Source organism: Meleagris gallopavo, chromosome 1 (assembly GCF_000146605.3).
Source record: "Meleagris gallopavo isolate NT-WF06-2002-E0010 breed Aviagen turkey brand Nicholas breeding stock chromosome 1, Turkey_5.1, whole genome shotgun sequence".
NCBI lineage: Eukaryota > Metazoa > Chordata > Aves > Galliformes > Phasianidae > Meleagris > Meleagris gallopavo.
Genome location: NC_015011.2, coordinates 68160002 through 68216985, shown reverse-complemented (window position 1 = coordinate 68216985; position 56984 = coordinate 68160002). Strand labels below are relative to the sequence as shown.

The 56984-nt window shown below is 40.9% G+C and overlaps 2 protein-coding genes across 3 annotated transcripts; one reads left to right on the top strand and one right to left on the bottom strand.

Moving 5' to 3' along the window:
• Positions 1 to 5472: 5472 nt before the first annotated feature.
• Positions 5473 to 30407, top strand: LOC100543750 (zinc finger CCCH-type antiviral protein 1-like). 2 transcript variants are annotated; one of them, XM_010716069.3, is made up of 14 exons: positions 5473 to 5843; positions 8364 to 8496; positions 12770 to 13013; positions 13096 to 13227; positions 13579 to 13647; positions 14228 to 14329; positions 16778 to 16901; positions 18057 to 18222; positions 20166 to 20286; positions 20827 to 20923; positions 21305 to 21386; positions 25562 to 25692; positions 27713 to 27864; positions 28496 to 30407. In XM_010716069.3, the coding sequence occupies exons 1-14, from the start codon at positions 5554 to 5556 to the stop codon at positions 28777 to 28779; spliced, it is 2127 nt and encodes a 708-aa protein (XP_010714371.1). In that variant the 5' UTR covers positions 5473 to 5553; the 3' UTR covers positions 28780 to 30407. The 2 variants fall into 2 exon arrangements, with proteins under 2 accessions (XP_010714371.1, XP_019472605.1); XM_019617060.2 differs by lacking the exon at positions 25562 to 25692 and having other exon boundaries at positions 5474 to 5843; positions 28496 to 28549.
• An 11283-nt stretch (positions 30408 to 41690) lies between these two features.
• TTC38 (tetratricopeptide repeat domain 38) lies at positions 41691 to 56699 on the bottom strand (the record flags this gene model as incomplete). Its single annotated transcript, XM_010716058.1, has 12 exons — positions 41691 to 43586; positions 44400 to 44473; positions 44759 to 44918; positions 46373 to 46538; positions 47480 to 47561; positions 48364 to 48402; positions 49329 to 49388; positions 50584 to 50703; positions 51727 to 51802; positions 53316 to 53489; positions 55086 to 55257; positions 56576 to 56699. Coding segments are annotated over 12 exons (1341 nt in total), but the record flags the coding sequence as incomplete, so codon positions are not given.
• Positions 56700 to 56984: the final 285 nt, after the last annotated feature.

Here is a 56984-nt window from a genome sequence, read left to right as displayed (position 1 = left end):
GGGCCCAGGCCTGGACGCAGTACTCCAGATGGGGCCTCACAAGGGCAGAGTACAGGGGACGATCGATTCCCTCTCCCTGCTGGCTGCCACTCTTTTGATGCAGCCCAGGATACTGCTGGCCTTCTAGGCTGCAGGAGCACACAGCTGGCTCATGTCCCACTTTTCATCCATCGGAACCCCCAAGTCCTCCTCTGCAGGGCTGCTCTCAATGAGTTTTGCTCCCAGTTTGTACATGTATCTGGGAATACCTTGACCCTAGTGCAAGACTTTGCACTTGGTCTTGTTAAGCCTCATTAGATTCTCATGTGCCTGGACACTCAGGTTTTGAGTCTGTCCAGGTACCTCTGGATAGCATCTCTCCCTTCTACTGTATTAACTACACCTCTCAGCTCGGTGTCATCAGCTTGGTGGTACACTCAATCACAAAAATTAGATATAACCAGTAACTAATGAGAGATTAGATTCTCATGTGCCCAGGTTTTGAGTCTGTCCAGGTTCCTCTGAATGGCAACCCTCCCTTCTTTAACAACACTGTTCATGTAGTGATATAATACTAAGGTGCATTGCTCCTAGGCTACTATCTTCCCACAGAAAAATATCTACAAGTATATTGAGCACGAACTACCAACTGGGTTTGATATACAAGTACATGTGTATAAAATACACTTAGAGAATCTCCTTTCCTCTGGGGAAAGCCCCAACATACATTCTATTGCTTGAATTCACCAGGTCTGATAGAGTGCTCAGACCCTGCTATGGGTTTGGGTTTGCATGAGACCTTTCACAATGACCAGAAATTGTGCTAAGTTTATTACCCTTCCTTTTTGCACTGTTGTCATTACAGAAATCCTATGTGCTGCTCTACACCTCCTTTACTAGTTCCATCTCCATGTGAGCCTTGCCATCCATGACTGCATTTCTACATGCTTATATTACTCCCATTCATTCATGTATCCTGTTCATCAATCACCTTCAGCACAAAATTATCAGCAGTACATTCCAAAAATCGCTGGGACTAGTTGCACCCACACATATTGCCCTTGCAGCTGATGTTGTAGTGGTTAAATTTCTCCTTTAGCACCTAGGTCTTCAGTTGTGAGGTTTTATCCAGCTGCTTAAAGAATTTTTCATCTGTCTCCTTTTCTTTCTTAGGTGTTCTGTAGCAGAAACCTATTACAAAATCACCTGTGCGAGATGTCTTCTGAGTTTTACCTATGGCCTTTGCTAGTCTGGCACCTGTTCCTGGATGAATTTCCATATGCTCAAATTCCAACTTCACATAGAATACAACCACTCCTCCTCAGCTTCCTACTCAGTCTGTTCCACAGGGCTTATATTGACCCACTGCAGTGCTCTAAATCAGGAGAACTATCCCACCACATCTCTGTAGTCTCAGTGGGGTCAGAGCTCTGCAACTGTGCATAGATTTCGAATCCCTCCTGTTTGCTCCTCGTGCTGTGTACATTTGCATACAGGCACTAGAACTGAGCCTCACATTGTGCTGCTTCTACAGGGAAAGTGTGTGCCTCACCCGTCATGCTGTCCCCCAAACATGCCCATCCTGACCCCTGTGCCCTTATTTCTCTTAGGGTTATGGTCACCTTAAGTCTAGCCAATGCTATATACTGATGCTTCTGGAGAAAATGGAAAATGTCACATAGCAGAATACATTAATCTGTGTAGCAGGCAATTGATTTCCCTGACGGCTACAAGTGAGTTCATAAAGTTATAAAGTGATACATTTATTTACAGAGAGTTATTAAGGATTTGCATTAATTTATTGTTATCCAAGCTTTCATAGTAAGAAAACTAGCAATTACCTAGAAAGTCACAACTATCAACTTTACTGTTTTAAGTGTATTTGGAAGAGAACTTCCATGTAAATCCCATAGGTACTAGTGGGATTAGGATTTCCCTCCCATTTTCTTTCCAGCTACTGCCCAAGATAATTTTTGAAGCCATTGATCCCTTTGCATATATAAGAGAAGACAGCAGAGAAGCTACGATTAGAGGAGAAAAGAGAGTAGGGGTTTCAGGGAAGATGCTTTTTCTAATGAATTAAATGAAGTGCAGAGGCTTGCTAGAGGAGTTCACACTGTAGAGTTTAACTGCACAGGATTGTCTGTCTCAGAGCAGTCATGGCAGCAGTGTCCTGGCAACACTGGTCTTCATTATCAATACAGACCATTCTTTTAACTCTTATTCTGCTGTTTTTTCCATTCCTGCTGCATTCTTTTCTATCTGCATATTTCTGAATAAAAGCTCCATGCATGTACATCTTTAACAGATTCACAGCCAGCCTTATGCACAGAGCTGCTTCTTCAGCAGTGAAGGAACTTCTCAGAAAAATAAAAACCTGCTAGGAATACATTCATGTTATTAAGTGGAAAATCAGAGTGCCATTCTGGTTTTAAGGAACATCATTTCCTTAGTAAAGATTTAAAAACCAAGCTATCCCTTTTGCCTTCTCAGTTGTGTTGCTTCCTATAAATAGATTCTGTTTGAAGAAGTTGGTGAGGAAATTAAGCACCCTGAGCATTTGCAAAGCATTATACCAAGAATCAGAATAAGTACAATGAAGTTTCTTCCCTTGCTTTTACTTAGGAATGATCTCAAACCCCTCCTTGAGTGTATTTTAGTGACAAGAATGTGCCTGACAAAGTTTGCAGCTTCTTTCAGCTTTCACTTTCCTTTCTCACTCCACACTGTAAAACTGTTCCAGAATAGTAACCAGAAAATATCTCTGCCCACATACTTCATATTTATGAGTGGATTAATGTGCAAATGCACACTGGAATTGGCTGAAAATAAATACATGTAAATGACTGAAAGATTTGCTTTATTCATGATTATTTTTTACTGTTTGATGCTGGCAATAGATTTCTGTCTCACTGCCTAATTACCAGTTAGTATTAAACTAAATCAAGTATGGATCTATGTTATGTCTGACAACCTTCTGACTACTTAAGAATGCACACGTACACATCTGGAACATAACCCAGCCCAGAACTACCCATTCACATTTCTAAAAATAGTATTGATACTGTTATCTGAAACGCTGATTCATTACGTGGTGTACAATGAGCCAGTTTCCACACACTCATGAGAGATACTAGCCTTTATTCAGGTCTGGGTGCTGATGGAAGTTTCTGCACATCAAGCACAATAATGCAAGGTTCTTTACTGTATTTGTACATTAAATTCCCAAGTATTCCACCTATCTAATACAGAAGAAACATCAACTACAACATATTCGTACAGTAAAGCAAGGATACACCATCCTCTTTGGGCTTCTTTCCCAGCTGCCTGCCCTTGTGCAATACTGTTTGAGCATCTTACGAGTCTCTCACTGGTCATTTCATGAATGTTCCCTTTACTCTTTTTATCTTTATGTGGTCACCTAATAACAAGCTCAACAATTCTCCTCTTGCCAGTTTTCCAAGGAGAGCAATCATCCTTGATTAGTCAGATTACATCAATGGCTAAGACATTCTGTATTAATATAAGCAGTAGTTGATCAAAGTATTCTACATTCAAGTTCATTAAGCACAGACAATACTCCCTTCTTTCCAAGGGAAAATTATTGTTTCCATTACTTGTATCCTCCCTCAGAATGTTTCAATATATCTACCTGGAATCAGTATCATACACTCCCCTCCTTCTACCCCTCCTTCTCTACTGTTTTATTTAAATTACTCAATTTGTTCAAATATCAGAACAAGAGGGCAAGCACGGGAAAACATCCCCAATGAAAGATCCTTCCACAGTTTCCCATTCAGAAAGCACAAGACCACAGGTTGTTGAACTGAAGAAATCGATCTATAGAAACTTAACGGCAAAGTTTTGGTAATGTTAAGTCAGGTATTCCTTATTAGTAGCACCAGGAAGCACTGGGGATATCTCCACTATAGGCACTTCAAGGATTACATGATTCAGAGTTCATTATATTTCCACTGATAGTACATATTCATCAATTACGTGTGAGACAATTAACATACACACTCCTATCTCAGGCAGTGATTTATGAGGTTTTTTTTTTTTCAGTCTTCTATTTCATGGTCTGTTCTACCATCTAGTGTCCTTTTAGCACCATGACAGTCCAATCGATAGTATTTTTACTTCATCCAGTGGTCTTCCTTGCTTGTCCTCTAGATGAACTTGCTTCATTGAAACATGCTCAGTAGGAGAATGCCTACTGTAAGTAATTGATAGGTACCAAAATTGTAACATTTGCTCACTCAGCACTCAGCCATTATTTCTGGACATCCGCTCGTCTTCGGATAGAGATAAGTTTGGCAACGCGTCTTGCAGTGATATATACTGGTGTGTTAGAAGATAAGGAGGATAGAGAGGAGTATCTTGATGTCTGCATGTTGCATCTCAATCCCAGAGTGAGATAATTTGGCCTTGTGTGGAGGCCCTGGCTTTCATTATTGTTTCTTTTGCTGAGGGTCTCCTGTCAAAATAGAATAGCTTTACAACATGCTTTCTACTCTATAATGCTACATCCATAACTATTCTAAAAGCTACTCCCATTTTGCAAGCAAGAACTAATCACATAATACAACAATTCAACAACTACATTTCTAAAAATACGCTACTAAAATATAGGTACATCTACTTTTTCAAATCAGCTACTTCTAAAAACACAAAATATACTGCAGCCTCCTTCTTCAAATCATTGTACCACCTCACTCCTGTTCTTTGAGGTGATTCTCTTTCTGCAACCTGAATAGGAAATGCTCACACAGTGACAGTGTGACAGGCAATGCAGGCTAGCACTCATTTTTTTTTCAGGGTAACTTCCTGATCTAGGGTGAGTAGTTGGTATTTACTCTTCTTTTGGCTTGCATTGCCAAAGTGTCTGAAGATTGAAATCAATCTTATATGGCTTTAGCACTGAGCCCTTTCTGATCCACTGCTTGCAGCACTTTGCCTGGGCCACAGTTGTAGAACGACAGCACCACAGAACGGCTTGGGTTGGAAGGGACCTCAAAGATCATCCAGTTCTATCCCCCTGCCACAGGCAGAGCTTCCAAACACTAGCTCAAACACTAAGTCAGGCTGCCCAGGGCCCCACTTTGCCTGCCCTTGCACGCTTCCAGGGATGGGGCATCCCACAACCTCTCTGGCAGCCCATGCTAGCGCCTCACTACCTTCCCTGTGAAAACTCCTCCCTGACTTTTAATCTAAATCTCCCCTCCTTTAGTTTAAAACCTTTTCTCCTTCCCCAGCCCCATGTCAGCATTAGCAAGAATTGTTTCTCAACTTCACACTCTCTGCAGGGACACAACCATGGCCGCTGGTATTAACGAGCAAGTAGCTAACTGCCAGCCTGGGGGAAGGGAAGTAGCCGCACTGCTACGTGAACGCTGAAATTATGTGAGCACGCGAACATTTTTTTTGCCCTTAACAAACAGAAACACGAAAGCGCTCAGGAGGCGGATCCGTGCCCCTCGACCGCTCCGCCCCGCGCCTTCAGTTTCGATTCCTGCTGCGTCCGGTCCTGTTCCGTCCTGCCACGCCGAGGCAGGCTGAGGCGGAGGAGCGGCTATGTGCGACCCGGTGGTGTGCAGCTACCTCACCGAGACCCTATGCGCCAAGGGCGGGCGGCTGGGGCTCGCGGAACTCCAGCAGTACGTCGGCCTCTCGGCGCAGCAGCTACAGGAGACGCTGCAAGCGGCGGGTCCCGAGCGTTTCCTGCTGCTGACGGGCTCCGGGGAAGCGCCGGAGGTGCTGGCCCTGACGGCCGTGCGGGTCTGTCCGCGCAAGCAGTGCGAGGGCTGCGACCGCTTGCATCTCTGCAAGCTGCACCTCATGGGCAGGTGCGGCCGGCGCGAAAGGTGAGGCGGCAGGACGGCGGCAAGGGTGGCAGGGGCGGCGGCGATTCCTCCCGCGGGCGTCTCCCCTCTATCGCTGAAATAACTCAGAAATGTTTCTTTCCGAAGGAAAAAGCCAAGTGTTTGCGTGCCATCTGTTGGTTAGGAGCCATCGATAGTTAGGAGCGCTTGATGTTGACGGAAAGTCACTGCTTCGCTCACAGCCGTATCCGTAGCAGCCAGTACCTACTTCCCGTTAGCATCGCTCTCCGTGTTGTGCCTCGCTGAAGGAAGGATGGGCTGCACGGCCTTTCTGGGAACAGTCTCCTTATTTTCCAGGCTAACTGAAGGCTCCTATTGCAAAAAGAAATTAAAGTAAGGGAAAACAAACAAACAAACAAACAAAAAAACAAATGCAGAAATGAAAATCAGATGCATTTGACAAGAATCTACAGCAATAGCAATCTCCTACAGACTTTTCTGCCACACCCCTGTGACCTGCATCTCACTCTGCTGCCTGGTGCTGCGCCTCTTCCTATTCTGTCCCACCAAATAGTTCCTCACACACTCAGATCTGAAGAAGCTGGGGAGGAAAAGATCTTTTGTGTCTGCAAATGGCACAAGCAAAATAACAGATTCCAGACTGGATGTGGCTCTGGGCAGCCTGGTCTAATGGTTGCTGACCCTGCCGATGGCAGGGAGGCTGAAATTAGATAATCATTGTGATCTTTTTCAACTCAGGCTGTTCTATGATTCTATGATAAAATTCTGTTTTTAAATTCTTAAATTTAAAATTTAAAATTCTTTAATTTAAAATTCTGTCTGCTTTGCTGACTCAATAAGATACGGTTATGTAGGATATGTTTGAATATATGTTGGCTTACCACTGGGTGACTAGAACGTGCAACAGTTTCCTTTGTAATGCTGGAAAAATGAGCTGTTCTGCCCTCTCAGTAGTGCTGTGCATGTAACATTGCTTTTGTGTATTAATAACAGATAAACAGAAGAAAATGTCTTTCAGGGTGTATTTACGGAAACAAGGGAGATCGGTTAAAATGTGGGGACAGAAAGAGTGGACCACATGGATTGAAACAGGATAGTTTTTAATTGATAGGAAAGAGTCAAGGCTTGCTTCTAGATCGTGCATCCTCTTTTTGGAGAGAAATTTGTCTATACTGGAGTCTTCCTGTTCAGAGATATCAGGAGTTTTATTCAAATTAACCTATTTTTAACTTGCATCTGTTCTACAGTAGCTTTCTACTCTTTTTTTTTTTTTTTAAATGTATTACTTAACACAGTTGATTATTCATCACTGTATTCGTAGACTATTTCAACCTTTGACTTAGAAATATGTATTCAGGTGACATAGATCACCATGTGACTATTGGTGGAATCTGATGCTAACTGTGAGGGAAAACTGGGTGTCTCTCACCCTGGGGTAATCTGCAGTTCCACTACCTTCATAGCCATTAATCAAGTGGCTATCCAGTATCCTTAGAAAACCACTTCTCCAGACCAAAAATAGTATATTTCTGCCCCTCAAATCTTGTATTTTTATTTATTTTCTTACAAAGAAATGCATGACACATGGGAGTGATAGTGAAATGTCTGCATAAAAGTCTGTTGCAGATGGATGGCATCAAACACAGCATGAAGTAAAATGCTATCAGAAGTTTCAGTAGTTAACTAGGGGCTAACAGGATAAACAAAGCAGAAATGCAAGTCTGATAGAGTAGCAGGTACTTTTATTGAGTATACCTAGTGGTAATGCTATATCGAATCATGCTTTTCAAGAGCGAGAAGTCAGGAAACTATTTTACCACATTTTTGTAAGTATAGACCGTGTTTCTTCTCCTATCAGTGACATTGAAATATAATTGCAAAGAGATGCAAAGAAATTATAATCTCCCTCTCTTTGTAATTCATACTCAACAGGTTTGTTATAGGTTAGTGAGTGACGCCAACATTTTTACTAGTGTTATTTAATTGTCTTTGTCCAAAACTTGGAGTTCATTAACTTCTTTGGATCCTTCTTAAAATTTTTTTTAACTTTCCAGTCAGCAAAGATATCATTGTGTTGTGTTCAGCTTCATTATCTCTTTATTTGGGGCTCTCAAACTGTTATAACATTCTTTACATACTACCCCTAGGACAACAATCTTTTGTATGCGTAAAATCAAGGCCACTGCTACTTCAACCATTGCTGATGCATATCCTCTAAAATCAGCATTCTCTCCAGCTATTCAGATTGTGTGACTTGGTCTGCTACATACAGAAGTGGTTTTCAGTCTGTGCTGTCTGTTAAATGGTCTAGCTACATTTATGTTTAAAATTAGTGTAATAACACAACTGTATTTCACAGTGCTTATACTGCTTGTTTCATAATCTAGTTTATTATGAAGTGAGAGAGACTATCTACTTGTTCACAGAGACTTTTGCCAAAGTGCCTTTCTCTCCATGTTTTTTCTGAGGTAGCCCATTACCTAAGGCTCTTTAAATCAACTTGACTTAAAACAGCTGTTGTTTCTATCCATTTTCTTGCAGAGATTGCAAGTACTCTCATGACATCACCAGTGCTGAGAACAAAAAAGTTCTGAAGACTCATGAGTTATCTGGCCTAAGAGAGAGTGAGCTGCGAATCCTGCTTCTCCAAAATGACCCTTTCCTCCTTCCTGATGTGAGTTGTACTGATTTCTTAAGCTTTTTTTGGAATGGGAAAGGGCAAGAAAGAAGACAGAGAACTGATATTAATTTCAAGCTCTTAAGTTAATCAGAAATATTAAGATTGGCTTGAATTAACTATGAATGGGAATGGCTGTGATGGCTGTGTGTGAAACCATCAGAAGAAATAATATAGTGTAAGACTTGTAAAAGTGCCATATACTGATAACTATAAATATTAAAAAAAAACCAACAACAAAAACACACAAAAAAACCACAACCTAAAAAAACATGATAGAAATAATAATATTAAATATCAAGGAGCATGTTGTCTGCTTAAATACCGGAAGGCCTACACTTAGGTGACGACATGTCATGTGTTACTTGTCAGCAGAAAAGAGCAGGAAGTTGACGACAAAGTTCCAGCCTGTTCTGTATGTTATTCTTATTCCTGTTAGTGCAGCAGCACAGCCAGAGAGTTGCTCAAAGTAAGCAAACAAAAAATGTAAGCAACTTCACCAGAGATTTACAGATGGTCACGTAAAGAAGATGGAGATCAAAGTTGACAATCATCATACGTGCTTAGAAGGTATAAAAGGCCTTACAAAAAATAGCTAACAAAACAAATTTTTGGCTCTTAGCCAAGAGATAGTAGAGTCTGGGAAGTGAGTGCCCCTTCTTGTGTCCAACCTACGTATTTTGATGCTCACAGGCATGAGAAAAAAATCATGAGAAAATGACCAACCGACAGTAGTCAGTTCTGTGTAAAATCCGCCCCTTCCAAAGTGCACTGAGGCTTTTGTACATAAATTTCCTACAGAGCTTTATTTGTTTTTTATGCAATTAATTGATTTTGTTAAGTTTGGCTGAACAATCCAGTCTCCTTGTTGGCAGTGCCATCAAGGTACTATTTCAAAGCCAAGTGTATCTTATTCTGCCTACAGCTGTTCCTGGTTAACAAATGAGCAGAGCACTGCCTGTTGCTCTAGTCTTTTGGAAGTTATGGTCTCCACAGATCTGTTAGCCTAACAGTTCTATTATTTTCTTTCTTTCTGCTTTGACAGTGATGGACTTCAAGTAAATAGAGCATTTTTTGTAGTGTTTTAAACTATGTTTTGCTGGCACATTTTAGGAGTGGTGACGAGCAAGGAGGCAGAATAATCTTTATCTCAGCTGCTTCTAAAACTTATGTGTCTCTTGTTTAGTTACTCCCAGGTAGTAATAAATTAGCAAATAGTCAATGATAGCTATTATTACTCAAAAACTGTCTGTTGTTCTCACTGCTTGTGAACATCATTAATTGGCCCCTCCAACAGAGCACTGTAACTTCTGTTATGGATTGAAACAGTGCAGACTGTTGCAGGCCATTGCAGGCCATTTATAAACCCAAGAGTTGGGGTGAGGGTATAAAAGCCTGCTTTGCTGTTCTTGTTTAGAAATGCTAACTGGGACTGTGCATGCTGATAAAAATCCTCAAGTAAAAGGAGTATTTTTTTTTCTTCTGTGGTCTGAACTAGAATGTAATCCAGAATCAGGATTTTCTTGTATTTTCCATCACCTTCTCTCAGCCTCTTCTTTTTCTGGCAAATGCAGGGGGTAGTTTGCTTTCCCGCTGAAGCTAAATAATGCATTCCCAATGTAGTTAGGGCAATACTTTTTTCTGTTTTTTTTGGAGTTTGTTGTGATGGTTATAAGAAAAACAAATCTTATGTCTCCCTTCTGGTGCTGTGGGAACCCACTAAAGTATAGCATGAGACAAACCTCTTTAGAGGTGCTGTGGTATGCTGTGCAGAATCCCCATACACGGTGAGGGTCAACACTTGCTGTTCTTTACATCTTCATAGTATTTTTCCAAAATACTAGGCCACTATGCTGGTCAGGCAGGACTTTCTCTTGGTGAAATCATTCTGCTTGTCTTGTGTCACCTCCCTGTCTTCCATGTGCCTTAGCACAGCTTTAAGGAGGATCTGTGGAGGGGAAGATCACAGAACAGAGGTGAGGCTGACAGGTCAGTAATTCCCTGGGTTGCCCATTCTACCCTTCTTAAAATGTTTGTGACACTGCCTTTTTTTCCAGCCATGATTGCCATGATACACCAAGGTTCACTGAACAAGCATTATGCTGTTTTCTGTCACCATGGAGTATGCTCTTAGAAACTGTATATACAAGTTGTATTGTTAAAGGCAGTCCACTGTCATGGCTTGTACTCCTGCTGAATTGCTGTTGCTTAACAATGTCAGATGAGCCTCTACAGCCAATCCCCGCAGGTAAATGTTGCATAGGTTTGTGCAAAGTCACTGTCTCCTCTTTACAGTGTCTTCCACTGTGGTCCACTGCAGTGATGGATACATAAGCTAAAAACAGGTTCAGAATTTGTTTTGCCCATATAAGACAGAGATGGAGGTACTGGAAGAAGTTCAGCAAAGAATCATGAAACTGGTGAAGGGACTTGAGCATCTCTCCTGTGAGCAGAGGCTGAGAGAGCTGGACCTGGTAGCCTGGAGGAGACCCGGGGAGGTCTCATTGCTTACAAATACCTGAAAGGAAGGTGCACGTAGAATGGAAACGAGCTCTTTTCAGGGGTGTCCTTTGCCAGGACCAGAGGCAGTGGACACAAACTGGAGCACAAGAGGCTTTCTCTGAACACTGGAAAGCATTTCTGTGCTGTGGAGTCTCCTCCTTGGGGATCTTCAAAAGTTGTCTTCACATGAGTGTGAGGGCCCTCCTCTGGGTAGCTCTGCTTGAGTAGAGATTGGGTCAGGTTGACCCAGAGGTCCTTTCAACCTCAGCCATGCTGTGATTCTGTAAACATCCTATGCAATTTTATCTTTATTAGACTTTACAACAATTAAATGAAACTTTAAAACATTTAACGGGTATACATCAGTATAGGATTTCATTACCAGAATGAAACAATATGGGAATTGAAGAGTCTCTTTCCCCACTTTTGTGTCATTTCTGCACTGCTAGTTGTGTGCTTTTACTGCGGAAGACAGCTGCAGCCAGGGCAGAGGCCTTTTGCACTTGTAAATTAAATATGTTAAGCAAGATCAATTAGTATTTGTCTGTCGCAAACCTGGACATAAGAACAGCATAGCCAGCAACAGCATACAAACCTTTTTAGTATTGTGTAGTGTATTGGCCTTGGCCAGGTGCCCTGCCAGCCACTCTCTTGTTCCGCTCAAGAAGATGAGAAAAATAACGTGAAGAAGCTTAAAAGCTCATAGATGAAGATAAATACGGAGAGATCTCTTACCAGTTACTGTCATGGGCATGTCAAACTTACCACAGGGAGTATTAATCTAATGTGTTGCTACTTGATGCTGATGAAGACAAAGCTAAAACAACAACGTGCTCCCTACCCTTTTGCCCAGACCCAACTCCTTCATTTCCCGTCTCCCTATCTCTTTGAACCTCTGTCCCAAGCAGCGCATGGGGATGAGAGCTGTGGGATCAGACCTTAACATTCCTTCTCTGCCATTCCTACCTCTTCACGCTTTCCCCTGATCCAGGGTGATCTCTTCAAAATACAGGGGAATCTCTGCTCTGGCCTGCTGTGGCTCCTCCTTCTCTTGACACAAGTGTCTCAGGGATTGTTTCCCACAGTGTTGCAGTGTTGCATTCTGCCACTTGTTAACTACATTTTCCCAGCATTGTCAGTAGCTTGGCTTCAGCTGTGTCCTATGGTGGGTCCATTGAAGCCATCTGTATCTGGCAGTGAGCAGTGCCTGGCTTCTTCCCAGAGAGGTCTCTCTTGTGGCCCCCCTTGTTGCCAGCACCTCCACACCTACACCCAATATGCACGGTAGCACCCCAGTGATGTTTTGTGACACAGCTAAGCTTAAATATATAAATCTCCAATCTCAGAATATACTTCATATCCTTTTTTAGAAGTGCAATCTTTTCAAAAAGACAGTTTTAGCTCAGTGAAATACCACCACATTTGACCCTGTATACATGTTTGTATGGCAAAGCTTGTTCTTTGTTCTTTATTTATTTGTTTTTAAATGGAGTAACTAAACTGGGAAGCTATTATGTAACTGTCTTGCTCAGGAGTACCAAAAATTAGTGCTTGCTGGATTGGCTCTTCTCTTTTTTTCTTGGGTGAAACTGCATGAGTTCACTCTCATGCCTGTTCTTCTCTGCAAGAAATGTGGTCAGATTACAGTAGTCACAGAGAATGCATATGTTTTCGTCACAGTTTTTCTGCTGTGGAGGCAGAAAATTTAAAAAATGGATTCTAATACATTTTTCTGTTTTATATTGTTTATTGTTTATATTGCTTCTAGGTCTGCCAACTTTACAACAACAAGGCTAGTAGATGCAGCCAGCCATACAACTGCAGCAAGCTTCATATTTGTCGACACTTTCTCCATGGTGGATGTAAATTTTTTCCGTGCAAGAGGTCCCATAACTTTTTGGATTCCTGTGCACTGAGATTGTTGAAAAATGGAGGCATTGATGAGAAGATGGCTTCAAACATCCAGAGTATATGTGATCATAAACATGTGGAGCTCCACAAAAAGGAAAAACGTAAGTTGTAAGAAAAAGTAGGTTTAAGTTGAATTTTGAGTTTGACAGAAGTAGAAGCCTTTTTTTTTTCCTTAACTCACAGCTTATCACCATCATCCTGTCTACAAACCAAGGAAAACTTCAGAGGAAAAGCTAACAAATAAAAGTAGAGAAGAACAGAAGCCATCTTTTGAAACAGCTGAGGTCTCCACAATGCATGTGCCAACTTCAGAAGGTGACTAAACAAGTACCAACTTCTTCCACATGGAATCAGCTTTCCTATTTTTACCTCTTGCAACAGATGCATATTTTTTTTCCTTTTGCTGTTGATCTGCCTTCAGGAATGGGGTCTTGGCTAAGTCATGTGGGAGGGAGAGCTGCATTCCTATTGCATGCAACATTGCTACTGGTGGCTGTTTATAATTATGTCTAGCTGGGATTTGTAACTGTTACTGCTGATCTGCCAGCAGTGGAATGCCCTGTAAAATGATGTGTGATGGACATAATTGTCAATGCACAAATTGAGTGTTGCAGGCTAGTTGATGTTCTGGTCCAACAGTGCTATTCATTCAGCCTTCTCATGCAGATCCCAGCAGCAACAAAACTCATCAGAGCGAACTTCACTTGCTAACGGGCACCAGAAGTAAAGTCGAAGGTATGGTTTCTGACCCTCCATCTTTAAATCAGTGGTTCTAATTGGGATTTGATTTCATCTACAGTCCTACTGTTCCTCTGATGATGGGAAAGGAGCTTATGTCTTTACCCTACCATATGTTGAAAATCAGAGTATCAGCCTTCAAGGGAATACTGATATTTCTGCCCAAGCACTCAGCAGCATAGTATGTGTGTGTTCAGTCTGGGGAGCAGTCTGAGACTGATCTCTGATACTGTTCTGGACTCATTGCTTCCTTCCTAGAAACAACATATTATTGTAGGTGTGTGAAAACTTTTCCTTACCTTCTGTTCCCAGAGAATCGATACAACTTTGTCAGTTGTGTTGATATACATTCTACCATGTGAATAGGAACGCTTAAATCTCCTGTCCTTCTGGACAGAAGAGTGTTGGCTTCAAAGTCTTAACTCTTAATACTGAGATAGCCAAGTTAAACACTTTCAGGATATGACTACTATAGTGAACTTCTTGTTAATCATGGGATGAAATGGTAAATGCAATACCTTTCTTTTGGAGTTGTAGTTTCAGAAGGGTGAAAGGACTGATGTGTTTCTTGTTGTAGGTAAAAAAGATGATTGCTTTGTGAACTCTTTGAAGGACAATAAAGAAGATAAGTGTGACGAGATATGCTTGTTCTATGTCTGGAAGTATTGCAAACATAATGGTAAGCCTTATATGAAATATCTTTGGAGTGCATTATTTGCAGAGATGCTGCCCACTCGATGGCTCAGAGTAGTGGTGGCATGTGGAGTGTCAGCATCTCAGGATTGGCAGTGGTGATTGTGTCTTCTCATTTGTTTCCTTTGTAAGTCACTAACAAATCCTGTGAAAACTGCAAACATTATCAGAGTGAAGTCAGGTGGATACATGTAAACCCTCTCTCCTCTCCTTTGTTCCTGTTGTATTCTGTGTACATCTGATAATGGGCACATTTCTTCTCCATTAAGAACTTTAAAAAGTGATGTTACAGAGTGTTAAGAAAACACATTAGTTATATCAGCTAAGCTAAAAATGGTTTTCATCCATCCTCTGTCTGTGGCCACTAAAAAGGGTCTATGGAAAATATAAGCATTTGTACTCAGAGACTGTCCCAGAACAGTTTCTTAACCCTCAAGTGACTTAAGTTTCCTTGGTTTTGAAGAGGTATCATTAGATTTTTCTTGTGGTCAACTTGTCCAGTCAATTTCTGAAATTCTACTCCCTTTCTGACCACCTGGTCACTTTGTCAAATATTTCCACTTTTCACTTAGGAAGTAGATAGTAGTAGATAGTAGATAGTAGTAGATAGTAGATAGTAAGTTGCTTGTTTGGTCTCAGATATTTGCATGTGTATTTGCATTTCTGTAGTGCATTTGATATAAATATGCAGTTCTCCCTTCAGAAGATCCTTTTCTGAATCAAGTGAGTAAAATACTCTTTCCCACTCTAGGGCTTTTATAATACCTTTTTTTCACTATTGCTTGGAAGAGAGGCAGTACTTTAAAAATAAATGGTATATTTTATGAGTATTTTATGAACCATAAAAATGAAATCTGGCCAAGAGAGACCAAGCATAGTTTTGTCTACAAGTTTTTAAGTTAATTTAAGCATAATGCTCTCAAGAAAGGATATGTTCCATCCCTATCCGAAAAACCGAAAAAAGGAAGAAAGGAATGAATTACAATGTCTTCTTCATAACTGTGATTAGTTGTCGTATGTTCTGTGATCAGAAACATTAAGGGAAAAGAATGATGAAATTTTTTGGTTCTGTGCAGCAGCTACCCTAGTCTTGTATCACATATCTCAGGCTCTCTCTGCTTATTTAGGATGAAACTTGGCTTTCAAGGTTATGAACTTTTGGACTTGCATGCTATGAATTGTGCACCCAGGCTCAAAGCAACCCTACTGTGACCACCGAATAGCTAAACTCAAATAGCTTGGAGTGTTAATGTGTTTGGCCATACCATGTTTGGCTCAAAAGTTATGAAAAAGAGGCTTGATCCATCCTCAGATGTGAAGTATACAGGGGCTGCCTTGACAGGGAAGCCTGGAGGGATGGGAGGCATGTGCTCATGCAGGGATGTTAAGCACTAAAATGTGCAAACCTAAATGCATTGAAAGCATAGATGACTTAAGGAAAAATAGAAGTCTTCCTTGTTCTGTGTAAAGGTATGTGTAACACTGCTGCAGATCTTGCATGCAAGGCAACTGAAGTTGTTGCATTCCCATTTTCTGAGGAGCAGAGCAGCAATTTACCTGGGTTGATAGTGATAGGACAAGGGGGAATTGTGTTAAACTAAGATGGGAGACTTAGTTTAGATATTAGGAGGAAGTTTTTCACTCAGAGGGTGCTGACACACTGGAACAGGTTGCCCAAGGAGGCTGTGGGTGCCCCATCCCTGGAGGCATTCAAGGCCAGGCTGGATGTGGCTCTGGGCAGCCTGGTCTGGTGGTTGGCATCCCTGCACATAGCAGGGGGGTTGAAATTACGTGATCATTACAGTCTTTTTCAACCCAGGCCGTTCTATGATTCTATGATTTCATGAATTTCAACAGTGCCTAGCAGTCTGGTAGGTAGGGCAGAGTGCTGCCTGTAAAGGGATGAACGTAGAGTCTCTTTTGCAGGATGTTCTTTAGAGTATTGCAGTCCTTTATGCTGCCTTATTAATTGAGGTGGACCTGAAGAAAAGGCTCAGGCCTTCAACAATCCATTTTGTTAACTAATCCATCATCTCTAAGGAGCTAGTGGAATGAGAAACAACTGTGTTGGATTGCTAATGTTTATGTGACCTGTAGACTTATTTTTTTACAGCTGAGAAATATGATAATATGACGCACAAACACAAACTTGCTGTCTGTGGCACTGCTTTCCCAGCTGCCAAGGCAGTGTCTTAGCAAAGAGAAGGTTGTGAACTGTTTTTTTAAAATATGCTTGACAGTATGAGTGTTTACTTTACTTTCCAGATAAGACCAGAGAAACACACAAAACCTCTATTGTTCCAATACGTTTCTAGTTACAGTGATCTGTCTTTATTGTTCATACCAAAGAGTGTAAAAAAACATTCCTTTTTTCTCGTCTTGTCTTGCTCTTCTGTGATTGCAGAGCTCTTAACTATGTCTGATCTTGTTACAGAGCAATGCAAATCAGTTCATTACCATTTGCCATACAGATGGCAAGTATATAATGGGATCACCTGGAATGACCTTTCCATGATGGAGGAAATTGAAAAGGCCTATTGTGACCCAAAAAACAGCAGGTATACTGGTGGCAGATTGCTTCCTTAAAATGCTGTGTTTGAGCCTCTGATAGAAAATTCTTGATTTCTTCTTAGAGATCTCTGAATTCTGTAATTTCTTATTTGTGAGCTTCTCATAATGTGTGAGGATGTACAAAATGAGTTGCTTTTTCTTTCTAAAACGTAAAGGTAGCTGCATGGAAATATCACCCCAGTTTTATCTTCTAAAGAATAACGTGCCATATCTTGCACGTTCCACGGAGGGTGGAATTCATGGCTTAGACTATTTTAACTTATTTTAAATAATGGTTAGGTCTCTTAACAGCAGTTTGGAGCTAATCTTTCTGTATGACTTTTCCTTTCATATGACAGCTAGTATCTAGAATGTGCCTAGAAAACATTTATGAAAGGCCCCTCGAACAAGCAGCCTTTTTTTCTTTCTTTTTTTTTTTTTTAAAGGGAATGTATGCTAGAGTCATTCATTTTCCTATTAACTCCTTTCTGAAAGCCACGTTGTAAGTCCACTGGATTGGTAGGGGACCGCAAGCTTGACCTTGACATTGTTATTTTGGTACTTGCCTCTTAAGGCAGCAGATATTTTGATTTGCTGCTGTACAGTGCAAATCACAAGTAACATTTCCCAGATGAGGTTGCTATCAAAGCCTTCCTGCCTGAGGAGGAAGAGTTAATTTTTCAGGCCTGTGAGAACTAAAAATCCATGTAGCTCCAGGAATGAAGATGATATCCAGAGCTCACAGCTGTGATTGTGTCCTCTGTTACCACAGACAAAAGAACAGAGCGATAAGCTGCAGATGTTTTTGTCAAACTGCCAAGTACTTACAATTTTTATTTTTCTACTGAGATACATTGCTGTGTGTATTTATTTACTGTACAAATATCTTTTGCTGTGTTATGCCTGTAGCATGCCTGTAAAGTCAGTCATCTGGCTTGTGCTAGAGAAGATAGTCAGTCCCTCATGGGCCATAGTTTGCTTCTGAACATTGGAAACAATTTTCCAAGCTGTCACGTGACAGCTTGGAAAATATTCCTATTTCAGGCCTCATTAAGTTTATACAGTCAGATTATACTAAAGAAAATTGCACCTATTTAAACTGAGGATTAGAGGATAGAATCTATGCTGGTAACAATAATAAACTCCTGAATTTGTTCTTACAGTATAGCAGATAAGAGTATTAATTTCCAGACGATGACCTGCTCCTCATCTTTGCTTCGGCGCCTCTCTACACCATCATCTGTTGTAAACCCCACATTTGTACTGACTACAAAGTGGATTTGGTATTGGAAGAATGACCAAGGCCAGTGGACTGAATATGGAACACAGGTGAGTCCACATCCTGTACATGTGTTCTTCATCATGTGTTTTGAATCACTCCTGAAGAAATGTGTGGAGCCTCTTCTCTTCCCTTGATTCAAACTAGGTTGATTAAGTAAATACTTGTGCTTTAATTATAGTGTCAAATAAGGCATTGAAGCTAGAGCTATTCATAACAGATGTGATAAAATTAAGTCTGGGGCACAGGGGAAGGAACATGCTGTTTGTCATTGCAGTGAGGTTCAATGCAAGAAATTCTATCTCCTTGTACCTGGATGTTAGAACTGCTTTCCTGAGAAAGACCTTGGTGAATGCAAGAAAACGAAATTTCTTCATTTCAGCTTGTGTCGATTAGGTTGCTTTTGATGATGCATGCTGGCTGATGTCATCAGATAGATTCACTTTTGGAGTTGTCCATGGCTTCTAGACATTATGCTTGAGACACATTGCTTTTTAAATTATTCAGGATGTAACCTTGCCTATCTTTTCAGCATTGCCCTGATTCCTTGGAAAGGCAAGGATTGCTGTCTCAGATCAAATATCACCTTTTTCCTTGGGTAGACAAATCTTCTTTATGGGAGAGCGTTCTATGTGAAAAATAGCCACCCAATGCTATGGGGACAGACAGGTTCTTTGGGGGTCCTGGGCAGAGTGAGGGTGCTAAGTTGTAGTTATAATTAAAGCTTTATCATTTCACATAATTTTGTAATTAATGTATTACCAGATCTTCTGATCAGTATACTACAGTATTTTAGAATCAGCATATCTGATAATTATTTACTGTTTATTCTAATCACCTTGACCTTCTGCAGATCAAGTCAAATCTTAACATTTGGGATGCAGTGAACTTGGATTACATGTAAAGGAATAGAAGTTGTTCCCTGAGTCCTTGGAGGAAGCATACGGTGGCAGAGGTGTCCCAGGCCACTGAAGAATCATGGGTTTTGCTGTCCAGCAGCAGCTCAAGAGCTGTAGCTGCTTGGTTTTATAAACAGAGTGCTGTTGTGCTTCCCTGTGCTGTTGTTTGAGACAGTGCATCCTGTTTGGCAGGGTGCCTGGAACATTCAAGGCTGGTAGGGAGGGAAATGTTTATCTGGTGCCCAGAACCTTCAAGTCCAGAATGGAGAAAAGAACTAAGCCTGGCACCCAAAACCTTCAAGGCCAGTGAGTAGGGGGAAGACAGCTGATATGTGAGGAGCTCTCTTATAGATAACGGCTGCTTACTTTACAAAAATGATCTTGATTATACTAACCATATTAACAGAGTAAGGAGGAGGGGGTACAAGTCATAGAAATGCAGGAAAATAAATAAGGCATTTCTTCTTCTTCCTTAGCAGCTGCACAGATGGTTTTCTTGGTAGAACATAAAAGTGATCCAGGGAATGAGAAAGTGGAAATGGCAGAGGAATCATAGAGCAGCCTGGGTTGAAAAGGACCTCAGAGATCATCTAGTTTCAACCCCCCTGCTATGTGCAGGGTCACCAACCACCAGACCAGGCTGCCCAGAGACACATCCAGCCTGGCCTTGAATGCCTCCAGGGATGGGGCACCCACAGCCTCCTTGGGCAACCTGTTCCAGTGTGTCAGCACCCTCTGAGTGAAAAACTTCCTCCTAATATCTAACCTAAAGATATGAAGATTATGTTTATAGTGGTTCTGGTGACGTTTATTTCAATGGCAGCTTAAATGGAACATTTTACATTGGCTTGTACATCAAGTACTATACTTATTATGGAAATTTAAATGGGACACATGCATGTCTAGTATTACGTATATTCATGTCTGGTAATGTGTTTTTGGTATTCACACTAGACCATAGTATTGACTGGACCCCTCTTCATCCTTCACTTTTCTTTCTCTTTCCCTTTACCCAAACTAGTTATCTAGGGTCTAGTTTTGTCTCTGTTTACTAATTACTCTTCTTTCTCTCTCTTTTTTTTTTTCCCCTGAAGGGAGAACAGGATATTGTGAATTCGCCATCTTCTGACATACTTGAGAATTTGTATCTGGCAGATCCAGATACCACTATACAATTCCAAGTTGGCTTGTATTATTACCAACTCAATTTTAAAGGTACACACATTAAAGGTTCTTATTTACAGATTAACTGCTTTACAAAGATTAACTTGCAAGCTATCCCAGATTTTCAAATCTATGACTTGCTTTACTAGTGTTACCAGATTTACTTAGTGGAAGTTAGATAATGATGGAAGTGAAGACATTCCTTGCAAAAGTACTCTTCCTGCTTACTCGTTGATGCTGTCCAGACTCACATACAAGCAGAAATTAAATGATGAAAGTCTTCAAAGAATTCATGGTAAATCTATAGTAAAGTAAGGTAATTCCCTTAAAAATAAGGTGTCTTTCTGTGCTGCTGGAGCAACTTTTGAAGAGCATGAATTACACAAGGGAGCAGCAAGCAAGGTAGGCACAGAGTAAATAACAGAGTTTCAGGGAAGAATAAGAAGCTTACAAAGGTTTTGTACAACTGTTCTTCAGGAGATATAATTGACAATAAATATGCCATTTTTGTTAATAATTGTCGTTAATTAATGACCCCATCTGTAGGACTTACTACATTTTTTTCCTTTCCCTTTCTCTTTTCCTGTCTAGAAATGACCCAGATAAACACTTCTTCCAAAACAAAAAGACAGGTCTGCAGGCGACCAAAGTTTGTGTCTTATGAAGAAGTGCAGAAGATAAAGGAAAGGTAAATTAAGCTCTTCAGTTTCATTTGTGTTTTAGAAGTAATTATAAGGCAAAATAGCAGTAAGTGTTATTAACAAATTTGCAAAAAATTCACCTTTACTAGGAGAAAACATGTCCACTTGGTTATATTATGAACAGTCTTCTTTGCGTATCACCTAATTTCTGTGATACGTCCATATCTTGAAAATGAAAGAGGACTGTGACAATTGAATGTCAGCATACATAGCCCAGCATATAGAATGAAGCAGTTTCCCAATGACTTGATGGTTTATTTTGTTTATTTTAAAATGTATTAGTAGGCTAAAGGGGATACTGACAATTTGAATATTCATAGCAGGACTAGAATAGTAACACCTACATTTTTTTTTTTTCTATTTGCAAGAGGTCAGAGGGATGATTCTATTCCAAATCAAGCCTGTCCACCTCACTGGGATCAATCTGCACTGCCTGACTTCGGATACAAGGTATCTTCCTTTTTTTTTCCCTTTTTTTTTAATTCTGATTGAAATCATAATTAAAAGGAGGAACAGAAGAGACTAAAATTGTAACTGGGTAAATTCTAAAAAAAGAATAATAATGGTATCTTGGGTGATTGTGCTAAGGATCTAACTGCTCTCCTAAGAGATCCAGAAGAAGGTGACAAATTCTCATGAAGTTCATCTGTTTTGTTTTATTGGGTTTGGTTGTTTTGTTTTGTTTTTTGTTTTTTGTTTTTTGTTGTTTTTTTTTTTTTCCAAAAACAAAACTCACCAAATTCAAGACAAAAGTGTACTAATAACTTTCCTTGGTAACTTGATGGACCAGTTAAGCAAGGGGCTTCTATGAAGTGTGTAGAACTTCTTCACCAGAAGCTGGGCTGGGATCAAACTCCTTCTGTGTATGCAGAAAAAAATCCAATATTAATACTGTCGTGATTGTTGCTGGGTAAAGTTTTGACTGGGAACTTAAGGAAATCTCTATATGCTGTTTCAAGTCACTCAGTATTATCACAGACAAGAAATTTGAGAAAAGAGTACAGTCTCAAGGAAAAACAAGAAGAAAAAATGGCCACCAGTGACATCTAGAAACATACACAGTGATCTCATTTAAAGAAAAAGAAAAGAACAAAAACAAAACAACAACAACAAATCTGCCAGCCCAAAGTCTATGTACCTATTTGGTGCAGCAAGACCAAAAATGTTTAGTTTTTCTGTATTACTCATTGTAATGATATTAAGAAGTTGTCCTTTAGGAAGAACAACGCAGAAAATCCTACAGTTAGAAAAATGCTTTTCACTGTTACATTTGTTCTTTTATATAGTGGTTTCGACCGTGATTAAGGAACAGTGCATGAGGTTTAGCATGAGGGCTTTTGCTTGTTGACTCTTTAAAAAAAAAAATCCTATGTGATGCTGATCAAGCTGCATTGGCACAGGCATACTGATGCCTAAAGGCAGGACAAAAGTAATATGTTTCCAGACTGGGGATTCTTTCCAGCTACTTTCAATTGACAGAGAGATTCATTATTATTCTTTTTTCTTGCACTTGATTTTCCTAATGTTGTTGCATTGCAGTGGCATGAGAACCAAAAATACAGTGTTTCTTTGCTTCGTTGGGCTGCTTTATGTTACCAAGTTTTGTTCTGGATGTTTCATTTTATGCTGACTACCTTCTTCTGTTGGATTATGCCTTACTCAATGTAATACTATTTTCTAGCAATGTAGATATAGCAAATTAGTGAAAATTTCGGGAGTCTAGCACCTGCTGATTTCAGTAGTAAGAGTTTGAGTGGGAACCAGGCAGACAGACCTTTTGAAGATTTGGATCTTGATACCTTGAGCTCTGTCACAATTAATGAAGGAGACAGCTAACTGCTTATTAGTAGCTTAACTGAGTAATGTAAACTTGAATGTTTCAAAAGAATGATCAGAAGATATGTAGCTCAGTTCCTTATATGTCTATGAGTTGTGTGTACTTACTGCTTCCTTTGTTTACTCTGAAATGTTTGGGGTGAATGTGAGAGGCTTTGGAAAGTGATGTGCATGCGGATCCATGGTACCTCTGGTGGTACTGGTGGGGATGTGTGGGGGAAAAAAAGCCATCTTGCTTTCTAGAGCTCATTTTACTTGCTGAGTTGGAACCTAAGAAAACTGTCTCTTACCTTGTAAACTGAGTGCCTTTCATATGAAAAGAAAAGTTAACTCTATCTAAAAAAAGCCCTCAGTACCCTTTGGTACTAAAAATAAAAACCTGATTAAGTTATTTCTCTGGGAACCTAAGCATGTTTTTTTGCAGTAGGTAATATTGGGACTGGCTGGGATTCTGCATGCATGTGGTGACCATCGTAACATCTGACAATTACGACTTGATGAATTCCCTTCTCTTCAGACAGTGACATTTAACCCCAGCTAACTTCCCTGCACTGAAAGTGATCAATTATAAAAAGGAAGACCTATGAGATAGGGAGGAACTCTTCCTTCTTTTAAAAAGAGCTGCTCTGTTTTGGTAACATTGCTTATTTTTTGAGTGTTGAAGTGTCTAAATCTGTAAATCATGTGGAATCATAGTTCTATGGAAAGTAGTGTAAAGGAAAAGCTTATTAGACATTAGTAACAAACACCAGTTGGAAAATTGGCACGAGTCTCCTGTCTTTGTTTTGCAGATAGAGTGGAGTTAGCTGTTGGCAAAAAAAAAAAACAAAACAAAACAAAAAAAAAAATTGGTATTATCTTGGAACTTCGTAGCTTAAATTGTGTCTTTAATGTAGAACTGAGAAATATGTGTGATGAAGGCAATATGCTTTTGTGTCAAGAGGATTAGTATTCATATAGCTGCTGAATCCTGACAAGACTGAAGATTGCTGTGCTGTAACAAGATTGGGAGATGATGTGTCATATAAAGTCTGTCCATATACTTTTTAAACATTAGTTCTACTTGGGTCAGTATAACTATTAGAAACTGTTTTGCTTCCAAAGCCTAAGTTAATGAGATATCAAAGTTTGATGTCCTTTTGTACTGAAGTTTTGCAGTCACATGCTAATAATAAATTACTGTCAGTGTCTTAAGCAGTGATTCTTTCTCTGCTTAAGAAATTCCACTCCATTGACTGTGGATTAGCAAATGCTTATCCTCTCTAAGTTTTCCTCCTTAAGTCTAGAGATGAAAGGAGCTTAAGAAGTTCTGCTATTGTGAAGCATTAACTTCCAGTAGCAAGGTGGTGTTACTCTTCATCAGCATCTTTGAGGAAATAAAAACAATCTCCGTGGAGATTCTGTGCAAAATAGAAATGGCTTTGTTGCTTATAGGCTGTGCTATCGTAAAATAATTGAAGTACCTGTCTTACAGCCGTAGGCCTTGTGTCATGTTGCTGACAATTTTACCCAGGACGTTTACAGTTTTTCAGCAAAAGATGTTATGTAGCAAAAGCACATTTCATGATCTACATAGACAATTCTTATGTATTCATAGCAGATGCAGTACTAAAATATATTGACGTTATTTTCATCTTGCAGGTGGTGGTGAACTGTTCTGTTAAAAAGCAGGCAGATAAGAAATTCTATCTTGTCCAAGTTATTTTGTGTTGCATTGTAAACAGGCTTTGCAAAATATTCTTGTGTGGACAGATATACAACATGTCACTCAACCTTGTAAAAACTTTTTAATAAATTCAGAAAAGTAATTCTTCCTTGTGCGGCTGACTTTATTCTTACTCCTTGCAGTCCTTTTCTGTGATAAGCCTCTTCTTCAGTAAGTACTTAATGCTCAAACTGGACACAATGTCTAGGAAAACATTCCTTTATATATATATGCAGCTGTGAAATTTAAGTCCTATTTTATCTTCTCCCAAACTCAGCCTTCTAAAATGCGCATCTTTTGACTGAAAGATAATCTTGATCTCATGATACCTCCTAGGATGACCTCAGCTTTCCATCTTAAAATACGTCGTCTCGTAGGTGACTTTCAGTTGGCTTAAGCAGCAATAAAAAGGAGTGTTACCACATGACATTAGTCTGCCAGCATTAGGCATTTTCAGTCTACACTATAGAAGTACCAATTCTAGAAGATGAAGGACAAAATTGGAAAATTAATTAAGATGAATTTAAGTGTGTTTTTACTGCAACATTCTTATTAGAATCTTAATTGCTCTCTTATGCTTAGAAATGTAGCTCTTTTTAAAATTATTTTTAAGCCTATATTTAAATGTTTTCAACTTTTATCTTTGAAAAGTTAAGGAGTTATGATGTTCAGAAATTATATGTGTGTAACAAGTAATAATGTTATCAAATATCTTTGTTCTTAATCAATTTTATTATCAGTCTAAGTTTTCTTTCTGAAATTACTCTTTTGTTGGGATTTATTGTTACAAGTGTCAACTCCTACTTGGAGGTGATAAATATTTAACTGACCTCCTCACTTTCAGTGTCTTTTCTGAAGAAAGGTGAGGGGTTCTAGCAGAGCATGAGTGACATACTGATTTGCACATTAGTTGTTTGTCCTCACCATTTGCAACAATTTAAAGCATTAAATCAGCCTCCAAAAGTATAGTTTGAAGGCCTATTTGGAGGGCCATTTTGAATGTATATCTGCTGCAGACAGGCTTCTGTGTGGAATATGAGCTAACTGAAGCCTCATGTCTTCTGCTTTGGTTTATATTTTATAGGAAGTGGAGATCAGTAATATATCCTCTGAATACCAAGAAATAAAGAAGCAGTTTGAGCAGACTATGAAAAACTACATCATCATTAAAGTACTCAGGATTCAGAATCCATCTCTCTGGAAAGTGTTTCAGTGGTTAGTATTTGTTTTGTCATCCTTAAAGGCAAGGAGTTTCCAAGAACCAATGTTCTAAATCTACGTCCTAGGAAGGGAAATTTTTAACTAGTATTTCCTTCTTAGAGACAGTTTCAAGAGTGAAATGAAATGTCTAAGTCCTATCAGTTTAAGATTATCCATGCTCCAGGGGGAGCTGTCTTCTGCATGACTCCTTAGAATGTGAAGGAGACAGAAAGATGTGAAGTGACACAGCAGGATGAGGATATCCAAAGTGGAGTCAAATAGTGTATTGTCAGAATAGTAATTGCCTGTTGTAGGTGCATTCTGTTGTAACTGTTTATCCATTACAGTATACAAAGTACTTGTTAAAAAAACCTGTTGGTCCCAGGAAGCAATGGGCACCAACTGGAACATGGGAGGTTCCCTCTGAACATCAGGAAGCACTTCTGTGCTGTGACAGAGCACTGGTTGCCCAGAGGTTGTGAAGTCTCCTCCTTGGGGATCTTCAGAAGCTGCGTGGATATGGGTCTGGGAACCTGCTCTGGGTGGCTTTGCTTGGGTAGGGGTGGGACCAGATGGCCTACACAGGGCCCTACCAACCCCAGTGATGCTGTATGATTCAGTGTGAGGAAAAAAAGTGGGCAAAGGTAAGGATGTGCTTGAGCCCCTTTGTTCCAGTCAGATTTTTTAAGGCTTATTCAAGAGCTTGGGTACATCTGCTCGAGCATTCACTGAGAATGAATCCTTATGCTTTCAGTTAATGATCTCTGTCTTGCGGAACTCCTTTATGTTTTTCAACATGTGCATCAGTGATATCAAATTCTTAGTACTTATGCCAAGATACATACCAGTAGATTAGAGCTGGCAGCAGGGACAATGACCATGTTCAAGTGAATGTTCAAGCAGATTGAGCTGTTGTGTAGAACAGTGGTCTAGTTTAAAACAGAAGCACAGATACTTAGTATTTAAGAATTTCATATTTAGACCTGTAAAGTGGCTCAATTCAGGAAGTTGTCAGTTCCTAATTCGATAAAACTTTTCATCTAGCAGAACTTAGGCACTTCACTGTGTACTTTTTGCCCTTCTCCAATGAGATGTTTCTGCTAACCGGACAGAGTTTAACATAGCTGCAAAGTTATCAGTAAACAAATTTCAGTCAGTTGCTCTATTTCCCCTCTACCTGGCTGTAAACCTTTTAGCTGATAACTTCCTGAAGAATATTACTATGTTATCTACTTCAGGAGGTTCTGAAAAGCTGTGGAGAGTCATGATGCTGTGCAACAGTGATGGGAGATAATAGTTAAGTCTCCCACTGTGATTTCTCTTTTGGTACTGATCATAGCTCACTCTCTGGTGCTGGCTCTAAATTACTAAGTTCTTCAGTGGTGAGAGAAAGGCCAGTTTATCTCTTTCTGTCTCCTCAGCTGAACTAATTTCTCTGAGGAGCTCAGGTAGGAGTTCCAGGTGGCAGAGAGTTACACCAGAAGAGATGATAACAGGGAATGTTAGGTGTGTGCAGAATGCCCATTTCAGCACAGCCCTGCCCTCTTGTAGAATGTCTGGCCTCACATATGGCAGTTTCTGTTTACCAGGGGAACACAGAACAAGCTACATCTAGGTTTACTGGAGCACGGAGTCTTAGGGGTTAGTATGACCTCCACTCTGTGCAGAATCTGGGGATGTGTGGGAACAGACAGGAGACACTGGAGCATAACCAGTGGGAGTCTTCAGAGGAGCAAAAGCTTTGAGGTGTGTAGTAGTGTCAGTGCTTACTTAATTCTTCTTTAGGCTTTCATCTATTTTTATCTAAATTTTATGGGCAGTGGTATCAGTAGATTGTTTGTCCTGTAATTTTTTATCATACTGGTAGTCTGTCTCCCATGCTGAGAGAGGAGAAAGTAGACTGAATATCTCATCCAGCTGGTATTTACATGTACATCCTGCACATTTATTTATTTATTTATTTATTTATTTATGTATTTGCACCTTTCTCCCTTTTCTTCTGTGATTCATTCTGCTACTGCCTTTTTTCTGTTAGGCAAAAGGAGCAGCTGAAGAGACAAAGTGGAGGGAAGGAAGTAAAGGAAAGCCTTCTGTTCCATGGAACCATGGGATGCCTCCTGGAAGACATCTGCCGTCACAACTTTGACTGGAGAACTTGTGGGAGCAATGGAACGCTCTATGGGAAGGGTATGTAGGAGATATGACTCTAAGTATCAAACCTTAGACTCCCCTGACACTAGGGCAATTAAAGTTTCAAAATTTAAAAAAAGAAAAAAGAAAAAAAGAATTGGCATTAGAATCTTTCTTCCCTCTGAAGAGGACAAGAATTTGCTTTGTTCAGGAGTATGCCTTTTCCAGGGTGCTGAGGGAATTAATTTAGGGATTTGAAAAAGTCCTTGTTGCCACAGGAGAGATATTCTAAAGGCTCACGGTCATGATTTGAACTTGACAGAGAAAGGGCACTTAGTCATGGCAGGGAACTAGAAGTTGTGCATTCCCTCAGTATGGTTGTGGGAAGTCTTCACGTTTTCTTGTCTCTCCCTCTCATAATAGCACACAAATACTTATATTGTTTTTATATTGTGTGGTTTGTTTTTTTTATAACCATTATTCCTACAATAACAAATTCCTAATAGAAATTCTATGGTGTAGCTGTTTCATTTTATGATATAATTCATATTATATGATGTTATGTAGGCTGAGTAAGAGGAGATCTGAAAGTCGGGTTAAATTCCTCCTGAAAAATGAGGAGATGCTCAGTTTTCACTGTCATTTTCTAGACATCCCTTTTAACCATGCTTTCTTTGTCATTTTCTAGGAAGTTACTTTGCTAGAGATGCTTCCTATTCTCATGGATACTGTCAGTCTGCAGGAAAATCAACCGTCATGTTCATGGCTCGTGTTTTGGTTGGAGATTATGCTCAAGGGAAGGCAGACTATGTTCGCCCCCCAGCAAAGTTGGGTGATAGGTTTCGGTTTTATGATAGTTGTGTGGACAACGTGGCAAGTCCTTCAATTTTTGTTGTCTTTGAAAAAAATCAAATTTACCCAGAGTATCTAATAGAGTATAAGAAAGCGCAACAAAAATGCATTATATCTTAGAGTGATCAAAGTTGTTTGTATCCCTCATGTTATTTTCTGCATTGCAGATGTCTCCATACTTCTTTTTAATACGATACTTTGACATGTTAATCCAGAGAATTTCTGTATTGAAGAGTGTTGGCAAAACAAATGCTGTATTTGTTGAAACTAACTGACTGACTTTTTCCTTTTTCTCTTCCAAATGAAGCTTAGATTTTTGGATAGCTATAGGAGAAAAATCAGAACCGTAGGACAGGAAATTGAATATTAGAACTTCTGCAGGTAAATAAGTGTAAACACATTTTCTTGGAAATAAGATTTCTCTTTACAAACAGATTTGGTTAATTAACAGTACGGTAGTTTTTAAGCAAACTTATATTATTAATGGTTCTCAAGTTTCTTATGGTGTCCTGCAATGCTGAAGGCTTTGTGGAGAACTGAAGATCCTTTTTAGCACAGAGTACAACTGTACTTGATCCTCTTGTCTATTGCAAATCTAACTGTGTCAGTGTACGTAAGAATGACTTGGCTTACTTTTCAATGTGCTGTTTGTTAATGTCAGTACTAGTTTCAAGACTGAAATGATCGGTTGAATTTCATGTCGTAAGTTCTCATGTGAAGAAGTTTCATCTGTACAATGGCAGCTGCAGTTTGGATCCAGAAGCTGTTGTATCAAATTATTTTTGCAGATTTGTGGTCACTTGCTCAGTGACCTGTTCAGAAATACAGATGAAGTGAAACTGAAAGTCACAGGTTATTAAGCTAAACTACAATTTGGTGGCTTGGCTGCAGCTAACAGCTGTACACATAAAGGCTATGTCACAATGAGATAGGCTTTTAATTGAACGTGGCCGTTAATTTTTCTTAATGTGAACACTTGCTTAGCAAATGCCATAGTATAAGAGAAACAGCTTAAGAAACATTGGTATTTTCTGTCCTACTTGTGTACGTTAATTTTCATTTTTCACAAAATAAGAAAGACCAACGGTAGAACTGCTGTCTTGAGGTATTTCATGTGTGTTTTGTTGCCCACAGTGTGTTTGCATGAGAACTTGTTGACAAGTGTAGTTCCTCTTAGTACACTGAGGTAGAGATCAGGGTAATCCTGGATACTGCTGCTTTTCCAGGTCTGTTTTTAGATAAACTTGTGTTGTCTTGGTCAGCAAAAAACAACCCTACAAATGATGGTTAAGCCCTATTTTATAAGTTACATGTTTTCTTGTTCCAGAAGAAAAATGTCAAATAGAGTCTCTGTTGAATTTTACTGATGAGTTTGTAAGTAAATCTGTAGAAAGATGTCTTATGCAGCCAATCCAGCTGTTGAGAGGGAAATTTGCTGAGGCCAAAGAAATTATCACTTTCTGATAAGCTTTACAATAACATGAATAGCCTCCCAGTTATTTGCATATTGAACAGGAGCCTGCCAACCACATGTAGTACTCAAATTTTTAAAGTTACCGAGATGATGGGGAAATAATTGAAACTAGGCTATCTTACTATGTAGAAAAGACTGTTTTACAACTAAATTGAAAACAAGTCAGTAACATACTAAAAGGGAAAGTATGATGTTTTCTCAAGATCTCTCACTTTCATTTTGACTGAACCACATTTTGCCATGTTTGCAAATAAAATGTTTTCGGTCACTTTTCGTCTTGTTTGTATGCATTTTGTCTCCATATGTAAACTGATTACAAAATTAAACACTTAGTAAACTAGCCACTGGATGTAGTTTTTCATCTTAGTATATATGTCAGATAAGTATGAAAGATGCATAGGTCACTCCAAAAGTAATACCTCCTATTTATTTCCATAGAAAATACAACAGATACAAAGAGCACTACGAGAATATTTGATAGAACAAATTCTCTGCTACAAAACCCTGTTTTTCAGTATAGTCACCAGTATTAGCTATGCATTTTCACCACAATGAGCAAGAGCCTGCATGCCATGCTTGTAAAATCTATACCAGCAGAGATGACCCACTGTCTCCACTGCTGAAACGTACCAGACACAGCCACACTGTGCTCACATCCATTGTTTGGTCTCCATAAATGCTCAGCATACATCAGTGAATGTCAACAGGTGCAGCTTTTTTCTGTGTAAAGGAATTCAGTGACACACCTTCATACCCACTTCCATCTCGGACGCCATTTTGTCAGACTTGCATTCTGCTGCTATCTGTTGCATGGCAACAACATGTAAAAGAATATTGGTGGGAAGGTTCAGACTCTACTGTCATACACCTACATCCACCTATGATGTTGTGGGCCAACATAAAAAAAAGAGGAGACATTGTTTTTGGATTATCCCTCATAGTATACAGTCTGATTCTTTGACAATATGCAAATGAAAGTTGAGCTGAGATGTAGTTCTTCATATGAAGTACTTTGATAGTTTGGTTAGATTCCACATAGTAAGCAACTACTTTGAAGTTCTTGTAAAACCTAGAATGACTATGTCATAGCAGAACTGTTTTTAAAACATGGAAAAAGTATTCAGGTATCCTTATTCTAAGGATGTGTCTGTCCTAAAGGAGTAACTTCTAAAGAATTGAACTAAGTGCTGCAACACATAGTGACACACTTCCATCCCTCTGCCCCTTGGCAAAGTCAGCCCAAATCACAAATCTAGAAGAAGCAGCTAAATTTCCACACTGTTAAGATTGCATTTCCATAAGTGTGGCAGGAAATGCACTAGGTGGGGAGTCACAACTGGTGCTTGGGACATCAGTTACTATTGTGTGAGGGTGAGGGAAGTCAGACTGTATGTGGGATGTAACAGAAGTAGTACCAGCACAATGAGAAGATGTTACAAAAAGAAGAATATTTACCCATCTCCAAAGATCTAAGCTTGCAGAAAAACTCCACAAAAGAGGGGATCTCCAACAAGAGATCCTTTCTCTGTGGCTATCAGTCCTTAAATGACATCTAAGAGTTTGAATTGACTTCACCTATCCTTCCAGGGCTGACCAGGTCTTTCCTCCAGGTGCTCAGTCAGTGGTTCAGGCCATGACTCAGCAGTTCCCATACACTCCACCATACACACAGCGTGAGCTACTGATTAAGCCAGTTGGAGGGTGAGCCTTCCCTGATACTGAGATCCAACACACCATGATGCTTATACAATTGCCCATCACGATGTAGGTTGACACAGTATAAGATGATTGATAATCAGTTCATGGTTGAAGTTCACATTCTCTCATGGGCCAGTGCTCAATGATGTTACTGGAGGCATGAAGTTGTTTGCTGCAGGTCGGTCTTACGTTCCATCAGTCCCACATAAGTTCTTGATCTCATGGTTACACTGCAGTGCTTTGATGACACTTTGCTCCTTCTGGTGATCCTGGAGACTCTAAAGACTCATGGGAAGTAGTGCAGATTTTTCACTGGTACCAAGAGAAGGAGGTCTAACCCTCAATACAGGCTGTATTCCTGTCCTGGGTCAACACTTAGGCTGCACTGGGACATGTCCTAGCCGTCCACACTACACTCTTTGGCTAGATATCTATGACTGCATAACTATATCAGACACCAAATGGGGGGTCCTGATCTGCCATAGGGGCATGATTAGGGTCCCCATAGCAATGAAGAATGGGGCGTTGACCACAATATTGGTAGGCCATGTACCAAATACTGGAGGGACTACCGAAACCCCCACCTCCAATAATCTGCCTCAAGGTGAAAGTAGGCCACACCACTTCGGTCTTACTTGGCACTCTACTCTATTCTATGGATACTGGGTTCTAGATTCTCAGGAACAGGGAGAGAAGGTTATTTTCATTAGCAGTTTGGGGTCTTACCTGATTGTCAGTGCCTGCAATTTGGATCCTAAGCGGGGAGGCTCAAATTGTTTGAAGCATCTTGAGGGTGCTGGGTCTGCTATCCCTAGGTCTGTTGTTCAGGTCCCACAGGGTTTCATGCAATCTCTTCATCCACTCCTGCAGGGACCGAGAATCTATCTTCAGAGCAGTCTTAAGGATGCCATTATAACTTTCAGTGAGGCCTGCTCCCGTTGGATTATATGGCAGATGAAATTGCCATTCAATGTTGTTCTCTTCCATCCAAAGTTATAGCATTACACCTGTGAAGCGTGTACCCTGGTCGCTCTCGATGACCTGCAGAGTCCTGTGGGCTGCCATTAATTTGGTTAAAGCCTTGATGGTGTAGGCATGGTTTGCTTTTGGTATCAGATAGGACTGCATCGGTCTACTTGCCATGTTGACTCAAGTTAATGCGTATCTGGCCTCCTCAGATCTCAGGAGAGACCCTATATAATCAACTTGCCACCTTTGAAGAGGGTTATGTCCTCTGGCAAGGTGGGCAGTCATCTCTGGCAAGGGTGTGGTCTCATCCTCAAACAAGCATCGCAATCATGACATGCCTGGATATCTGACATTGTTACAGGCAGCCCCCATGCTTTGGCTGCTGCCCACATCATCTTCTGTCCAGCACATCACAGCTTCTGGTATAGTCAGGGAGCAGTGTTCTCTGAAGGAGGGTTCTCAATCCAGCATACTCAAGCCAGTGTGTTGGCCTCATCATTTCCTGGTGACTGCAGGGGGTGATGTCCAGAAACACGGTAGACACATATGGTTCTGTGTTTAACCACATTCAATATGTCTAGCCACATCTCCTTGCCCCAGATTTGTAATGTGTGAATGGTCTTGTCTTGGGTGGCCCACTGCGATCCAAAGAGAAAGACCCCAGTACACAGCCCAATCATGTGTGCAGATGTTCGGTTCACTGCCACTGGGTTCCATGGTGATAACCATCCACATAGCTCGCACCTCTGCCCATTGGCTACTTTGACCATCCACTTCTTCAAATCATATGATGTCAGTGCCACTGCTCTCCACTTGTTCGGATTACCTTTGCTGGACCCGTTCATATACTAAGGATCTTCAGGAAGAGATATTTCCCTTCCTGGGTGGGACATATTGTATGTTTCCTCTGCTCTGTGCCAAACCTGATTGGTCTCAACCTCCCTATTGGGATCTGAATGGAATTCTAGCATTGCCACAGATCCCAGCCAAAGCTATCCTGAGTGACATGGGCATTCAATTCAGCTGGGATGGTAAGATTAAATACACTTAACACCTGGGCTTGTTTAACAGGAAGTTTTGCCTGTTGGAAACCCTCATTTCTGTTCTCCCCCAGCCCCACAGTTGCCCCTGTTTGTGAGTCTATATAATGGTTTCAGCTGCTGCACTAAATGAGGTATGAAGGAATGCCAATATCCCAATATACCTAAGAACTCCTGCAGCTGCTTTGGCATTGTAGGGACTGGAAATGCCTGAACCTTTTCTATGACAGCACTGGGTAGTACTTCGGTCTTTCCTGACCAAACTACCCCGGAATTTTACAGACAGGCCCGGACCTTGCACCTTCTGAGGGTTTATAGCCCATTCTTTTCCCTGCAGATAGGTGGTCAATGAATCTGCTGTTTGTCCTAATGCCTCCAGTGAGTCAGATATCAACATGAGATCATCAGTGTAATGATAAAAGTTAACATTACTAGGTTTTCCCCAATTTGCCACATCATGTGCCACTAGATTATGGCAATATGTTGGCAAATGCACATACAGCTGTGGCAGGAGCTGAAAGGTCCACTGCCTGCCTCCCCATGTAAATGCAAACTGGCCCTATGATTCTTCAGCAACTGGAATACTGAAGAATGCATTTGCCAAATCTAGGACACAATGGTAGGTTTTTATCTCCCTACTCCATGTGTCCATTTAGGGAGGCGATATTTGGTACGGCTGCATGAACAGGCGGTGTGACCTTATTTAATTCTCCATAATCTACTGTCATTCTATATGCACCATACGATTTCCACACTGGCCATATGAGGGAATTATATGGGCTATGTGTGGGTCTTATGATCCTAGCTTTTTCTAATTCCAGCACAGTCCTCAATACTTCATCTTGCCCTGCTGTGGGAGTCTGTACTGCTTCACATTAGTAATCCAGCGTGGTTCTCAATCTTCACATGGCCTCTCAACATCACCTGCACCACCCAGGCACTAATACACCTTTCTCGGAGTCTGAACTCTCCTACAGTTGGCTGGAAACCAGGCCCCATAAAACATCAATGCCAGTGGCAACTGAGCATGGACTCTTGCTATTGCAGGAGAAAGATCTTTACTGTAGGAGCTCACAACCTTTTATACCCTTGCAACAAATCCTTGGTCACGTGTACTCACCAGGCGCCTCATGCATGTTTACATCTGGTGCAAGTAGCTGCTGAGCTTGTTTACCCATCCCAAAGTCTTTCACATACCAAAGCACTTTGTTTTCATATGGTCCTACATCTCCTCCTTCTTTATTAGTTTGAACAACAACCACTTGGTTGAATATAAGGAATACATACCAACAAGCATGCAAAAACAAAAAGACACATTAATCTGCACCACCTTTTGGACCCACAGTCTCAAGCCTTGATACCACCCATCAAACCAACCCTATGAGTTTTCAACTCGAAGCTTTTGCCCCACAGAAAAAATTTTCTGAGGTAGTTGTCACACTGCTTGATGCTGAGAGATTGCTTGCAGTGTAGTTGTACCAAGTGGATCCACAGAAGGTTGTTATGGATCTGAAGATGCTGATGGTACAGTCAAGAAGGGCTTTGTGACTCTGGCTGGAATGCACCATGGACCAGCGCCTGTGGAAACACAAGCACAACCTTTTCCCCAAAGCTTTCACATTTTGGTGTAAAAAGGTACGCGATAACTATGTCTGTTCAAACGTACTAGGTACAACCGCAACACCTGCCAGTTGATCTGCAGATTTATTAAGTTCTGTAAGCAGTCTGGGCAAGGTGGTATGGGATCAAATATGTGCGACGAAGTAACACTCATTTCAGGTATTAATCAAAAACAAAAGGGAATACAGTAACGTGAATAGCCACTCATTAGACACCTCTTTTAAATATGGTGCTGGGCAGACACGCTGCCACTGCCTGCCTGGCGCCGAGACTCTCGCAGCTGGAGCTCTCCTCCATGCTGGGCTGTGGGGTGGCCCCAGGGTGGGCGGCTGCGTGGCTTTTTTGTTCAGACAATTCGGTACAAGTGACCTGGCTGACAACACGGAAAGTAATTCTGAAAAGTCTGATTTCATCACCGCAAACGCTGCAGCCATCATGTTGCACTGATGCTGCATAGTGCCCACTTTATCACAAGTGTCTATCAACTGTAAGAGGGTAGGCTTGATTTGCGGAATCAAACTCAATAACCCAGAGTTAGGTTGTAAAGCAGGCATGTTTTATTCAGTATTTAGCACCAAGCTGGGTGCAAGGGGGATAGCTCCTTTGAAATTGCACACCGTAGGGCAAAAGCTTGGTACAGATATAGGCCAAACTAATACATAATCAATGATTTTCCCAGAATTCATATACATATTCACTACATTTCTGAGAACCCATCAGCATATGGTCCCTCCCTCTTGCACGTGCGCCATGGACAGTGGGGGTCTCCTTCTGGTGGTCATGGGATGAAGGCTCACTGTCATCAACAGAACTAATTCAATCCCGACCCATTCCTCTTGTGATGTTTTCTTCAAGTTTACAGTAGAGTTTGAAGCTGTTCTTTTTTTATCTGGACTCACATCCTGCTTACCTGCATTCCCATACAATAGTTAACCCTTATCGTGTCCTCTCTTTACTCACATTCCTATACAATGGTTAACTCTTATCTACTGCACATCCTGCTTGATACATTCTTTTATCTTTATCTGTCTTCGGCTTCCTTTACAGCCAGCCCATGTTTACCCTTCATCCCCTAACTCAGGCTTATTCAGAGGGCAGAGAATTCTCTGATAATCCTCATTAGCATTTTCTATAGCCATTTTTTGTAGCAATATTTCCCATGCCTCCTCAATTTCCACCTGTTTGTCCAGACTACCTTTCAATTTATCAACAAACTGCTTGAAAGATTCATCCGGGCCCTGCTTTATGCTGGTAAACTAACTCTGGGGCTTACCTGCATCGGGGACTCTTAAAAAGGCACCAAGAACTTAAATCTTTGGATTGGTCCAAAGCTGCAGCATTCAATTGTATTTGAGCCATTGTAGTGGCATAATTACCTTCCCAGAGCAAGTCTTCCATACCAATGACTTGTAATGGGTCCCCGTTCAGTCTACCGGTGCAGGTTCTCTCCAAAAGCTCATCCACATCATGAATTGCATACTTGTCAAAATCAGTTGTGCCAAGATCATGAAGACAAAGAGCATAGTGGTCTGGGGTCTAAAGGGTCATTGTCTTCCTCACTGTAGCCATTTGCAGCAGCTCCCACCGCAGTTGGAGCAGTGGGCTCTGTTGGTATGGTGGATTCTGCATGTTTTTTCAGCGACTCAAAACTGATCTCCAGGGCCCCAAAAGTCCTGAAGGGCCACAGGGATAGAGAGCATAGCTGAGTCCCACAGCCTCACTCTTACCTTGTCTCATGTCTCTGTGTCATAGATTGTAGTCCCTACAATCTACTACTACATCAGAGAGACCCACACCAAAAGTTGCCACTTTAGCGTGTTGCTTCTGCAAAATCGTTTCCATTACTTGACAAACTGCCTTCTGTTCCTTTGTCATGCACGTTCCCATAGTTCCCCATTGTTCACCTCCATCCTGCAGAAGTGACTGTGTCAGCGCAGCTTGCTCCTGCTTCCTTTCAGCAGCCCTGGGTTCTGCTTCCTTTCAGCAGTCTTGAGTTCAACAGGACATGCCACCAGTCAGCTTGATAGCCAATTCTCTCCCGAGACCATCCCCTGATATAGGGTTCCAGTTCGGGCGTCATTTGTGGCAATTGAGGCATGGACTCCATTGCTACTGCAGGACAAAGACCTTTATTGTACGTGCTTACAACCTTTAATAACCCCACAACAACCTCTTGGTCACGTGTACATCTGGCGTGAAGCTTTTTTACTCATCCCAAGGTCTTTTGCATATCAAAGCACTTCTTTTTCATATGGCCCACATATGCCCAAGATGTACTCTGGGACTGGGGCAATAAACACCTTATACTCCTGGGGTGGGAGATGCCCAACCCCCAGCTTCAACCACATCTGAGTAACAGGAATGGTCTGTCCCCCGAACCAACCAATCATCACTCTATCCCCATTAAACTTAGTTGGATCTCCATAAATAATAGCTGTTTCTGTGCCTGTATCTGCTAGGGCCATTACATGTTGTATGTTCTTCAGGGACCAGAAAGTCATCAAGTCAACAAGGTCCTAGTTACGGGGGCAATAACATCCCCTGTCATGCCATGAACTGTGAGACTGCCAAATCTTATTCCCCTTTTCCTCAGGCTCTTTTTGCTTGAGCCACCTGAGGAGGTTTTTCCTTTTATTAGGGACTATAATGTCCTCTAAATTCCAAGTTTTTGTTGGGACTTGTTCAATTATCCATACCCCTGCTCTTTTGAGTGTATTTTGAAATTTTTGATTGTCCCTTAGCTGTTCCTACTGTTGAAGCAAAACACGATTGGGTTGGCAATCGATCTTTGTGAAGGTCACCCTGGTCAGTATAAGATTGTTAAACATTTGTTTTCAGGACACCCATATGGGGCCCAATCGGGGTGCCTGGGGGATGGGTTTTCTGGTTCTGATAACTGGAAATACTTCAGTGCCTTCTTCCATCCTAATATTGTGCCTTGCTCTTAAGTGCCCCATCTCCCCCAGATTGACCACCAACTGGGTGGTCTGCTGAACAATGGCCTCTGAGGCCAAGGAATTCATTATAGACACTAACATGCCATATTGGTGAGAGGGTGCCTGCTGTAAAATTAGGTCTCCCATTCTGGCTGAATGTTCTACTAAATCTGGGCTTTTGAAGGCTTCCTTATATATTGCCTCTTTCATCCCTAGCTTGAGAATAAATGTTTGGAGGTCCTCCATGGAGAACCATAAACCTGTACGTACCAGGACATTGGCCTTATCAGGACAAGTGATACGGCATGTTGCCATAAAACAATCTATTAGTGAATGGTTTTCATCATGGTGTTGCACAGTTGCATACAGTCTTTGCCTAAGGGCAAGGTGTGAGGCAATCGATGCAAGCTTGGAAACTTCTGGTCCATTGATCACAACAGTCTCTGCCCCCATGTCCCATAATTGAAGTAACCAGGCAGTACACTTTCCCTTGTCTTCTGTCAGAATTGTTGTACCAAATCCACTAATTCAGATGTTGTACAGGGGCAAGCTGTTATATGGAGGTGGTTTTGGGCAGGGGCCATTGATCAGGGGGCATCCCTACCACTATATCCTGTCCCCTTATGGGTTTTTTTGTGTCACTATATGTAGGATCTCAAAGGAATCCACCTCAAATGGGGCTTCAAGATCAGATCTTACAATTTTTTCCTTTGGATCATCCAGATCCACTGATTCAGGGACCTGAGTATTCTCAATATGATATGCTGTATTTGTTTCAGAGGGAAAGTTAAACTTGATTTCTTCCCTGTCAATACACCAAGCTATTGCTCAAGTTTCTCAATGAGATCACACAGTAATTGGTTCTCATTTTCTGAAGTACTATTTGAAAGTTCTGCATGATTCAGTGCCACTAGAAGTGGCCACGCCACAGCAGACGCAGCCAATTGTCATTCTTTTGTAATTAGAATGTCTTTATCCAATCCATAGAAATATTCTGCCATACAGGGAAAAATATTTCCATTATCCTACAAGGGGCCCCACTTTTCAGCTATGGCCGCTATTTCATAATATCCCAGAAATCCTGGGATATGCCTCGGCAGGGTTTTATCTACGGGGACAATTTTCTCCCCCTTAACCCCACTTAATGTTCAAAAGGAAAGCTATTTTAATAGTCCAGTCTGCCTGGCTCACCAAATGTAATGGCAACAGGACCAGTGCAATGAGAAATTGTTACAAAAGGAAGAATGCTCACCCATCTCTGAAGATACAGGCTCGCAGAAAAACTCCACAAAGAAATTATTAACAAGCTTGATCCATTTTTTTCCAGTCTAGCCACATGCGTTGGGGTGCCAACCAACAGTGTTGGCCAGGTGTGATACCTGCAGTCAGCTGCTCAGCAGCCTCCTCCCTCCACTCTACCTAAAACCTTCTGAGCATTAGAAGCATAGTGTTGTGAGACGTCCATGAATGAGGGTGGTCACATCTTCCTAGCCTGCCCTGAAAGTCTGCTGGGGTTTCACTTTGCTTCCTAGCACTTTCAAAGAAGATGCACATACAAAGAAGATGCCATGTTGGCAACAACGCTGAAGAAGCATAAACTGAATTTGCAGGGCCTGTGACAACAGCTGCTCAGTGATCTCCTAATCTTAAAGATGAGGTGGCTGCAGGCCTTGGGCCTGCAAGACTGCAGAGCAGTTTCCTGGAAGACCTAGGACCCTGGACCAATCCCATCCACCACTGTCAAGTGCTGGCTTGTCATCTGAGATTGCACGGTGGCTGTATACGCAGGTAGGCACAGTAACACCTCTGTAGGTCTTGGGTCAGTTGCAGTGCATGAAAAGAACTTAAAGAGTATAAAGCTTAAACATTCTATTAATTAGAGAGGTTCCTGCAACTGACTGAGGCTTTTCTTTCGTATTTGAGATACGTATGTCTCTATGTTCTATACGTATGTCTTTTCTAGATAAACCCTCAGTTAATAACTTGGTCTTGATTAGGAATTATAAAAAAAAAACCACAAAACCCTCAAAACCAGTGTCTCTGTTAGAATAGTACATCTTAATACCATTCACTCTGAGAGATACTTTCTTTGCCAACAAAACCAATAAGCTCCGATACTGTAGGGCTTTGGCGCTGCACGGCAAGAGCCTAGGCAAGACCTTGACCAGGAACTGGATGGCAGCTAAGTTTTCAGAGCAGTTTCCCACACCTACCACAAAATAAACATAGTTTTAAAGCAACCTTAATTGAATCTTATAATGGCAGGCAAAGCTGGTGAGTTGGTACTAATTAAAATATAGCGGGGTTTTAGTACAGCTTAGCAGCACTAGCATTCTATACCAGCCAGGTCTTTAACTTCTTTGAACAGCTCCTGAAAGATACACCCACTGTGGCAAAGACTTTCTAAATAAGCTTTTGGTTTAGTTTGCTTAATGTTAACAGAACAGCTATGAACAACAATAGCAGCTCTGTAGCAGTGAAGCCTACTACATTACCAGCTCCACAGATGACAAGAAACAGTTGATACTCACAAAGCTGTAGCTTCAGAGGTAAGTGAGCTAATGGCACAGTCTGAGCTCAGGTAACAAATAAAGCAGCTCAGGAGGAAGCTGCAAAGTGATGACTCTCACCTCTCTGACCATCTGCAAATCTTAAAAAGTACTGCCAATGTGAAAAGGAGATGTTGGCAGGCGAGTTACTGCCCAGGCTCACAAAGTTTGACACGCAGTACAAAGGAGCAACCGTTTCTACTCCTCTTAAACCAGAAGAAGAAATACAGAGGAGGTTCCAGGAAGGTTGCCTGCTCACTTCAGAGTGAGCGGTAAAGATAAAACAAGAGCAAGGATATGTTTGTGCATACACAGTCTCTGCAAAAAAGCATCACAGCAAATGCTTACATAATACTATGTAACAGCTGATTTTCAACTGCTTTACTGATATTTCAAAAGGGGAGCTTCTAGGAGTCAGCATGCTCTTTGGTTAGGTTCTTCCTCTGCTTCTCCTATTTTCTTGACCAAGCTATGTGTGTTTGTTGTTTTCCATAGCAGTTAACTGAAAATGGTTCAGAAAGACCAGTTGGATCATTTCACATAAAAGTAAGAAGAGGAAGATAAGGCAGAGAAACAGAGAAGTGCTCATTTATAGCAAAACATGTAGTACTACTGAATGAAAAAGCTTCTAGTCACGTTCATGGGGAAAAAAAAGACAATGCATATTTTACAGGTTTACAAACTCAAGTTGAATAACCCATTTAGAAGCTTCATCCTTAGAGGCAAAGAAGTCACACACTTGTTGTTCAGCTGAACTCATCTTCAAATTTATTGATGCAAAGTAGACAAAGTTGTAAATCTGTATCAGAAGTACTAAAAATGTCATTCTTAGATTTGCATAGCAACTCATCACTTAGGATACACATTTTGTAAGCAGGCAGCAGATTTCTCAGGCTTTTGTTGCCTAGTAAGATTTCTTACATTCATTGAGTAAAAATTTATTTGCTGAAGTCACTGCTTGAAATACACAGACTAAAAATGGGGCGCAAGCTACTGACTGAGCTGATACGTTGGGAACTATGACTCTGCCCAAGATTCGAAAGGCTGCAAGCCTTTACATGATTTCACATTGTTAGCAATTTATAGCTAAAATATTTTTTCCTTAAATGAAGGAAGAAGGCTGGCAGCAAGGCACTTGCTCATTTCAAGTCTATGCGTAGGTACTCCAGGGTAAGTGCACGACCAGCTACACAAGTGCTTTGCATCAAAAGGATTACATGGGAGAGGAAACTGTTGTGGGACATGGGGATGAGCATGAGCTGGAAGAAAGGAGGTGCAGGCACATGCCTAGGAGTGCTTGCAGATGCCAGACCTTAGGTAGTAAAAGAGGGAAGCATTTCTCTCATGGAACAAGAAGAGGAGGTCTTAGAATTGCTTTGAAGGGAAGCACGTCTCTCTTCTGAAACAAGAAGAAAAGGCCTTAGAGTTGCTTTGAAATTCTATCTTCTTTCCATTAGGGAATTCTGTATTACTGCTCCAAGACAACATGTTACCTCTGCTACACTGCAGAGGCGGAAATCCAGAGGCACCAGAAACTATCAGAGCTTCACAGTTCATATCACACTTATTTGCAGCATCAAAGCTTGACACATCATTTGTGGAAGGATAAAGCTTTGTGTTGGTTACTATTATCTCTCCTTACGTGAGAGCTTCCTTCCAGTCCTTATCTGCACGAGATACCCAATGTCCCTATCAAGTGCATGAAAATTAGTTTTAAACTCTACTTTGCTAACATGGCATGTGTGCTACTGAGATGGTAGTAAGGCCTGACTTCCCCAAAGCTAAGGAAAGCGCTAAGATTGCAGTTACAACTACCACTCAGAGACCACACAGTTTTAGCTGAAATTCAGGCTTAAAATTTTTAGTAAAAAATGATAAAATGCCAAACAACTATCCACATTAAAATAGTCCAAACCAGTTATCAGCTATTGTCTCTATTGTCCAGTTTCATTCACCTAGTAATTCCAGGAAACTCTGAGGGAACATATTGTAACGAAAAAAAAATGTAACTTGTTGTAAGAGAGTGTTTAAAGATATACAACAGGAAAAAGATTCTGAAGGCAGACAGATCTGTAATGCCAGGGTAAATCAAGTCTTAATGGACTGGGAGCTTGACACTCCAGTGGCTCTGGCCCCATACTTTCCTATTCTTATGCTGAGGAAGTTCATTTGAATTATCTGAAAAGTTTTCTGATTATTTAACATATTAATGTAGTAACAAACTGGGCCAATGAATGACTGAAAACCTGGCACTGCTACTGTACTGAATATTAGCATGCTCAGGGGGAACTTCAAAGAAACTATACTAGAAAAGCAGTGTCCCAGGAAGATTCAGATAGCTGTGATCACAAGCAGGTAATCTTCTCATTTCCTTGTGGAATCATCCAAGATTTAAAGCTGTTGCATTTCAGGCTGTATCTTCCAAGTAAGCTGTCATCAGATCTCTCGCTCCTAGCGATTCTTCAGCATGGTTTACAGCACAGCATCCCTCCACCCAAAGCGCCCAGACTTCGACTGATAAGCTTATTGCTAGCAGTGAGGACAGATTTATGCCACCGAATGAACAGCCGCTGCCCTCCTTATAAGTCGTTCCGTCATTGGTGAATTTGGTCTCATCACATCACGTTCTCTCAAGAGGCACCTGAAAAAGGAGAATAAGCAGCAGGAAAACAGGAAGAAAGTCACTGAGTACGTCATTTTTCCCATAAGACTGTCAGCAATAGCCCTACAAGAGCAGGAAAACAACACCTAAAGACCTGCTCTTGATTTCCTTTACTGAAAACATTTGGCCTTGGCAGCGAGATAAGGCAGAAGAGTGTTCTTTCTAACACTGACAGAGACTGAAAATGAGCACTCAGAGGGCACAAAACAGTCATTCTGATATTTTATCTGCTATTCGTGATTCAAAAAGTCTTCAAGAGGCAAACAGGCAAGGCTTCACGTTGTCCTGAGGAGACAGGCGTTCCTTTGAGCGCACAGCAGGCTCAGCTAATAAATTTAAATAGAACTCTCAGCAGGACAATGAGGAACATCTATGATTTCTACTAAACAAAACTCTTGTGACTTGTACTAAAGCAAGCACGCATATCAGAATCTATTCATCCTATTTCTCAGTAAAAAGCTGTTAGGATTACCCTGATTTCCAGCAAGTCACCAAAATTTAGGAGTCCATTAAGTACACAACCAGCTGGCAAGATGCCACAGTTTAAGATGGAACATCTGAAAATCAACAGCCCTTCAACAAATACAAACGAATCATCCATACTGTAAGCCTGCGCTTCTGGAACAGACAGCTATTGTACTTTTCATCTTAGTTAAGTGTTACTACCTTTAACGTGAACGCTTGTGTGTAATTTCAGCACGGACGTAGTTGCTTGGAGCTACTCTGCTACATCCTGATTTTAAAACAGTACTATCACCACAGAAAAAAAAAATTACCAGGAAAAATACTCACTTAGCGAGGTTTTGTTTGGCCTGGGATTTACAATTTAAAGCAGCATGAATCAATAGCTGGCTGAAAATATCTCTCTGAAAAAAGAAGTTAGTAAAGACAGAAGTTAGTAAGTAACTTAGAAAGTACTGCTGGTTACAACGTCTCCTTTGCCAACAGCCCCCAAGTGAAGTGTTCCTGTGGAGATGTTGAATAGCTAACACTGCTGGGAAGTGTTGGCAAACAGGATTCAGTCACGAGCACAGTTTGGTTGTTCCCTTCTCTAGGAATCAAGGGCTCTTAATAATGAAAGCACCTAAGGGAGGCTACTGAAAGTGGACCGAATCACACTGTGAGTCACTTCTTCTATCGATATCCTTTACCTGAGCATTACTGCCTCCTAGTTGGATAAGTTGGTAACGTATCGGGTACAGCAGATCTACAGCGTTGTCACAGTTTCCATTTTCAAACTCCACCAAAGCCTGCAATAATGGCAACCCCACACTAGGAGCCAGAGAAAGCTCATGGTCTTTGCCGGGTTCTCTGTAGAATGAGAAAGTGATTAACACTCACAAATCAAATCAGAAATATGCATATTTAATGCCAGCCTGGCACTGCCTGCAGACAGAATTATTTTTGACTCAACCAAGCCTGATATTTCAGGTACCGTACTTTACATGGTTTCTTTCACCTTTTTATTACTCATCAGACAATCAGATTTCATTCTTCTCACACATTCGCACACATCTCAAGCCCAAGCCTTTGCAACACATCATCTTGGCTGGGAAAAAAGCCAGAGAACTCTGCACTAATTTTAATTCTGACCAAGGTGAGAGTAGAGGGAGAGGAATCTAAGTCTGAGCGAAGCTTTTAACCAGCAATCTGCAAAGCAATACCACCAATTATGGGCTTGAAAGCGGGATGAAATGGAATTCCTAAGATGCTACAGCGAGAAAGCATAGGAGGAAAGGTGATAGCGTAACTCCAGGCAGAGAAGCTGGGCAAATAGGGATATCATTTGACTCTAAGTTGTAAGTTTACTATCCTAAAAAACCCACGCGTCAGCTTTGTGTTTCCTAATGCATTCTCTCTAGATTTCAGCAGCCTTTTATTCACTTACAGCTGGAGTTGTTCAGCGTTTAAATATTCACATCTGTCAATCACGCTTAAGGGAGAGATTCAATTTAGAGTATTTATATCTCAATATTTATTAAGTATTCTCTTTTTTTTCCCTCCCCTCTGTTTACTGCAGAATCTGGTCAGGTGTTCTGTTGGTTACAACTTCCAATCCAATAACTTTTGTGCGTAAAACTGTACCACTCAAACCATTAGCTTGCTTTTAGGATCTACCAGCTACATTTACATCATAGATAGATGAACCCTCTCAAGAAAAATGAAAAAAAATCATGGTCATTTACAGTTAGACATTGCAAAGAATATGAAAAACACAACATTGTTAAGGTCAAAAACTTCAATGCACAATTTATGCAAATAAGTGAACTCGAAAGCAAAATTCTCAAGAACTATTTCAGCACTGCTTAGAAATCAATTTCCCACAGAGGGACTATGACAGTCTCACTACCAGCTAATGGCTAGTTCCTTTTAAAACAGAGCAGAAAGAACCAACACAGACAGCTGACACACTGCACAATGTCCGTATTGTTATACAGGTGAAATCCTTTATCCGCTGCACATAACGTAACTTAGTGTGAACCCACAGCAAGAAAATCCCGAGCAAACGTTCCGTTAGTGTCTGGGACAAACACTAGAGATTCTTGCTGAACACCAACAGAAGCCTCTCTGGACAGTAACTCATACAAATCATTATAGAGATGACCTAAATGGACACTGGTCTATTTAAACCAGGCCTGACCCAGTGACACAGTAAAGCAGAGAGAAGCGGGTGGGAACACTTCTGCAAGCCAGAGAAATCATCACTCAGATGCTCAGAGGCCAAAATATTTATTCAATCCAGTACTTTAAATCACGTAACCTACCTGGCAAGTTCTTCAAGAGTTGTTAAAAGCTCATTAGTAGTTTTGTGGTCTTTGGCTCCAAGTGAGGACATCAACATGTGTGCATCATTGAAAAGAAGAACGTGATCTTTGGTGTGCTTCTTTGCACGCTTGTGGACATTGTCCCACCTGTCTCCAAGCTTCACACCTTTGAGTAGAAGATATTTTTTTAATCAAAATACCAAGGGCAAAAACATCGCTTAGTAGTATGGATCAGCATCACGTGCCATGGATAGCACTGCTACTGAACTCAAAAAGACAGTCTCTGATGTGGCAAAATTACATTATAACGTTTAGTTACAGCCTGCCTTATCCGGGCAAAGGTTTCATTGAGTGTCAGTAATTTATCACCAATATTTCAGATTGCATTCTGTGAGGATCTCCCCACATTTGCAACGGGGAGAAGAATCAGAAGGGCAGAAGTGAGAAAACTTGTGGAATCACATAAAGACAGATAAGTAGGTAAAACAAAAGCAGTGCATGTGAGCCAAGCCAAATAAGAAATTCATTCGCTACTCTGCATTGGTGGGTAGATAGGAAGTTCAGCCACTCCCAGAGGGAAGCAGGGTTTAATGATGTGTAACAGTTTCATGGGAAGACAAAATTTAACTCTGAAAATATCCCCCCTTCCTCACCCTTTCCCCAACATTTATTGCTAAGCAACATCTCAGGGTCAGCTGTATTCTGGCTGTGTCCTCTCCCAAATTCTTGCATGCACCCCAAGCCATTTGCTGGCAGAGCAACATGAGAAACAGAGAAGGCCTTCACACCACCACAAGCACTGTTCTACAATGGCTGAAATATCTGCGATATCAACACTTGCTCTGCTCACGGATTCACAATGCAGCACACTGCAAGAGTTACTATGAAGAAAACTAACTCTACCCCACCCAAACCAATTCACCTTACTATTATAATCTTCACACTGGGACTTTTCTCAAGAGCAGAATGGCAGGATTTCTTTCGTAACACTGACCAAGCCTGCTCTCTCAGTGTCTTTCTGACACACCAGGGCATGTGTTGGAGGGGGAAGCAAAAAGAAAACTGTTCCCCTTACTGTTTAAGAAGAATTACAGTTGGATATCCTACCTTCCAGATGAAGCCTGTACAGCATCGAAGAGCTATCTACTAAATCCAGCATGCTTCCACTTGACAGGAACCGGGGAGCTATCTGTAATCACAAATGCTCATAAGCTGTGCTACCAGGAACTTACTCAGATAATCAAACTTATGTGCACTGTACAAAAGTAACTTTATGTTTTCATTCAACCCAAAATACCTGTCTCAAAATTGCACTGCTAACTGCATCGTTCCTGAATACAGCAATTTGTAATGAAAAACGCTTCCACGTTGCTTCACTTGTCTTGTTTTATCTGTTATCAAGTTCAACTCTGTAAGCAATTGGGTCACCAATTTTATTTTATTTTTTTCCCCTCTAATCTTGTGCCATAAATATTACCTCAATATGCCAGAGTTAGTAGAAAGAGTCTGCACAACAACTTCCTTAACGACAACATTGCTTTTACAATCCTTACAAATATATGTTATCCTACCAAATTTGATTTTAGTTACTAAGATTGTGTTGAAATCTACACAGTACAGAACCAGAGCATATTAACTAGAAATGCAAAGACCTGCTTCTGTTAATATCAGCAGTGCAAAATCAATTATTCGTATGAGTAACTTGACTTTATAGGACAAACACTTTACATCCTTTTAAAAAGCTTTTTCTTCTTTCCCTACCAAAAAAAAAAAACAAAAGCAAAAAAAACCCTGAGACCTAAAGATCACGAAGAAGACAGACACAGGTTTTTGGGCATTTCACATGGTGAGAAATCACTTTCTTAACAACAGATGTAAGTATTACATAAGCACTGCACACTGTGGTAGGTTTCAAGTTCTTGCAGAAGGATGAAAACACATATCAAAATCTGAAGCATGGCCTTCAATAAATATAAAAGACCCCTACTCACATGGTTGTCATAAATTGTCAAAGCAGCCTCATATTCCCCCTGAAAAGGCAAACAAGGACCGTGTGATTAATATTCTGGTAGACTAAGCAAGAGTGATGGGTAGCAACCAAAGACATAAATACAATTAAGAGATGCCATAACATTACTTCACTGTCTCATGACTTCAGAAAAAAGAAAGAGAGAAAAGTCCAAGACAAAGCAGGATTTACTAGCTAAAATAACCAGTATATTCAGTTTTCATTTAATAATGAGAACAAATACTGGTGTGTGTTACATACGAGGGAGAAAGAAGAGCTTTCATCTCTTTCTCATCTTCCTTTCAGAATTCTCAACTACTGTTGAGAGCTATGCTTTCTATCTCAGTAGTACCAAACATGAGCAACTGACGCTGTGTTCTGACCAAAGGATGGCACCTCTTCAGTGAAATTGGGCTCAATTCATTAAGGAGACAAACGTGACGAGTGCTAAGCATTATGAAATCCAAGGAAATTCTGTATTGCAACCTGATATGCTGTGCAAGTTGCGATCCTTACAAAAGAGTTTCACTAAATTCTAAATCACTTCAATAACAGAGATTAGTGTCTTGTTATAATGAAAAAGTTAGTGAATTCAAAGGGAATTTTCTCTATTTTTTTTCCCAAAAATTGGAGATCCAAGTTCATATTTCCATCAAATAATTGTGCCAATGTAATCAGTGAGATTATTTCATCTTCAAAGATGGCAAAGTCTCACAGCAATCCTTCAACATTCTAGCAAAGATAATGGATCTTTGTTCAGTGTAATGAAAAATTGTCAAAGTAATGGGACTACAGGACTATCTTGTAAAAACGTCACTGTGCTATTTTATATCAAGCATTCCTTGAAATAACCCATAAACCCCTATGAGTGCTAGGATTGCCTTTTAACTAGCATTGGATGAATTATCTGTCTGGACCATAAATCATCAATACGAAAACATCTCATACCTTTTCAACAAAGTATAAAGCCCAGTGCCAGTAATTATGGCAAGCAAGCATATCACTGCCCTGCAAAAAAAGTAAAAGGAGAGAAATATTACAATTTACATAATAACTTTTCATTTCAACATCTCTAGGCAGATTTCTGTTTTCCTCTTCAACAGGCGAGTGCTTCAAAGGACAGGACAGACAAGAACTTCACATCAGCTGGCCTACATAAAATCTCTCATTGTTAAACTCACTACAAAAATCAAAGTTTCCCCCAAGTCTTTTTCCAGAGAAGAACTGCACTGGGATGCTTCAAGAGAATTAACTCTTTTGCAGCTCTCCTTAAGGAAAAAAATCCAAAAGCTATCTATCACAAGAGTAAGATTTACCTCTTCTAAAACGTAAGGGTCTTGACTGAAGCAGTGTGGCTAGACAGTGCGGAGGAAAGGCCCACCTTATGAGGGCCATTCATCACACTCACCTTGATCTCCATCTCAGACTGAGTAATCACTTAAACTTACATCTTACTATGACTACAAAACAGATCCCAAATACATGGGCAGTTCCTCAGATGAGATGAATATTCCCTGAACGGTACCAACCTTGCACCATACTTCCCAGCTGACACCAGGAGTTCAAATGCTCTTCCCTATCCTGTACTTCATATGAATAAGAATATAAGATTACCTCACTGAATAAAACAAAACCCCTCTTCTGTTTCTGACTTGTAGTTCTGAATGAGATGAAATTGCTAAGCAAGTACTGGGCTTCCAGGGTGCTCAAATCACTAAACAGAAACAGGCTATGAGAACTCACTGCACCAGTTCTGGAGAAAAAACATTCCCACTTGAGACTAAGCCATGCTAGCATGGGGATCCCTCTGCTGAACTGATTTAACCCTTCTGATTTTGTGCTCAAATACATATAAAATGATAGGCAACTGTGCTTCTGTGAGAGGAACAATAAAAACTATCATGTAAAGAAAACCTGTACAAAATCTTCTGTGTAATTTGGCATCCGAGTAATCTGACTAACGATGGCTTGAAGTCGTCCAGAGTACGGGCCTTTCATAATTGACATTTTTTTGCTTCTTGCTTCAAAACTGACATGGATAACAGCACCTCAAGTGAAGTTTTCTACTCATTTCTGAAACCTGCATTGCTTGTAACACATACACAGACAAAGGAATTAGATGAAGAACAATTGCAGGACTCGGCTGGAGCAGGCAAAGACGACCTAAAAAGATATTTTTCAGAGATGCTGTGACAAAGCTTACCTTCCAGTTGTCTTCTGTTTCCTTCATGAACGCCAACCCTTTCTCCACCTCTGCTTTCATTTCATTTACGTGAGCTACAGTATGAACAGACCATGCATCTGTCCGATCTATATCCAAAGCCTATGAATGAAAAAAGGAAAATGTGATGAATCTCTCAAACTGGCAAATAACCAGTTATTACTGGTGACAGGGAAACAAGAGACTAATTTTGTGTGCTGCATGTTAGGTACAACCCTGTACTGCTCCAACCAGCTACACCTGGAAGACTGATATGGACAGAAAGGAAGAAAAAGTTTTCTGGATGACGTCCTGAAGTCGACTGCACAGAGGTGAACATGTGCAAAACAGCTTCAGAATGCAGGATTCAATGAAGCTTATCCAACAACATTTCATTCCACAGACATACATCAGAACCAGCCATGAAAGAGTTGCGTGCACAGGCATGATGCACTCTACAACAACACCTTACAAGCAATTGCTTTTTAATTCGAGACCACAGCCAGACCTGAATACTGAGCAAATAACTCCTTCTTGCTCCAATCTCTATTATATCTTAGCCATTTTGTAAGGTTAGTCAGTAGCAGTTTCGTCTTTGTTGCCACTTTCAGCAACCTAATGCAACAGAACCTTGTCAAGACAACCATTAGAGATTAACTCCATCCAAGACCACAAGGTAACAGGAATAATCCTGAAGACTGCAGAAGATCAAACACAACTACTATCTTTATAAAAAGGGTATATGCAGACTAACTTTCATCCCCAGGAACACTGTACACTCAACTGCTCACTAATCCATGAGTATGTGTCTGGAAAAAAAAAAGAAACAGAGAGGGAACCCAGACAGAATGAACTCTCAAGAGCAGATTACAATAAACTAATTTAACATTCTTTACTAGAAATTAACAGCCAGTTACACTTAGGGGGATGCAGCAAAAGGCATAGAGAAAGGAATCCTACTAAGGGATAGTTATTAACAGTTCCCTATGAAACTGAGCATTTCCATGTTAAGCCTTTCCTACTTCTACTAAAAACTGCAATAATGAAGAGTCAGTTTACAGCATTTGTGCAAAACATCACTCAGAGATAGGGAGCACATGACTAACAATTCTAAACACATTTTACCATCAAGAACGGGCAGCTTACCTCACGGGCAAGCTTCTCTGCACGATCAAAAAAGTTTGTTTCTATGAGTCCAAAAGAGTAGTAGCCCTTCACGTAGCTGAGCAAAATGGAAAAGAACAATTTTACTCATTCAGAACTAGATTTAAGCAAGGATTGAAAAACATACTAGAAACAGCATTTAACTCAAAACGGTCCTCGCAAAGTACTTCACAACACTGAGCAACAGGAAGAACTCACGGCTTACCTATTATAAATGTGTCTCAACCACTGTCATGCCGTTTTTCAAATTCAACGTGTTTTGTAACAAATGGAATTTTACCAACGAGGGAAACAGAAAGCACCCACCAGTGACTTCAGATCTACATTTCGAATGTGGTGAGTGGGAGAAACTCAAAGGCAACACATACAACTGCAGCCATCTGCACTTTCTTCACACTTTCTTCACTGCCCACCATACACAGGCACCCTCATGCAATGTGGCTTTTTCAAATCAGTTGAAGATAATGTAAAAGCAAAAGGTACCATCATTAAGTAATAAAGGCCCAATGTACAGGGAAGCTTAGCTGTTCTATGCTCCGATGAACGTACCCAATGCAGTCATTTTAAGAAATATTTAACTGATACTGTATTTGCATAATCATAGAGGGCAAAACACCACCACAGGACATTTTTCTTTTTCTGAAAATACCTGCTTAGCTATTGGTTTCAAACTCAGAAGGCAAGAACGGTACTAAAATATGTGGAGTATATTGCACCTGAGGAATAAAGATTTGTGGGTGTGTTGTTTGGTTTTGTTGGTTGTTTTTTTTTTTTTTAAATATATACTTATTTTTTGCCAAAGTATAAATTCATATGCAACCCCACATGCCTATCAGTTTGAGGACACATAATAGTTGCCAGATTTTTAGATAACAAGGAAAGTTTGGTAAATGGGTATTGCCCACTGCTTCACAACTAATTAGACAACAGTCTGTAGCACACACCTTCTTGTGCCAAAGAAATTTACAAAAACCCAGTCCAAACTGCTAAGTCCAACTTCCTCAATGACATAAGCATACATAAGAAGAACAAAGGATTTCACATTTTCCTGAGTTGAGATAACACTGATGGAAAAATGACACTGCCTTCTGAGCCGTGAGACTGCACGATGCCATAGTTTCATTACTAGATTAATATTCAGTCTACACTGTGGGAGAGAAAACATTCTGTCCTGGATGTTGAGGTACAGTGCGTTTGTCCACAGGAAAAAAAAAAAAAGGAAATGGGCACACAAGAGCCTGAAGGCATTTTGCCCCTGCCTGAGATGAGTACACAACTCTACCTTAGGCGATACGTGACATGTGCCTTATTTGACAGCAAAAATCACAAAGTGAGCCACTGCTCATTTCTGAAAACTAAACTAAACAACCTCACTAACAGTGCCAGCAAGGATACAGGGGAGAGGTTCGAGCTGGCGTCACCTATAATTCACTCGACTTCATTTATAAGCTGTTAATCTTGTCTACGCTTCTGCTTCTAACAAATCCTATTATTTAGATGTGTTGAACCTAAAACCTACAAGTATGCATACATCAGATACGGAGCCATTTTGAAAATGAAGCATGACCTACCTGCTCAGAGGAACGTCAGGTGTCCAGAAAGGAAAAACCCGAGCAACAGAATCTCGCATTTCTATTTGGTATCCTAAGTAGAAATAAGTGTCATGGCAAAATTTGAGGGCTAGCAAGTCAGTCGGATGGTTCTGTAGAATCTGTTCCCATACATCACAAGCTTTTGGAAGCCGTCTATAAACAAAAATTTTGATAGTTGAAAGAAGACATGCTTACCTGCCCTTGCTATCAGTTCTAAACTCCTCCTATTCTGAAAAAGAGAAGATTCAACAACAAATGCCTTTTTCTTCTTGAACAAATTTTAGTGAAGTTTGTTTATTTCTTTAAGCAACAATGACACTGTTTAAACAGGGCACTTTCTGGGAAATCACATGAAAAAGTATTCTTACAAAAGCTGTCAAAGCCAAGGAAAAAGAAACAAGCTTGAACCATAAAGATTTTCCCGAGATTGAACGTGAATCTGCTGCTATCTGCTTGGGAGCTGGAAGGCTTTGCAGATGGATTTGGAAAGGCTGGCTCAAAGGGCTAAGTCCAACTGCATGACATTCAACAAGGCTAAGCCCCTGGTCCTACACTGGAGTCACAACAACCTCATACAGGGGTACAGACTTGTGCATGAATGGCTGGAAAGTTGCTCAGCAGAAAAAGAGCTGGGGGTGCTGGCTGACAACCAGCTGAACGTGAGCTAGCAGTGTGCCCAGGTAGCCAGCAAGGCCAATGGCATCCAGGCTTGCATCAGAAATAGTGTGGTCAGCGGGATGAGGAAAAGGATTGGGCCCATACTCAGCAATAGTGAGGCTGCACCTTAACTACTCTGTTCACTTTTGGGCCTCTCACTACAAAAATGATATTGAGTTGCTGGAACTCGGTCACAGAAGAGCAACAAAGTCAGAGGGACTGTAAAACAAGACATTTCAGGAGCAACAGAGCCAACAGGCTGTTCTGCTTGGAAGAGGCTAAGGGGTCTACCTGAAAGGAGGTAGCAGTTAGGGGGCTGCCAGTGGAACAGCTTGCCTAGGGAAGTGGTGCAGTCCCAACCCCTCCATTCCCAGAAGTATTTAAGCAATGTGTAAACCTGACACTACAGAACCTGGTATAATGACGGAACTTGGTAGTTTGGCCTTAAAGACGTTTTACATGCTAAGCAATTCTATAATTCGATAATTAAACTAGAGTCAGAGGCACACAGACACCTTTGTTCCAATGGGAACTGAATCCATACTAGCATTGCTTCGGTAGCTTCCTCTTTACCTTTGCTATGAATTATGTGAGGTAAAGCCATGTTCACTTGTTTGATGAATAATAAAAGTGAATGATTACTTCTCTAGAGTGCACAGAAAGTCATCGTACTGAAGGGAATAATAATGCTGTACAGAACTGCTGATACTAGCATCTCCCACTCAACTTTCTTTCTGACACTAGGAGCACTGGAACAGGTTGCCCAGAAAGGCTGGGGAGCCTCCTTTCATGGAGGTGTTCAAGACTCATTTGGATGCCTACCTGTGCAACATGTTGTAGGGAACCCACCTTAGCAGGGGGTTTCACTCAACAGTCTTTTGTGGTCCTTTCCAATCCTTACAATTCTGTGAAAATACTTTTGAAGAATTGCTAGTCTGGGTTGAGGACTGCATTATTTTACACCAGATCTTAGAAGAGTTAGACATAAAAGTATCCCATTTCTGCCTAAGGCAGCAGTACACAACAACAGCAAGAAGGCCTTGAATGACAAAACCAGCCACTGTCCCCTTCCCCACAGGGCCAGCCACTTACCCACTGGCAAACATGTCCAAGGCCAATACGTGAAGCTTTTCCCGCTCAGTCAGAGGCTGAGATCTTGACAGCATCATCATTGTTTGCAGCGCACTGCCCAGATCTTTGTTGAGCCGCACTGAGCTTCCAGTGCCAATAAGCTCCAATCCATTAGCAATGACATGTCCCATTACTATGGAAATCAACAAGTTATATCATGAGCAGTACAGAAATGCACATAATTCATCTCAATATGAGCATGAGGTCTGGGTTGGTTTGGTTGAAAATGGGTCTTGTTTGTAGCCAAAGACTCATAAGCTTCAAGTTTTCATTGCCCTTCATGACAGGCATTACAAAAAACTTGAGTGAAAAACACGGAAACATCACCACAGCCTGCTCTCCCCTCTAAAGACAAATTGCAGAATTCTACAGAAAGGCTGCTCCAAAAGTAATACCTCCCATTTTATTACACTGATCCACAATGTCAGAGGCGAATGTTGGTATAGCAGTAGAACTTTCCAGCCAATATTCTGTAACATATTGTTGCTGTGTGACAGATGGCATCAGAGGGGCAGTCTGATAAAGTGGTGACTGACATGGAGGGGTGTCTCAAGCAAAGCTGCATCCCTGAATTCCTCCACGTGGAAGCAATGGCAACTATTGTCATTATTGACATTTGCTGAACACTTATGGAGACCAAACAGTGGGTGTCAACACAGCAAGGTGGCAGGTGATACATTTCAGCAGAGACAACAACGGGCCACCTCTGCTAATGCAGATTCTTATGAGTGTGGCACGCACGCTGCTGGTCATCTCTGGAGAAAATCCATAGCTAACAGTGTTGACTAGAGAAGCCGAGAAAACCAACAAATTAACATGATACGCCATTTAATCACAGAATCACAAGATTGGAAAGAACCTACAAGGTCATCTAGTCCAACCGTCCTCCTATCATCATTACTACCACAGCTATTAAACTTATCACTTGTAGCACTTCATCCAGACACCTCTTGAGCACCACCAGTTACAGTGACTCCACCACCTCCCTGGGCAGGCCATTCCAGTACCTGACCACCCTCTGAGAGAAAAAGTTTTTCCTTACATCTAATCTAAATCTCCCTTGGTGCAACCTGTGGCCATTTCCTTGGGTCCTATTTGTTTCCTTGGAGAAGAGGAAGACCCCACTCCTCATCACAACCTCTCTTCAAGTTGTAAAGTGCAAATTAGTTACATCAAGCAGGTATTCTCTTTATTATTGCACTGAGTGCATGGGGGATCACTCCACCAACACACACACTGAGAGAAGCAGCGACGACATATTTAAAGGTATAGTGTATAAATACACCTTCACTATATTCCAAGGACAGGGGCAGAAATTCCAAGAAATAATTAACAACTCATCCAGGGATGAAGGCTAATAGTCATTCGCACTGTAAATTTCCAACATATGAAAGGGGATAGACCAAACCAGTTCCCACTGGTGTAGCGTTGGTGCATCTGGTTACACTTACCAAAATTTGGATCTGCAGCCTTTAACTTGGAAAGACACCCTTCAATACCTCCTAGATTCTCATCGTTGCGCCACGTCGCATACTGCAAAAGAGACAGACAGTGCCAACGACACTGGGCATCTTCTCATTCTCACACAGAATGACAGAATGGCTTGGGCTACAAGGGACCTCCAAGTTCATCGAGTTCCACTGGCAGGGTTGCCAATAAGTCAAACAGACACTAGATCAGGTAGCCCAGGATCCCAGGCAGGATAAAGTTAAAGGAAGCAAGACAAACAGAATCTTTACACTTAGTACACTGAGTTTACTTAGGAAGAAAACAGAGAAAATGTTTCTTTAAGGTACTCCGGCCACCAGCAGAACTAACAATCTTCATTTTCTAAGCAGCATATGTCTCTTCCATGATTCT

Excerpts from the sequence above, each read along its gene's own strand:
- LOC100543750 (XM_010716069.3), top strand. The coding sequence starts at position 5,554 with ATGTGCGACCCGGTGGTGTGCAGCTACCTCACCGAGACCCTATGCGCC. Across the intron at positions 5,844-8,363 it reads AGGTGCGGCCGGCGCGAAAG|AGATTGCAAGTACTCTCATG; the intron begins GTGAGGCGGCAG and ends ATTTTCTTGCAG. Across the intron at positions 13,228-13,578 it reads GCATGTGCCAACTTCAGAAG|ATCCCAGCAGCAACAAAACT; the intron begins GTGACTAAACAA and ends CTTCTCATGCAG.